This window comes from Ictidomys tridecemlineatus, unplaced genomic scaffold (assembly GCF_052094955.1).
Source record: "Ictidomys tridecemlineatus isolate mIctTri1 unplaced genomic scaffold, mIctTri1.hap1 Scaffold_712, whole genome shotgun sequence".
Taxonomy (NCBI): domain Eukaryota; kingdom Metazoa; phylum Chordata; class Mammalia; order Rodentia; family Sciuridae; genus Ictidomys; species Ictidomys tridecemlineatus.
In genome coordinates this window covers 108,912-181,000 of record NW_027525097.1, presented here as the reverse complement: position 1 = coordinate 181,000, position 72,089 = coordinate 108,912, and the positions used below count along the sequence as shown (strand labels likewise).

The window sequence follows — 72,089 nt, the reverse complement described above, 5'->3', positions numbered from 1 at the left end:
CACATGGAGTGTGGCTGGCTTAAGCCACATGTGTGCTGTCCTTGCTGTGGTTATTTCCCAGATGCCAAGAGCTGCCCATGTGGGCTCTCCCCATGTTTACTTCTCCCACCTCCTGCTCTGGCTCTTCCCTCCTCACCACCTCACCCTCTCTCTTCCCACTGTCCCTGCTCGACTTGGCCCTACAGAGTCCCTCCTCTCTCCCCACCCCATCTTGCCCCTTCCTGTGCCCTCTTGTCCTCCACTGTCCCTCCCAAGCTGTGTCCTGGGATCATCCCCTCCTGGATGTTGCCCAATCACCTTCTACCAAGCAGTAGTGATTTTCTCCTGTTCCAAGCCTGCTCCTTCTCATCCTCCCAGTCACTTAACTATGCAGCAGCCACTGGTGGGCTGGTCCAACACCACCCTACTGCCTCCCACCTGTCCAGCCCTCCATCCCAGCTGCCTGGACAAGGCCCTGCCATTTCCCCTCTGTCCTGCCCTCCGTCCTCCTGTCCTGGCTGCAGCACACCTCTGACCTGGTCACTGCCCTGCTCTCCTACAGGGACTTTTTACCAAGGAGTGCTCCTCTCTCCCACCAGAATGAGACCAAACTCCTGGGTCCCCGCTGAAGCTAAGAGGCCCTCTGAGACCGCTGACCCATTTCACTCTCTATCTTTGGACCTTTTTCGGAATGCTTTGCTGTCGCTGTTGTGTTTCTCACTACTGAAAACAAAGAATAAACACAAACAGTAAACACACAAAAGCTCTTACATGAACTTTTACACAGGGATATACCCCTGCAACCACTCTCCTGAAGTCCCTGTGCTACCCCTGCCCCATAACCACTGTTCTGATTTCTGTCGCCAGCTCACAGTCTTTTCTATTTTAGAAACATCCTCAAGTAGAATGTGGAGGTGAGGCTGCTCCATGCTGTGTCTGTGCACCATGGTCCTGTCCCCTCTGCTCTGTGTTGCTGAGTGATGTGCTGTTGATGAGTGTGTCACACTGGGTCCATCTTTCTTTTGTTGATGGACAGACTGGGAATGAACAGTCATAAGTCCCTGGGGATGCTGACTTTCATGCCTTCTGACTATGTGGCTGGGAAAGAAAGTGATGGGGCACAGGGAGGCTGATGTGGAGTGCAAGAGTCAGCTTTCCATTGCTGTAACACAATGCTTGAGGAAGGGTTTATTTTGTCTCACAGTTTTAAAGGTTTCCAATCAGGGCTGCTTTGGGGCCTGTGGTGAGCCAACATATCATGGAGGAGACCATGGCAGAGCCAACTTCACAACTCACGTCTGGGATGCAAGAGAGAAAAAGGAAGAAACGGGGTGACTTGAATAAATCCTCCCACTAGGCCTGACCTCCTAAGTTCCACCACGTGGCAGAAGCACCATCTGGGGACTGGCCTTTAACACTTGGGCCTGTGGGGCACTCTGTCCTCCAGGCAGTCCTGCTGGGATCCATTCCTCTTGCTGCATGAGACACACCTACACTAAACAATTATTCTTGTTCCTGTGAAACCCAGATCCCACCAGTGCCCTTTCTGCTGAGGCAGGCCCAGGGCCTATGGGGTTGCCGATCTTTACCCTGTGGGGAAAGCATGAGGGCTGCCACTTCAGGGGTGAGTTGAATGTAAAGGGCAGGACAGAGCCACTGACATTTCCTGTTTCACTTGCCATCCCCATGGCTACCCCAGTGTCTGTCTCAGCCAGAGCCTTCCCTGCCTCCTGGATGGCATGGCCTCCCTCAGCCTCTTCACCCATCTGGTCTAGGCCATAGGTGACTCCAGGCCTTGGAAACAGCAGGAAAGGCACAGAGCTCTCAGAGCAGATGGGGGGCAGAAGGGTGGGCCTCCTCTCTGGAATCTCCCTCCAACTGTACCCCCAGTGACTGTGCTCCAACGACCTGCCCCAAAGCCCAGGAGCAGCTTGGGGTGGCCTGGGAAGGTGGGGCTCTGCCTTCAGGAGGACTTGCTGTGGGAGTCTGGCAGAGGAGGAGAAGGGAAGAAATGTGGGAGTCCAGGAGAGCACTGAAGAGACCCTGGAAGCTCAGACACTGCAGGTCCAGGCTGCTCATGGCCACTGGATGTGCAGGGAACATGGACAGCACCTCAGTGACGGGCCCAAGGTCAGTAGCCTGGGAACACTTGGGAGTCCCAGCAGGATCATAGGCACAGGAGAAGAACTTTTGTCTTCCTGGGGCCCAAGAATCTGCAGTCCCTGCTGATTGACTGGGGTATTGGCCAACATCAGAACCAAGAGAAGACAACGTAAAAAGGAAAAATGAATTTAATCACAATTTGGCCAAAACAGTGGAAGAAGCTGACCTGCATCTGCCTGTCCCACGGAAACACTGCCACCTACAGGAAGGAAGCCTGGGGACACGGATGGGCGGGCCCTGGGGACTCTGCTAAGGAGCATGGTCAGTCCCCTCCAGCCCTACTTTTCTTCCTGAGCCCGGGCTTTGCCTGGCAAATGCTTCCATCCTGGTCAAGGAAGGCTAGCCTGCAGGGAGCTGGGACACGGCAGGAAATGGCAGGGACGGAGGAAAAAGTAACTAGGAGCTTTTCTTTGAAATTTTCTGATTTTAATTGGGCGGTGTCACTGTCCTCCGTCTTGTCCATCCCACAGTCCTGAGGGATGTCGGGCTCCATGTCATCTGGCCCTTTATTGAGGGGGTGATGCTGAGATCCCCTCAAGGGCACCCAAACCTTGTGAGTGAAAAAGCCAACCTGCAAAGACGTCCACTGGCTCCACCTAGTGGAGGACATGGGAACCCTGCTCCAAGCCTTGACAACACCTGTTTTGGGCCATCTTCATTCTGACAATTCCCACGTCTCTGAATAATTTTTTCTGAAGACATTACTGATTGTCCACCAAGTGGTCTGAGCCCATGTCACCAGGATGGACTTGTCCCGTCATTTAGACTCATCTAAATGATCTTGTCAAAGGGACAGACTGTTAAGAGTCAGTGTCAAAAGACCAAATTTTTGCCAAATTTGAGCAACAAAACAGGCTTAGAAAGAGCGGTTCCCAGGATAAGCATTTACCTGAGTCCTGAAGCACCTGCCTGGGGTCTGCCAGGTGCAGCACCGGGAGGGCTTGCAGTGTGGAGCGAGCCTGGTCAGCATGTGCCCTCCTGCCCAGCCCCAGGCTCCAGGTTCCCTGGCTGCAGTCACTGTCCTGTGCAAGTTCCCAGGACCCTACTTCTCTCCAGGGCTCTGTGGGTGTCCACCATGAAGGTCACTGAGGAAGTCTGTGAGGCCATGGGGCTCATAGCAGGTGCTCAGACCCACCTCCCATCTCATTCCCCATCCTCCCAACCCTGGGTGCATGGAGAACTTTGCCATCTGAGCCCTCACTCTCTCCTCATTCACCCTTGGGCTACCTACACCTGATTGTGATGCCAAAACCCAGACACTTTCTCTAATGCTAGAGCTCAGAGCTCCTGCACCTCCTGTGCCTCATCCTCCCCCTTAAAAGTGTGGATCCAGCGGCTCTAGCCGGGAGTCCATCTGTGATCAGGAATAGGCTCCCGGAGGCCCCAGATGTGGGGTCAATGAGGCATCAGCAGAGTGACCCAGTGACGGTGGCTACAAACTCACACTCAGGGTCTTTAGGAAAACATTTTATCGGCAATTAAATTCTATCTTTATTGTGTTACAAACAGCACACGTCACTGGGGAAGGTGGAGAAGGTGAGAGCAGGAGGAAGCGGTGGGCTGCATGGAGACCCACAGGAGACCTCAGCCCTGGAGCCAGGTGGGCATCTCTGCGGTCTGTGAGCAGGGAGATGGAGCCCAGCAGAGCAGCCAAACCTTGAGCACTCCGCTGCTGAAGCTGATCGGGAGGCACTTGGTAGACGCCTCCACTCCACCTCTGACCAGGTTCACATTGGCCTTCACCTCCTTTCCACATGGCAGGGCTGAGCAAGGCCATTGTCTTAGAGGGCAGGGGACATCTGCAGTCGGATTTTCCAAAAGAGCCAAGGCTGCCTTTCCATGTGAAGATGGCTTGTGTTACCTGTCACTACAGCCACTTTTTCCCTGGAAGGGCAGAAATAAGAACCTCTCAGGTCAGTGTCATCCCTCAAGCCATGGGGATCAGATCTTTTCTCTAGTTATAGTCCCCCCATCAGTCTGTCCCTTTCATCTATGGACTAGACCCATCATCTCAGGCCTGGTCAGGAGCACAATCTGCATCCACACACTGATGTGCCAAGAGCCAGCATTAGGATCCAGGATGATCCCAGACCTGCCTGTGGAGGAAGCGAGTACCCAGCACACCACACCTGTCTCTGCCTCAGCACGCCTGGTCCTGCTGCCTGTGCGCTGTCAGCTGAGCTTGGCTCAGGTGTGTCTAGGATGGGGTTGCCCTGGTCTTTATCTTGGCATTTGTTTTGTCTTGACCTGGCTCAGCTCAGCCTGGACTTGGTCTGGGCTTTTAGTCTTGTATGGACCCTTGGCCTTGTGACTTATCCTACTCTGTTTACACAGGCTTCTGTGTGCTCCTAGATTTAACTTCAGTCTAGGTATGTGCAAGTCTCTGAATGAGCCCCCCAACCCATGGAGCTCCCTGGGGGTCAGCTGCTTGGTAAAGCGCCTGTCATCTCACTGGAACAGTCAGGCAGAACAGCCTCCTAGGCCACAGGACAGGACTCAGACTCTCCTTAGCCGGCCCCTGTCTGCATCCTTCCCTGGAGGGTGCTGCTAGTACCACACAGAGCATGGGCCCGGGGGGCAGATGGGCCTGGATTCTGGTACCTGGTCTGCCCCTCGTTGCTTGAGTTCCACTGACAAAGTCACACCAATCCCCTGAGCACCTTTGCCATTTGGAAACTGAGGGGATCCCTGCTCCCTTACAGACTTGAGGCAGGTGGTCCATGACATCAGGTGTGTCGAACATCCTGCTGACTCAGGGCAGGAAAAAAGCTCTCAACTTAGGAAAACTCTTTACTCCCCAGTTTTACCCCAAGATGGAGCCAGAAGCTCTTCCTACCCGTGTGCCTTTTCAAGTCAGACCAGACCTATGAAGTCCCTTCCCAGTGCCCCTCAGTTCCTGCTCCCACACAGCCGACTTGCTCTGTGCTCACATCCTCTCCCTGTGTCCCTCCAATCCTACTGCCTCTCTCCTCCTGCAAAAGGAGGCTCAGTCCCATGCCTTGAGCTGGGTGCTGGGGCAGAGGGCAGTCCTGCAGCTCAAGAGAGGGCCCTGCTTGTTTTGGAGGGTGATGGTGCCAGCTCTGTGGCTGTGCCCTTCTTGAGGGTGGCCTGCAGGTCTGGCTGAGGGATGGAGCTTGCACAAGAATGCTCCAGGGGGGTGGGCTGGGGATGTGGCTCAAGCCATAGCGCGCTGGCATGTGCGGGGCACTAGGTTCGATCCTCAGCACCACATAAAAATATAATAAAGATGTTGTGTCCACCAAAAACTAAAAAATAAATATTAAAAAATTCTCTCTCTCTCTCTCTCTCTCTCTCTCTCTCTCTCTCTCTCTCTCTGTCAAAAAAACAAAAACAAAAAAAGAATGCTCCAGGGCTACTGGGAGAGAGCTTCAGAGAGTTGCAGGCAGCAGTGCAGGGCTCTGGAGGCACAGGGCAAGCAGCCAGGGCAGAGGCCTGTGTGGGAAAGGCTGCTATATACCATCTAGTAGACAAATAGACTCTCCCCAAGACCAGCTAATGAATGCACGCATCATATTCCACAGACACATACCTGTGGACCAAGGGACACAACTCCAAGGGCAAAACTTCAGAACCAGAACTGTGCAGAGAGGGGGTGCCTTGTCCTGAGACCGTCTGACAGCTGGGTCTGTTCCTTCTCCCTGTGGCCTTCTGTGCAGCTAGCTGCACCATGTTCTGCCCAATCTGTCCAGCTTCTCAACTCCTTCACCTTCACTCTTCATCACATGGCGTTTCCTCCCTGGGTCTGAAACAGAATTTTCTTATCACACTGCACTGCCCAATTCATGGGCTCATCCTGCCTTACTGGATAAACACTTCCTCCTGCCCCTTTCAAGTGCTTTACAATTTCTAGAAGTGGACAAGTGAGCCAGAGTTCCTTCTGATTGTCCCATCTGCATTATTGAGCCCAAGGCATGTGTGCTGAGGCTGGGTTGTGTGCTGGTCCAGTTATGAACTTACTTTCCATATAGTTTCTACTAGCTTCTTGGCCTGTAGTTTATTTGGAAATATCCATTTCAACTCATCCTCAGTGACACTTGATATTTTCATTTTAAGAAATGACTTTGCTTATTAGAGGGTGGCTTTGCTTTTATTTGTGTTTCTGAGTGCCAGATCCTAAAGCCCTACTAAGGTGGATGTGTTTGCCCAATCTCTCAGTTTTCAGCGGTTTCTTTTTCTCCTGAAAGTCCCTGTTGGTTGCTCTGAATGAAGGTATATATGGTTTTCTTAAATTCTAACTTCAGGTTCAGAGGAGCCCTGCAGAGCCCAAGCCAAGTTGTGATCTTTGGTTTGGGTTCTTCTAGAGGGAAGCAGTGGTGGAGGCTCCAGGAGAAGAGTCATTTGGAGGGACTAGAGGGCCAGAAGAAGCCTGGGGAGGGAGAGCAGCCCTGGAAGCTGGATGGAAGCAGGGGAGACAGCAAACGGGTATTAGCCTTCACAGCTGGGCTGTAGGACAGAGCTGGCCCTGTGGCCCCAAACCCTGCCAGCTCTGCTGCATCCTGCCTCAATGCCATGTGTATATTTCCTTGTGCATGGGAACATGCGTGTAGAAGCTATGCTTGGCCATGGCAGGGCTCATGCTTGGACATTTCAGCCCAGCCTAGGCTGCTAGAATGAGACTCTGGGCCTCCTGTTCCCTGCTATTCTCATGGCTTATGACCTGGGGATCTCTCCACCGAGTCTTGCTATCACCTGAGTCTTTTTCAGTTGCAAACATGGCGTGCTCTACTCCAGGTCCCTTCCTAGCCATGCAGAGTACAGGTCACATGAGGCATCTACAAAAGGAAAATCGGCAATCACCACCTGTTGCAGGCTGGTTTGCTGTTTTGATAATTGTCTCAATTTAATGATGAGATGGAGAAAAGGTTAATAATGCAGGAATGTTTATGTCTGTAGCTATTCCATTGTGAATAGCTACAAAAGTGTGTGGAACTACACTTCCAGTACTCAACACTGGCATCCATTCAACGCAGAACACCCCTTTGCCCTACAAAAAGTAGTGCAATACACATGAATGTTCCGCTTGCTTTGTTTTTATCTTATGTATAAATGAAATTATCAACCAACATTCTTGTCAGAACTACACTCAATATCAGCCAGTGAACACCACAAGCAAATTCTCTCTTGAATCAGATAGCAGTGAAGCATTTGCTATGAGATTGATCTCGTCTATGGTAGTTCTGTGGCAACCATCAGCTGGCTACAGATACAAAAGTCCAGCAAGAACTGAAGCATTTGGTGAAAAGCCCTTGATCTGTGGAATTTACAATCAAGAGAGGTTTATTTTAAGATGACTTGTGAAGTCCACGTACCAGTGAAGTTAATAATGAGCACACAAGTGCTCTTCAGAAAGCCTGCTGATCCACATCCAATGGAACCACAGGTCGGGTGCAGGGAGGGGCCCACTGGTGACCTCTGAAGTCCCACCAGAGCTAAGGGGCATGGCACACCACTGGGTGAGGCCCAGGACAAAGCAGGGCCCAGGCCCACCCCACTCAGATCCTTTCCCCACTCACCTGCTAGGCCTGGAGCTCTTGTTCCTCCCCTCCGTGCTGCTCCTCGACTGGGTACAGAGCAGAACTTGGCGAGTATGTCCCCAAAATGCTGCACTCAAGATGGGAAAGGAGAACCCACTCTCAAACCCCAACACTTCCTCCAGGAAGGAACAGCCAGGACAGCCAAATGTCTCCAGCAAGCATCACAAGCTGGGGCCATGAAGGTCAGATACACATTTAGAGCAGCCATGCACCGCACCATGGGCAGCCAAGAAATTCAAACATCCAGTATCTCAAGAACCCAAAAGAAATGACACAATAAGCTCTAAAAAAACAAGCAAAAAAGGAAATACTCAAAAGAGTCCAGGTGACTGAGCAGGCAGACCAGAGTGAATGAGAGCCCAGTAAAGAAGAGGACCTAGGATGAAGACAGAGGAGGACACTGGTAGACAAAAAACACTCACCAACAGAGACCAGACATCAACCACAGGCCTCAGAGAAGACCCACTAAAAACTACTGAGAGAAGGGCGCTCACCCCTCAGGACCCTGAGGGGACTGACCCAGGAGCACTAGGACAAGAGAAACAGAGGACAATGAGTACTGGCGGGCAAGGGGCGCTCACCCACAGGGCCCAGGGCAGACTGAGCACTGGCGAGGGAGGGGCACCAGCCAGGGGCCCCAGAGGAGACCCACTGGGCACTGCTGGGCGAGGGGCGCTCACCCCTCAGGACCCAGAGGGGACCCAGCCGGGGGCGCTCAGCCTGGGGACACAGAGGACACTGGGGACCAGCGGGCGAGGGGCGCTCACCCGCGGGCCCCAGAGGCCACTGCTCCCTGGCGCGCCTGGGGGGCTAACCCCAGAGGCCCGGGCACACCGAGGACCCGCGGGCGAGGGGCGCTCACCCGCGGGCCCCGGAGGACAAGGGGCGCTCACCAGCAGGGCCCAGAGCGCCCAGGAAACTGCCGGCCAGGCCGCCTGGGGCGCTCGCCCAGGGCCAGCAGGCCGGGCCCAGCACCGCCGAAGGGAGGGCTGCTCACCCCCAGGAACTAAGGAAGCCTGATCCCCCGCCCCCACCCCACCCGCCCCCACCCCGAGAGCGCCAGGGCGGCTCCCCTCCACACTCAGGGCCGCCCGGAGCACTGCTGGGTGAGGGGCGCTCACCCCCAGGACCCCGAGCAGCAGCCTGAGCGCTGGGGGGCTGAGGGAGCTCACCCGCAGCAGCAACCCTGGAGAATGAGTGCCTGTGGGCGAGGGGCGCTCACCCACGGGGCTCAGAGTCCTGGGCTCCTTTTGCGGAGATGCCCTCAGCCCCAAGTCTCCCTTACCTGGGCCAGGGTGCCACAGTGGTGCCCTTTTCACGGGTCTCAGCAGGTCCTCCATGAGGGTGGGGAGAGGTCCTCTGCCAAATCTCCCCCCTGGCTCCTGCCCAGGTGGCCGTTGCTCCGGATCCAAGGGTCCCACAGGGTTCTTCCCTGGGGCCCAGAGCGCGCCCGGTGGGAGCGCGCCCCGGTGGCGCGTCCCAGGTGATCCCCACAGGCCTTGGAAACTGGCCCCGCATCCACTGGTGCCAGGGACCTCCGCGATCCCGGGCAGGTTGGGGTCGTGCACAGGAGCGCAGCCCCCTGGGCCCAAAGGCCAGAAAATGGTGTGTCCGGCGGGATGGATCCGGGTCCTGGGTGCCCTTGGACTTGAGATCCCCTAACAGTGTTCTCTCGGGGTCGCAGGTTTCCAGCACAAGCCTGCCTGCAGGGCCGCACCAGAGGCCAAAAGCCAGGTGTTTGCCAGTTGGAGCTCTCCATCCTTGCTCCAAGTCTCCGGGGGTGGCTTCCTCCACAGGGACTCTTCACCCCTCAGGCCAAAGAGGGTGTCCCAGGCTGGGAGAGAAAGACCCCAGCCACACAGTTCACTCCCCAGGCGCCAGGCGGCCTTAGCGCTCAGAGGAGACCGGGCCCTGGCAGGCAAGGGGAACTCCCCCACAGGCCCAGAGGACACTGAGCCCTGGCGGGCGAGGGGCGCTCACCCACAGGGCCCAGGGCAGACTGAGCACTGGCGAGGGAGGGGCACCAGCCAGGGGCCCCAGAGGAGACCCACTGGGCACTGCTGGGCGAGGGGCGCTCACCCCTCAGGACCCAGAGGGGACCCAGCCGGGGGCGCTCAGCCTGGGGACACAGAGGACACTGGGGACCAGCGGGCGAGGGGCGCTCACCCGCGGGCCCCAGAGGCCACTGCTCCCTGGCGCGCCTGGGGGGCTAACCCCAGAGGCCCGGGCACACCGAGGACCCGCGGGCGAGGGGCGCTCACCCGCGGGCCCCGGAGGACAAGGGGCGCTCACCAGCAGGGCCCAGAGCGCCCAGGAAACTGCCGGCCAGGCCGCCTGGGGCGCTCGCCCAGGGCCAGCAGGCCGGGCCCAGCACCGCCGAAGGGAGGGCTGCTCACCCCCAGGAACTAAGGAAGCCTGATCCCCCGCCCCCACCCCACCCGCCCCCACCCCGAGAGCGCCAGGGCGGCTCCCCTCCACACTCAGGGCCGCCCGGAGCACTGCTGGGTGAGGGGCGCTCACCCCCAGGACCCCGAGCAGCAGCCTGAGCGCTGGGGGGCTGAGGGAGCTCACCCGCAGCAGCAACCCTGGAGAATGAGTGCCTGTGGGCGAGGGGCGCTCACCCACGGGGCTCAGAGTCCTGGGCTCCTTTTGCGGAGATGCCCTCAGCCCCAAGTCTCCCTTACCTGGGCCAGGGTGCCACAGTGGTGCCCTTTTCACGGGTCTCAGCAGGTCCTCCATGAGGGTGGGGAGAGGTCCTCTGCCAAATCTCCCCCCTGGCTCCTGCCCAGGTGGCCGTTGCTCCGGATCCAAGGGTCCCACAGGGTTCTTCCCTGGGGCCCAGAGCGCGCCCGGTGGCGCGTGCCAGGTGATCCCCACGGGCCTTGGAAACTGGCCCCGCATCCACTGGTGCCAGGGACCTCCGCGATCCCGGGCAGGTTGGGGTCGTGCACAGGAGCGCAGCCCCCTTGGGCCCAAAGGCCAGAAAATGGTGTGTCCGGCGGGATGGATCCGGGTCCTGGGTGCCCTTGGACTTGAGATCCCCTGACAGTGTTCTTTCTCAGGGTCGCAGGTTTCCAGCACAAGCCTGCCTGCAGGGCCGCACCAGAGGCCAAAAGCCAGGTGTTTGCCAGGAGGAGCTCTCCACCTTGCTCCAAGTCTCCGGGGGGTGGCTTCCTCCACAGGGACTCTTCACCCCTCAGGCCAAAGAGGGTGTCCCAGGCTGGGAGAGAAAGACCCCAGCCACACAGTTCACTCCCCAGGCGCCAGGCGGCCTTAGGGCTCAGAGGAGACTGGGCCCTGGCGGGCGAGGGGAACTCCCCCCCACAGGCCCAGAGGACACTGAGCCCTGGCGGGCGAGGGGCGCTCACCCGCAGGGCCCAGGGCAGACTGAGCACTGGCGAGGGAGGGGCACCAGCCTCGGGCCCCAGAGGAGACCCACTGGGCACTGCTGGGCGAGGGGCGCTCACCCCTCAGGACCCAGAGGGGACCCCGAGCCGGGGGGCGCTCAGCCTGGGGACACAGAGGACACTGGGGACCAGCGGGCGAGGGGCGCTCACCCGCGGGCCCCAGAGGTCACTGCTCCCTGGCGCGCCTGGGGGGCTAACCCCAGAGGCCCGGGCACACCGAGGACCCGCGGGCGAGGGGCGCTCACCCGCGGGCCCCGGAGGACAAGGGGCGCTCACCAGCAGGGCCCAGAGCGCCCAGGAAACTGCCGGCCAGGCCGCCTGGGGCGCTCACCCACAGCCAGCAGGCCGGGCCCAGCACCGCCGAAGGGAGGGGTGCTCACCCCCAGGAACTAAGGAAGCCTGATCCCCCGCCCCCCCCCCGCCCCCACCCCGAGCGCCAGGGCGGCTCCCCTCCACACTCAGGGCCGCCCGGAGCACTGCTGGGTGAGGGGCGCTCACCCCCAGGACCCCGAGCAGCAGCCTGAGCGCTGGGGGGCTGAGGGAGCTCACCCGCAGCAGCAACCCTGGAGAATGAGTGCCTGTGGGCGAGGGGCGCTCACCCACGGGGCTCAGAGTCCTGGGCTCCTTTTGCGGAGATGCCCTCAGCCCCAAGTCTCCCTTACCTGGGCCAGGGTGCCACAGTGGTGCCCTTTTCACGGGTCTCAGCAGGTCCTCCATGAGGGTGGGGAGAGGTCCTCTGCCAAATCTCCCCCCTGGCTCCTGCCCAGGTGGCCGTTGCTCCGGATCCAAGGGTCCCACAGGGTTCTTCCCTGGGGCCCAGAGCGCGCCCGGTGGCGCGTGCCAGGTGATCCCCACGGGCCTTGGAAACTGGCCCCGCATCCACTGGTGCCAGGGACCTCCGCGATCCCGGGCAGGTTGGGGTCGTGCACAGGAGCGCAGCCCCCTTGGGCCCAAAGGCCAGAAAATGGTGTGTCCGGCGGGATGGATCCGGGTCCTGGGTGCCCTTGGACTTGAGATCCCCTGACAGTGTTCTTTCTCAGGGTCGCAGGTTTCCAGCACAAGCCTGCCTGCAGGGCCGCACCAGAGGCCAAAAGCCAGGTGTTTGCCAGGAGGAGCTCTCCACCTTGCTCCAAGTCTCCGGGGGGTGGCTTCCTCCACAGGGACTCTTCACCCCTCAGGCCAAAGAGGGTGTCCCAGGCTGGGAGAGAAAGACCCCAGCCACACAGTTCACTCCCCAGGCGCCAGGCGGCCTTAGGGCTCAGAGGAGACTGGGCCCTGGCGGGCGAGGGGAACTCCCCCCCACAGGCCCAGAGGACACTGAGCCCTGGCGGGCGAGGGGCGCTCACCCGCAGGGCCCAGGGCAGACTGAGCACTGGCGAGGGAGGGGCACCAGCCTCGGGCCCCAGAGGAGACCCACTGGGCACTGCTGGGCGAGGGGCGCTCACCCCTCAGGACCCAGAGGGGACCCCGAGCCGGGGGGCGCTCAGCCTGGGGACACAGAGGACACTGGGGACCAGCGGGCGAGGGGCGCTCACCCGCGGGCCCCAGAGGTCACTGCTCCCTGGCGCGCCTGGGGGGCTAACCCCAGAGGCCCGGGCACACCGAGGACCCGCGGGCGAGGGGCGCTCACCCGCGGGCCCCGGAGGACAAGGGGCGCTCACCAGCAGGGCCCAGAGCGCCCAGGAAACTGCCGGCCAGGCCGCCTGGGGCGCTCACCCACAGCCAGCAGGCCGGGCCCAGCACCGCCGAAGGGAGGGGTGCTCACCCCCAGGAACTAAGGAAGCCTGATCCCCCGCCCCCCCCCCGCCCCCACCCCGAGCGCCAGGGCGGCTCCCCTCCACACTCAGGGCCGCCCGGAGCACTGCTGGGTGAGGGGCGCTCACCCCCAGGACCCTGAGCAGCCTGAGCGCTGGGGGGCTGAGGGAGCTCACCCGCAGCAGCAACCCTGGAGAATGAGTGCCTGTGGGCGAGGGGCCCTCACCCACGGGGGCTCAGAGTCCTGGGCTCCTTTTGCAGAGATGCCCTCAGCCCCAAGTCTCCCTTACCTGGGCCAGGGTGGGACAGTGGTGCCCTTTTCACGGGTCTCAGCAGGTCCTCCATGAGGGTGGGGAGAGGTCCTCTGCCAAATCTCCCCCCTTGCTCCTGCCCAGGTGGGCGTTGCTCCGGATCCAAGGGTCCCACAGGGTTCTTCCCTGGGGCCCAGAGCGCGCCCGGTGGCGCGTGCCAGGTGATCCCCAGGGGCCTTGGAAACTGGCCCCGCATCCACTGGTGCCAGGGACCTCCGCGATCCCGGGCAGGTTGGGGTCGTGCACAGGAGCGCAGCCCCCTTGGGCCCAAAGGCCAGAAAATGGTGTGTCCCGCGGGATGGATCCGGGTCCTGGGTGCCCTTGGACTTGAGATTCCCTGACAGTGTTGTTTATCAGGGTCGCAGGTTTCCAGCACAAGCCTGCCTGCAGGGCCGCACCAGAGGCCAAAAGCCAGGTGTTTGCCAGGAGGAGCTCTCCACCTTGCTCCAAGTCTCCGGGGGGTGGCTTCCTCCACAGGGACTCTTCAAACCTCAGGCCAAAGAGGGTGTCCCAGGCTGGCAGAGAAAGACCCCAGCCACACAGTTCACTCCCCAGGCGCCAGGCGGCCTTAGGGCTCAGAGGAGACTGGGCCCTGGCGGGCGAGGGGAACTCCCCCCCACAGGCCCAGAGGACACTGAGCCCTGGCGGGCGAGGGGCGCTCACCCGCAGGGCCCAGGGCAGACTGAGCACTGGCGAGGGAGGGGCACCAGCCTCGGGCCCCAGAGGAGACCCACTGGGCACTGCTGGGCGAGGGGCGCTCACCCCTCAGGACCCAGAGGGGACCCCGAGCCGGGGGGCGCTCAGCCTGGGGACACAGAGGACACTGGGGACCAGCGGGCAAGGGGCGCTCACCCGCGGGCCCCAGAGGTCACTGCTCCCTGGCGCGCCTGGGGGGCTAACCCCAGAGGCCCGGGCACACCGAGGACCCGCGGGCGAGGGGCGCTCACCCGCGGGCCCCGGAGGACAAGGGGCGCTCACCAGCAGGGCCCAGAGCGCCCAGGAAACTGCCGGCCAGGCCGCCTGGGGCGCTCACCCGCGGCCAGCAGCCCTGGCCCAGCACCGCCGAAGGGAGGGGTGCTCACCCCCAGGAACTAAGGAAGCCTGATCCCCCGCCCCCACCCCACCCGCCCCCACCCCGAGAGCGCCAGGGCGGCTCCCCTCCACACTCAGGGCCGCCCGGAGCACTGCTGGGTGAGGGGCGCTCACCCCCAGGACCCCGAGCAGCTGCCTGAGTGCTGGGGGGCTGAGGGAGCTCACCCGCAGCAGCAACCCTGGAGAATGAGTGCCTGTGGGCGAGGGGCGAGGGGCGCTCACCCACGGGGCTCAGAGTCCTGGGCTCCTTTTGCGGAGATGCCCTCAGCCCCAAGTCTCCCTTACCTGGGCCAGGGTGGGACAGTGGTGCCCTCTCGCTGGTCTCAGCAGTTCCTCCAAAATGGAGGGGAGATGTCCTTTGACAAATGTCCCATCATCCTGCTGAGGAGGAGGAGGGCGTTGCTCCTGATCCAGAGGTCCCACAGGGTTCTTCCCTGTGGTCAAGATAGTGCCTGGTGGCGCGTGCCTGCTGTTCAGGGTCCCAGTGGAGATGTGCTCACACCCTGGGAAATTGACCCTGCATCCACTGGTCCCAGTGACCTCTGCTATCCTTGGCGAGTGCCAGTTTTGCACAGGAGCACAGCCCCAAGGCCAGAAAGGCCAGAAAGTGGTGTGTCAGGCGGGATGGGTCCTGGTCCTTGGGTGTGCCCTTGGAGTTGAGATGCCCTCATGGTGGGTGAGTGGTCTTGGGCTCGCAGGTTTTGTGGACCAGCCTGCCTGAAGGGCCACTGCAAAGGCCAAAGGCCGAACAGAGTGTGGGCCAAGAGCAAGTATCCGTGGTGCTCTCCAAGTTTCCCAGGTGGCCTTGACAGGAGCCCTTTTTGGAGAGATGTGCTTGTCCACAGGGCTCAGAGTCCAGGTCACCTTTTCCAGGGTTTCCTTGGCCTCAAGTCTCTCTTATCTGGTTCAGGCTGTGAAATGAGTAGATTGCACTTGTGATGGAGATGCACCCCCCATGTGTCGCAAGGATAGTGAACACTGCTTGATAAGGGGCTCTATCACTAATGTCCCAAGCGGATTGAGTACTCCTGTGCATGTGTCACTCATTCACAGGACCCTTAGGGGACTGAGTACCACTGGGCAAGGTCTTTTGTCAGCAGTTAATTTCTTATTCCTCATGTGAATTCTGCCTTCAATGTTCTCAGATGTCTCTTGTTCTTTGTGACATTAGTGCTGATTTGTAGGTTTCTTGGGTTCTTCTCTGTTCATGGAAACAGGGCCCCGTGTCCTGTGACTTACTGTGTCCTCTCCCCTGGTGGTCTGAGAAGTGTCTCCGGGTAGTCAGTTGGAGCTCTGCCCACCCTCTCTCCTTTGTATCCAGGATGTTATTGATGTCATAATGGGTGGGGGAGGGGCAGGCACAGCTCATTGGAGAGGTGTCAGTGCCCTCAAGGCTGACTATCCTCTAGTCTAACGTTTCATTGGACCTAATGACCTCTGCCCCTACTGGTTCAAGTCAGAGACCTGAAGAGCCCTGGCCAAATTCAGTTTCTGATTCTTGTCCCTTGAATTGGATGATTCCATTGAGGGTGCTGTCCTGGGCATCAGGGGTTTGGGGTCACAGTGTAACTCTGGAGTTTGAGAGCCCCAGTTTCCCATCTAGTTCCTGCTGGTGCCAGGGGCATCTCTGCCTGCTGCTTTCTAAATAGGGACCCCACACCTGGTCTCTAAACCTTGTTTCCTCTGTGCTCAGCCCCGGGAAGCCTGGGTGTCCCCTTTCTCTTCTCCCCTTCTCCAGCCCTCCCCAGGCACATGCAGACTGCCATGCTGCACTGGGTCTTCTGACCCCGACAGGAGTCCCATAGGCTCCTGTGAGGTGCTCACTGAAGGGTGGGAAGACAGTCCCACCACAGGCCCGGGATCTCTCATAGTCCTCAAGCTCCTCAGCCAGGGGCACTTGTTACCGGGCAGAGCCTGTCTCTCTTCCCCACAGGCCAGCCCCAGTGTCCCCAGGGCTACAGAGCTGGGGCATGTCCTTATTACCAACTTTCACCCCCGCCACAGACTTCCCCAGGGGGCTGTGGTTTTAAAGGAGCCTGAGGTGTCTGGGCCCCATGGGGATGGACAGGGACAGTGGTTTGGCTGCAGGACAGCAGCCCCAGCTGGGCGTGCCTAGGTACAGAGGGCCCAGGTACCTTCTCCTCCTCCACTTCACTCTTCTTCCTTCCTGAGTTTTTGAAGATGATTCCGAGGGCAGTATTTCTAAACCCCAGACTCCTCAAAGACCAAAGTAATGGTGTGTTCACATCACAGTGACACAGGCAGAGAGGTCCTCTTGGTGTTGTTTCTCAGAGCCTGGCTCAGGAGCACTTCTCAGCCTGGGCCCACCTTGCTTTGGACCTGGCCATGAGTCCCTTTCCCTTCAGCTCATCTCCTTTGTCGGGGTGAGGAGGGCACTGGAGCTTGGACCCAGGAGTGCTCTACTGCTGATCTGCACCTCAGCCCTCTTCTTGATTTTAGACAGGGTGTCTCTAAGATGCCCAGGGTGGCTTCAAACTTGATCCTCCTGCCTCAGCCTTCTGAGTACCTGGGTCATTGTGCCCAGCCTCAGCCCTCTTTTCTTGTTAAACAGAGACTTTTCTTCAAAATGGCCTAGTGTCAAGGGAAACTGTAAGAGTCAGACCTACACTGATGCCAACTAGGACTCCCAGTGGGCACGTGCACGCGCGCACACACACACACATACACACACACACACACACACACACACACACACACTTTGTCTCACATGTGCATGAGGCTGAAGCTTGGTGGTCCCCACTTTGAGTAGGGCTGAGCAAAGACCCCTGAAGAGGCTGCCCACACCTTGTAGGGTTCCAGAAGTTCACGTGGCTGCCACTCCACCTTCCAGCTCCCAACCTAAGGGAGCTCCAGGCTGGTTACACACAACTCTCTGCAGTGGTATGTGGGTCCCAGAAAGGAGGAAGGCCCACCATGTTTCAGTGAGAGGTTCCCCTGATGTGGTTCCCCACAGCGTCTCCCACGAGCGATCCCTATCTGCAGGTGGGGAACTTTGATAGATAATAAGTGCTTTTCTGCCTGGGTTCACAGATCATCACGTTTCTTTCTGTCCTGACATACTGAAGGCTCGCAGCAGGACTGGCATACCCACTCCCAAGGACTCTGCATAGCTCTGCCAACTTCATGGATTTCCTGTTGTCCTTGGGAGCCTTGAGCAGGGGCCCTTCCCTCCCCATGGCCTTCTCCAGGAGCCCACCCAGGACCCTCCATGAGAACTTCATGTTAGTTCCCCCTAAGGAGGCTGTTGGGAAAAGGCCCCTCAGCAGAGGCAGGTCATGTCTGTGGCTTGATTCCTTCCCTCCCAAAGCCAGTCCCCAGGTGGCCCACCTTCTGGAGTCTGGAAACTTAAAGCTCAGAGGCCCCAGCCCGATCCCCTCCATCACCCAGGGGCCCCAGAGGAGACCCACTGGGCACTGCTGGGCGAGGGGCGCTCACCCCTCAGGACCCAGAGGGGACTGAGCCATGGGCGCTCAGCCTGGGGACACAGAGGACACTGGGGAACGGCGGGCGAGGGGCGTTCACCATCAGGGCCCAGAGGAGACTGAGCCAGGGGCGCTCAGCCTCGGGACACAGAGGACACTTGGGACCAGCGAGCGAGGGGCGCTCCCCATCAGGGCCCAGAGCGCCTTGGGGACTGGAGGCTGCCTGGGGTGCTTACCCACAGCCAGCAGGCCAGGCCCAACACTGCTGAAGGGAGGGGTGCTCACCCCCAGGAACTAAGGAAGCCTGAGCCCCCCAAGGGCCAGGGCAGCTCCCCTCCACACTCAGGGCTGCCCATTGCACTGCTGGGTGAGGGGCGCTCACCACCAGGACCCCAGCGTGAGCACTGGGGGCCTCAGGGTGCTCACCAGCAGGAACCTCGGTGAGTGAGCGCTTCTGGGAGAGGGGTGCTCACTCACAGGGCTCAGAGTCCCAGGCATGTTTCACAGAGGATCCCTTAGCCCCATGTCTGTCTTACCTGGGCCAGGGTGCGAGAGGAGGAAATAGCACTTGTGATGGGGATATACCTTCCATGTGTCCCAAGGATACTGAGCACTGCTTGGCAAAGATCTCTATCACTAATATCCCGGGGGTATTGATTACTCCTGTGCATAGGGCACTATTTGCAAGACCCTGAGTTGTCTAAGTACTGCTGGGGAAATTCCTTTGTCAGCACTTAATGTCTTATTCCTCATGTGAATTCAGCACTCAGTGTTCTCAGATGTCTCCTGTTGTGATGTGACATTGGCCCTGATCTCTAGGTTTCTTGGGTTCTTCTCTGTTCATGGAAACAGGGCCCCGTGTCCTGTGCCTCACTGTGTCCTCTCCCCTGGTGGTCTGAGAAGTGTCTCCAGGTAGTCAGTTGGAGCTCTGCCTACCCTCTCTCCTTTGTATCCAGGATGTTATTGATGTCATAATGGGTGGGGGAGGGGCAGGAACAGCTCATTGGAGAGGTGTCAAGTGTCCTCAAGGCTGACTGTCCTCTAGTCTAATGTTTCATTGGACCTAATGACCTCTGCCCCCATTGGTTCAAGTCTGAGACCTGAAGATCCTTGGTCAAATTCAGTTTCTGATTCTTGTCCCTTGAATTGGATGATTCCATTGGGGGTGCTGTCCTGGGCATCAGTGGTTTGGGGTCACAGTGTAACTCTGGAGTTTGAGAGCCCCAGTTTCCCATCTAGTTCCTGCTGGTGCCAGGGGCATCTCTGCCTGCTGTTTAGAGACCACACCTGGTCTCTAAACCTTGTTTCCTCTGTGCTCAGCCCCGGGAAGCCTGGGTCTTTCCTTTCTCTTCTCCCCTTCTCCAGCCCTCCCCAGGCACATGCAGACTGCCATGCTGCACTGGGTCTTCTGACCCCGACAGGAGTCCCATAGGCTCCTGTGAGGTGCTCACTGAAGGGTGGGAAGACAGTCCCACCACAGGCCCGGGATCTCTCATAGTCCTCAAGCTCCTCAGCCAGGGGCACTTGTTACCGGGCAGAGCCTGTCTCTCTTCCCCACAGGCCAGCCCCAGTGTCCCCAGGGCTACAGAGCTGGGGCATGTCCTTATTACCAACTTTCACCCCCGCCACAGACTTCCCCAGGGGGCTGTGGTTTTAAAGGAGCCCTGAGGTGTCTGGGCCCCATGGGGATGGACAGGGACAGTGGTTTGGCTGCAAGACAGCAGCCCCAGCTGGGGGTGCGCAGAGTTACGTGCCTTGTTATCTTGAGTGCTGGACTGGCAGAGGCTAGAGGAAATGATGCCTGGTGACAACAGTCCTGCTGAAAACTTAACTTGATATTCCTGGGACTCTGAAGAGAAGAGACAGATGCTCCCTCCAGGGTGCTAACAGGCCAGGGTCCTGACAGCTGTCAGTGGACTGTGACACACAGCGGTCTCACAGTGAGGTAGCAAAGAAGAAATAAGGACCTGGAGAAAGGAGGGAAACAGGGAAGGAAAGAGGGACTTCAGCTCTGTACCTAAAAGATTGCCCTCACCTTCAGCCCCAGGCCTATTTTCCTCCAGGCCTGGATTCTTTAAAAGTCCTATAAGTCTTGGAGTCCTGAAAAGCCACGTAGTTAGTGCCTACAAACTCTGTAGTCCCAGAGCAACTTCACTAGGATGTCCATGGCTGCCTCGCTTTTGTCCTTTTGTGCTTATGGGTTTGGGGGTTTTAGTGACAAATTCATCCTTTGGTTTTGCACACTTAAATTATACATTTGTTTCAAAGGAAGATTTTGGCTCTAGGGCCCTCTCTGCTCCTTTGCTGGTAAGCTCCTCTAAAATGCTCCTTAACTATGTTAAAGTTACGTTGCTCAAAGGGGACTGTCCACCAGTCCTCAAATTAACTAGCCTGCACCCTTGAATGTGAATCTGCTTTCCTAAATAAATCGCCTCTCTGAAAAGAAAGGAAGGAAGGAAGGAAGGAAGGAAGGAAGGAAGGAAGGAAGGAAGGAAATAAATCAACTGTTTGGGCATGGAAGACTTTGATAAAGACTTGCACATAGGATTCTAAAGTGAAGTCATATGACCACGTCGCTTCAGCTTGTTTCAGCAGATCACAGCATGACTCAGATCTAACTGCCTGTGTATAGACTTGGTACTTACATACATGGTGCTTTGGCTCATGGCTAAAATCTTAACATAGCTGAATCTCTGACAAATGGGTTAATTTAGATTTTTTAGAGAAAATAAAGGTTTCTTCAAAACTGTAACATGTTTATTTAGTTTTGTTTTTGTTTGGGGCTGGGGTTTCCTGTTTAAGGATTATTACTGTGATTTTAGGGTTTTAGGTTAAAGTATTTTCTATGTATCTCAAATTTCATGAGTAGGTAAAAAAGAAATAATTCAAAAATGAATGGTGGCCCATTGTTGTGGCAGACACCTATAATCTCCGCAGCTCAGGAGGCTGAGGCAAGAGGATTGCAAGTTCGAAGCCAGTTTCAGCAACAGTGAGGTGCTGAGCAACTCAGTGAGACCTTGTCTCTAAATGAAGTTCAAAATAGGCTGAGGATGTGGTTCAGGGGTTAATGCCCCTAAGTTCAATCTCCAGTACCAAAAGTAAATGAGTAAATAAATAAATAAATAAATTTGGTAAGAATGGGATAAATGTTTATAAATATATGCAATAGAAGTAAAACATCCAAATAATTTATAAGTTAGTTAAAATACTAAGCCATCCTCTACTAAGTATGAATTAAGTACTTGGCTTCTTGAAGTCTGTTGAAAGGTACTGCATTTGGGTCTGTTCCATGTGGTTCACAGATTCCTGGTACAGAAAAACACTGACATCATCAAGGATTATCTGATCTTCTAATAAGTTTGAGAATGACTATTGTAATTTAAGTGTCTAGGATAAAAAAGACTTTAATTAGAAAGCAATCTCATATTAAAGACATAGTCAGTGGACTTTGAGCAATGTAATTTTAAGATAGTTAAGGAGCATTTTTGTCATACATTTTAAAATATCTGGAAGTCAATAAATTTTTTTAAAGAGAGAGGGGGAGAGAGAGAGCGAGCGAGCGAGCGAGAGAGAGAGAGAGAGAGAGAGGATTTTTTAATATTTATTTTTTAGTATTCGGCGGACACAACATCTTTGTTTGTATGTGGTGCTGAGGATCGAACCCGGGCCCCACGCATGCCAAGTGAGCACGCTACCGCTTGAGCCACATCCCCAGCCCTGGAAGTCAATAATTTGTATAAGGACAAGTTATTGAATACTTAAGCTTTAAAATAGCCACCTTCTATTTTAGGTAGCAGTCAGTTTGAGGGAAACATCTTTTGTTTTGTGGTAGGTGGGCTAATGAAGGCTATTCTGATAGAGGCAACAGCTCTGGCCCTTTCTGCCTGTTGAGAACCCTTTCCTATGTGGCCCAATGCCAGCAGCCATGACAGGGACGGCAGGGACTTCTCTGCAAAATGTCAGCTGCTGCTCTATTTCTATCACTTCTTGCTTACATTAGATTCTTTAAAATGAACCTTTTAAAATCCCTCTGGTGTTCTAGGAAAATCTTGCAGGATTCAAAAACAAAAATCTTAAGCTAGACCAGGTGGCACATGCTTATGATCCCAGTGACTCGGGAGGCTGAGGCAGGAGGATTGTGAATTTCAGGACCGCCTCAGCAACTTAGTGAGACTCAGTCTCAAAATAAAAATGAAAAGGTTTGGGGATGCAGCTCAGTGCTACAGTGACCCTGGGTTCAATTTCCAGGACCCAACAAAAAACAGAAATCTTGACCTTTTCACACCCAAATCTGTTGTATGTTGTTGTTGGTGATGGTGAGTGACCAGCATTTGCAACTCACATGGCACTGGTCCATCTGGAGTGTGCACATGGTAGGCATTAGAGTCTTTGCAACTGAACTGTCCCCTCAAAGTCCTGTGTTGAAGTCTTGGTCCTCAGGGCAGCAGTGTTCAGTGTGGGGCTTGGGGGAAGTGATTGGATCAAGACAACTCTGACCTCGCTGACGGATCAGTCCTTTACTGGGTCATCTTGGAGAAGAATACTGGAAGGTGGGGAGGAAGGACGAGGGGCGTAGGGAGAGGAAGGGTGATCTCATCCCCAGGTCCTCCCTCTCCCTCTCCTTCCCAGCCCCCAAGAAGCCAGCAGCTTTCCTCTGCCAGGAGCTCCCCCTCATGATGCTCTACCTGAGGCCCAGAGTCAATAGAGCCAGTGACCATGGACTGAAACTCTGGAACTCTAAGCCAATATAATTATAAGTCAATTTCTCTGGTGTTTTGTCACAGGGACAAAACTCTGAGTAACAGCATCTGCATTCCTTACAAGACCCTGGAGCTAAATTGATGATAGGTTCCAGGTAAGCTCCGTCTAAGAACCGCTGCTTTTAACCCTCTCTGACACTTAAGTTTGACACAAAGTATCTTTCCAACTGTCTTCCTCTCCAATGGGGCAAGTCCACAAGCAATGAGGGACAAAATCACCTGGTGGAAGATCAGCAACATCTTCAGAGAAAGCCACTCCAGAGGACAAAGTTGGCAGAGTCAAAGGTGTCAGCCCAGAGTAAATGAGGTGTCCTCCACCAGGCGCAGTATTGGGCTTCCTGGGCACCTCTGCACCTGGGCTCCTTTTGCCTGCTGCTCTGCAGTTTGTGACAGTGCTCTGTGTTCATATATAAGCATCTGCTCTGTCCCAGGTGTCTTGAGGGGGTTCACACCATAGCCCAGCAGCAAATGCTGACCAGCCAGATGACACGGCACTCAGAGCCCTCAAGCTGAGGAAAAGACAGAAATTGGGGGGTAGACTGTAATGGGGGCCCATTTAAAGTTAAAGAATTCTAAGAAGCCCCCAAAGATATTTTTTTCCTCAGTCCCCAGCCATTTCCTGCTAATCTGTTCATTAAGCTATTATCTCCTACCCAGCTTCCTATAGGCAAGCACCCCAGGTAGAGAAAGGAAACTGGAACTGTCCCAAAGCCCCCGCCCCTGAATCAGGAGAACACAGCACAAGTGAGAGAACACATCCATCTGTGGTCTTCTGTGCAGGCCCCCAGCTTGGCAGATTCTACATGTGTGTGTTTCCGAGTTTTCCTCTTCATGAGTGATACTTCCTACAAGTTTCTAAGCTCCATAGGTTGGGAAAAGGCAAGATAGCTGTCTTCTTAGTATGACCAAGCTGCAAATAGTTTCATTTTTCTCTTTCTCTATAATTTTCTCTTATTCGGATACAGGTGGTTTGGACCTACACTCAGGTTCTAGCCTGTGCTTTGGCAATTCTCTGGGGACCAAGCACCCCATTCCACAGTAGCACAGAGAAGCTCTGTGTTCCCTCCACCTTGCCTGGTTGCTGACGTTTTATGATGCACCTTTAGACCTTTCTAGCTAACTTTTGATCCTGGGGGTTCACAGAAGCGCCAAATCTGTGCCTAAGATGGATAGAAGTATGGGCCCTTGTCCTTTACTCTTTGGGTCTGATGCTGATGTGTGTACTAAACACAACCAGGAAATAAGAGGGAAGAGAGGCTTATTCCTCACCGTCAGTTAGGAAAGCACCACAGATAATTCTCAAAGCAACGTGTCCCCCAAAACAAAGCAAGGGGCTTTTACTGGGGATACATAAGCATATTCCCCCAGGAGACTCATGGCCAGATGCAGAGGTGGGCACACTGCTGGGCTTGCTCAGTTGGAGGTCATATAGCACATCCTCAAAAAAAAAATAGAAAAGGAAAAAAAAAGGCAACTGGGGATGCCTCTGGGCAGAGAATTCAGTATTGCAATGAGCAAAGTTCATTCTAGGTCACCTAAAAACAGTGAGTCAGTGATCAGGGGCTTGGGCTGGTTCCTTGTAAGTTGCCCTGGAGAGTTTGATCTGAAACAAAACACCTCTGATGGAGCATTAAGTCATTTATAGGGGCAGCAGCTCCTCCCTTCCCCTGAAAACAGAGGTGTTTGCCCCTAACTGTACTGTGGCTGACACTGATGCAGGTTGGAGTCGGAACTGAACTGAAGGTGCACCCACACTGGACAGAATTCTGTCACAGGGCTGCAAGAGAGTGGACAGGTGTAGGCACAGTGCAGCTGACAGCACAGAGTGGAGTTGATGTGAGAGGAAGTGGCCTTCAGAGCAGGGTACAGGCAGGGCGCAGCCAGAGGTTACGTGGCAATAAGATGCAACAGTCCTTAGGATGCCAGCCTCCGACGGCCATCTCCAAAACGTCACTGGTTTACTTGGTTACTCTTTTTCTTTATGTCAGTGCCAAGGCCGATGAGTTAGTAACTTGTAGCAGACAGTGTAGGAAACATCAGAGACACAGGCCTTGAGAGTGAGCAAACAGGACTAGGGAACTCCTTGGGGACTCATTGGGGAGATGCAGCAAGAAAGAAGGATTCACAGAAGAATTCACAAGGCTGACCCTTGATGGGTTCTCTGAGGCCAGGGGAAGCTAGGAGCTCAGCCAGAGGGGTCTCCATGCATTTCTGAAGGGAGACTTTCTTGATAGCGCAGGAGCACTAAGGTAACTTCTGACCCCAGTGCCCACATCAATGCAGGACTGACTTGAAGATGAAGCCCTCAGAATAGGGAGGACCCTACAACAGTCTGCAGAGGACTCACTGGGACCAGAAGTCCCCCCAGCCAAGCTTGAGGGGTACAGGTTGCTGAAGGACCTCAGCTCCTGAGACCAGTATTGACAGGGACAAACCTGGATGGCACTGCCAGTGGACCACTGATGAGAGCCCACCCACTCCCCCCACACCCTGCAGTGCTCTCTGCTTCCACCCTGCTCCCACTGGGCCTCCCACTCCACCTTCACTCATCACAGAGTTCTCCTGCATGACTTCCTGTGTCCAACTTTGGAATTTCTCTTACTGGAACATAAGAACAGAGGTTGGGAGCTTCAGCTCCACTATCTCCTGTGACAAAAGTTCCTGAAGGAATAAGGCCTGAAATAAGGGGAAGAGTATGAGCCCAATCATGGCTGGAAGTTCTAACTTCTCTCCTAGGAATAGAACAAGAGGATTAAAGATTCACTAAGAATAGAAGAGACCTGAAGGACACGATTAGCCACTTGCCAGGCCCCATATCTACAATCACGAAGTGAAATGACTGTAAAATGAACAGTCTTCCCAAGTTCACTGAACCATCATGTTACAGCCCCATCCCCACCCACAAATAAAGCACCAACAAATCTCAAAGGATAGCACTGCTTCAGAGTAGGACCAAGACGGAAGCAGATTTGCAGCAGGTAAAGTAAGACATTTAGAAAGCGCTATCTAATTGAAATGGCACTGCCAGTGGACCAGTTAAAAGGCAAAAAGAGGGCTGGGGTTGTAGCTCATTGGCATAGCCCTTTGCCTAGCATGTGTGAGGCACTAGGTTCGACCCTGAGAACCACATAAAAATAAACAAATAAAATAAAGGCATTTTGTCCAACTACAACTACAAATTTTTTAAAAAAAGCAAAAGAAACAAGTGAAATTAGTGTTAATACCATACTTTATTTAAACAAATAACAAATATATCTAAAATATTATCATTTCAACTCGTAATGAACATTTTTTTCTTTCTTTCTTTCTTTTTTTTTTTTTTTTGTAGTGTTGGAGATGAAATCCAGGGCCTCACACCTGTTAGGCAAGCATTGGACCACTGAACTACACCACAGCTCTGAGATATCTCGTGGTCTTTCTTCTGAACTGTTTTAAAACCCAGGTGTATTTTGTACTAAAACAGTATCTAAATCTGTACTAAGTCCATGTCAAGTGCCCAACAGCCACACGTGGCCAGGCACATTAAAGAACTGAGACCTGGGAATACCCAGAATGTCTAAGGTAATGTACATCTCAAATTCCTGTGGTTCAGAGAAGAATCCAGAAGGAAATCAAACAGTGTGTGGAACTTAATGACCCTGAAGGCGCAACATATCAAAACAATGTAGGAAGCATCAAAAGTGGCACGTAAGCCAGGCACACCTGTAATCTCGGCACCCCAGGAGGCTGAGGCAAGAGGATAACAAGTTCAAAGCCAGCCTAAGCCACTTAGGTGAGACCCTAAGCAACTCAGCAAAACACTATTTCAAAATAAAACATAAAAAAGGCTGGGGATGTAGCTCAGTGGTAGAACACCCCTAGGTTCAATCCCGAGTAGGAAAAAAAAAGTGTTGAAAAAAAAGGATAGAAACAAAGATACAAAACCCATGATAGGAGTCTGCTCCTTCAGAAGATGAAAGGAAGAGCAAAATTAAATGTAGAACAAACGCTGTTCTTGAGGGGTCTTGATCCCCACCGTAGCAGGACTTCTCCTGGGGAGTCCCAGTCCCATTAACTTGCAGGAGGCCTTGCTCAGGCTGATTCTTGGTTGGGACCGCAGCAGTGCTCTCGTTTGGGGCCTGCCTACACTGATCTCCAGCACTAGCTCCACATATTCCAAACAACCCAACGTGCAATTTCAGTAACCTAAGGGGAAATGGACTATGTCCTTGAAAAACACAACTTAAAACACCTACCAAAAAAAAAAAAAAACTAAGTAAGGCTGTATCTAAAAATATTAGTTGAAATAGCCATCAAAGAAAACTGCAGGCCCAGGTGGCTTTGTGGATGGGTTCCATCTGAAATTTAATGATGATCTTGGTTATAAGCAAACTCTTTTAGGAAATATGAGGAGGACCCCATCTGCTATGGACACCTGAGAGAGGTTTTGGCTACTAGAGGACTTGGACACCACATTAGACCATCTGGGCCTAAGACAGAGGCCACGAGGCCTCAGAGGGACCTTTAAGGTAGGAGCCTGTGGGCCCCCAGCGATCCCAGGACACTGCAAGGGTGCTGGGAGCTGTGCCTCCCCATCGCAGAGCAGCTCTTGGACGTATTCTAGTGGAAACCAGGAAAAGGCCTGGCCAGGGCTTTTCACCAGAAGGCTGCCAGAAAGGGCCTTGTGGAAAGACAAAGAAGCCAGGGAGCAGAACAGAGGCTTTCTGTTGCCCTAATGGCAGAGGTGAAGGGTGGAGAGTTGGCAAGGCAGCCTCCAGTCATGCAACGCTCCTGGTGGTGTGGATGCCAACAGAGGAGGGAGGCATGGTTCCTCACCTCCCAGGCATGGAGAATCATCAGCTACAGCTTCCTGGGCTCTCCCCAGAGCCTCCACGTCTTGGCCTGAGTTTAGGGGGAGGTTGGATTTCATCCTGTCACTTCATCCAAACGCAGGAAAAAGTCTTGAGAGCGAGGAGGAGCCAGGGCCTGAGGGATCCTGACCACAGGGCAGCCAGGCCTCAATTCCCCCAGGTCCCTCTTTCCTTCCATCAAAGGCTGAACTAGAAGATGAGGGTGTAGTTGGGAGGAGAGGCCCTTTGGGAGGAATCCAAGATGCTATTAAAGGTCCCAGGGTGTGAACACCCTCTTCTCCTCTGCCGTCCACCACAATGTCCAGAAGGTACCTCAGATCCTGAGTTGGACTTGCTGCATGTTGTTCCTGGACTTTAGACTATAGAACCGTGAGAGTAAATCTCTTTTCAAAAGTAGCCAGTCTGTGGCATTCTGTCACATCAGCACTATATGGACTAGGACCAGGGGGAAGCCCAGGGTTGGACAGGGAAGGACAACACACCTACAGTCACTTTGGGTGGGATAAAGGTGGGGATGGGCACCCTGCCCTCTCCTTGGTATCCACCCAGTGAGAGTCTGAGAAATGAATGACTGAAAAGCAAGTAGTGACTTAGGACTCATCAAACCCAACGGCATGGGACATGTCCTCAGAGACTGTCTGGCCACCTCTCCAGTCCATCTAGCCACATGCATATGGCTTGCTGGGCTGTGCACTCACCTGGCAGGTGTCTGCTGCCCACATTTCCTGTGCAGACCACATCTACTCCTCTCCTGTCTCTGCCTGTGCCCTTCACCTCACTGCAGCCTCTGCAGCTGCTCCCACTCCCCAGGCACAGCCTCATTCCCAGCCCTGCCCCATCCTCGAGGGGCACCCGGCCTCAGTCTACCTGGGTCTGATACAGGGAAGATACAGCTCAGTGTTCCCCACAGGATCTCTTCAGATGACCCAGGGGACCCCCAGAGGCCATGCTCCTCACACACACACACACACACACACACACACACACACACACATACACGGACACATGAGCCCACATGTACAGCCTGAAAGCACAATGGAGAACTCCGAAGGATCTCAAGGGTGGCAGGGATCCCTTTGTTACGGCTCACACCAAGCTCACTTCAATTGATCATTTGATTCTCCAGCTTTATTTTTTATTACAGATGTGATTCTTTCTCTGTGGAAAGTCCTGTCAGTCATCTCATAAATAAACATTACACACTGGGGCTTTCACATGACTTTCCTAACTGGATTCAGAAAGTACAGTGATTTTGATTAGATTTTTTTAAAAAATGAGAAATAGAACAAAATAAGGTACTACTGAACAGGATGGAAATATAGAGTGTACCACATACAGGCAGGATTCCTATGCACCAGTTATGATGGAAAATATAATCCTTTCAGTGTCTTTTAGTAATAAAAAATAAGTTCAAAAATACACTTTCAGCCTACTGAAAGTTAAAGGGGTGAGAGGCAGCTTTCCATTGCTGTGATAAAATACCTGAGAGAAACAACTTGCAAGGAGGAAAGATTTCAAAGGTTTTAGTCCATGGTTATTTGACCCTGCTGCTCTGGCCTGTGGCAGCACAGCATATCATGGCTGAAGTGTGTGGCAGAGGAGGCCTGTCCACCTCATGGCATCTGGGAGGCAAACAGTCAGAGCAAGGGCCAGGTCCCCAAAGACCTGGCCGCCTCACAACAGGCCCCACCTCCTGAGGATTCCACCACCTCCACCTCCCCAAAGCGCCACTAACTGGAACCAACCTTCAACCCAGAGGCCTCTGGTGGACACTTATCTAGACCACAGCAGGGTTCAGGTAGCCTCCAGAAGCAGAGTGTGGAACTGCAGGAGCCCAGTTGTGGTTCACTGGTGTGCTGGGCAGGCACTAGTCTCTGGCCTGGATCATGGGATCAAATATCCCAAGGCCAGAGAGAGTTCCCAGCACAAATCCTGCTGATGCCAGCCTGGGGTGGTGTCACTCCAACTGAACCCCTCTCCTGCCCTTTTATAGTCTGAATGTTTGCCTGACCCCAAATTCAAATGGACTCCTCAACCTTAATGTGATGTTATGAGGGAGGCCTCCCGACCTGCCTAGGTTAGGAGAATGGACTCCTTCAGAAGGGCCTTAGACACCAGGCACAGTCAGCTCCCTACCCAGTCCCCCAGGTGATGTACAGTGGGAAGAGTAGACTCCAGATGTGCTGTGCCTTGATCCTGGTCTGCCAGACTCCAGAACCCTGAGCATAAATTTCTGTTGTTTATGAGCTACCCAGTTTGGTTTTTTTGTTGGCAAAGCCTGAATGAACGAAGACAACTAGTACCGAGAGCAGACAGGCTGTAGCAAATACTGTTATGAATAACTAAATAGTAAAAAAAAATTAAAAATTAAATTTTAAAAATAAAAACCAGGACACTCTCTTAAAATTCTCATATTTTCCATCTCAAATTGTAATAAATAAATAGTAGTAAAGCTAAACCCACAACTTGCCTTGGCATCGCTGACCTGACCCACGAGGTTTCCTTCCAGAACCGTCCTCTGGCCTGCGAGGTTTCTTCTCGACCGTTTGGGGGCGCGCGCGAGGTTTCCTGGGGAACCTTTAGCGGGCGCTAGGCAGCGGGCACGCGGCCACCCACCTCCCTGCTCCCCTCTGGACGCCGCGGAGGGCTTTCTGCGGGCGCCCTCTCAGGCTTCACAATGAGGCTGGGGAGCAAAAGGTCTTGTGCCACCAGCAAGAGATGGTTTCCTGCTCCCTCCCCCAGGATTCAGTCCCAGCAGGGCGCTAGCTTGATGGAATGCCTCTGCTCTTGAGCATGATCCTCCTGGCCATGCTTCTGATCCCAGCCACTGGGGAGGGTGAAGCAGGAGGATCTCAAGTTCTGGCCAGCCTGTGCAACTAATTGAGACTCTCTTTCAAAATAAAAAGTGGCTCAGTGGTAGGGCACCCCTGTAGGGGGGACCCTCTCCAAGCCTCGTGGCACACCTGGCCAACTCTTTTCCATCCAGGAACCGACCTTACCCATGGCCAACTGTGAATGGGATTTGAGATTGCCAGCTCGCACTGCCTGGCCAGGGAGACTGCACTCGGGAGGAAAGGGAACAGGGACTGTCCCGCTAGGAGGCACTAGTGGTTGCTAGGGCAGTGACTCCAGCAAGTGTCCCAAAGCAGGGTTACTTTTGCCCATACAGAGATTCAGAAACTTGGAAATTGAGAGAGGTAATGCCTATGAGGACAGCCAGCCGGCCAGAGGGCCAGCAGTGCTTGCTAAGATGCCCTACCCTTCAAAGGGACAGTGACACTGTGCAGGGGTTGACAGGCAGGGAGGATGGGTGTGGAGGTGGGGGAAACACAAAGTCCTGTGGTCCATTTTCCAGAATTTAGTATTTAGCTAGCTAGCCTGGTGTAAGAGCCAATTGCACCCATTTTAACTGCAGCCCTTCCCTTTTTCTGCTCCAGTTTCAAAGTCAATCACATAGATGCTAGGCCCTGAGCACTTCTTATCAGAGCAAGGGGCAGTGCTGCCTTAGGGGTAAAAAGAGGCAGCCTGCCCACCCCAGGTGCTTTCTCACTGAACTGTTCCAGAGCACATCCTCCTGCAGAAGTAAAGTCTGCCTTGCTGAGTAACTTGAGCAGTGCCTGATTTCTTGCAGCACAGGGTATTTCCAACAAGGGGCTCACCAGCCTGAAGGCTCAATGCAGCTGCAACGCAGGCACTGGAGGGAGACTGGAACATGGGGTGGAGACACTGTGACTGAGGGAACCTGGAACCTTTCCAGCTCAGACTCTTGCCCCACTGGCTGCAGGTGCATCTGAATGTCAGCTGCCCGACCCTCACCATGCACTCAGCACCCTGGCCTGAGTAGGGCGACAGAGCTGGGTTTTTATTACTGTTTATACGTTGTCTCGGTCTAATCTTGAGACTCCAGCTGGAGCTGGCCAGTATAGTCCTTGAGCAGCAGTTAAGTTCAGTCCCCAACCACTTTCCTCCTCCTGCTAACACGAAGCTCTGCCCCAATAGCCTCAGGGCCCAGTACAGGACAACTAGGGGCAGTCCTATGCCCCTTTGTCCACCCAAATTGTTCAAATTAACCAATCAACAGAGATCAGGAAAAACCTAGTTACCCCTTCCCTGTGAGCCATTGTCAGCTCCCTATAGTTCCTGAGGGTCGTCACCCAGCCCCAGGGACACCCCCTGTGGCCCTACCTGGCAGCTTCCTTTTGGTTAGAGCTCTGCCTTCCATCTCCCCAGGGTCACTCTGGGAGTCCACATTGAAAGACCCTTTAAACCTTCTGTAACAGGGCTCTGGGCAGCCTCTGGCCTCAGCCCCAGGAGGATGAGGCAGGATGATCCACAGGAAGATGCCCTGAGTGTGAGAAATAGAAAGTCTGATGCCTCTTTTTCACAGTCTGATATTCAGCCTTTATTGGATCCTAGGCAGCCCTTCCCTTTTGGTGGCCCTAATTTTAAAATTAGCCAACCATGTAGATTTTAACCCGAACTCTTCTGATGGGAGTGAAGGGTGTTGCTGCCTTAGGTTGGAGACCAGCTGATTGCCCACCAAGGCACACTTGCTGACCAGGTTCCATAGCAGCTCTCCACGAGAAGCAAAGTTTGCCTTGCCTACCTACTTTTTGAGCATGCATTTCACTTCTTGCAGCACCTTGGTGTTTCTAACGATTTTGGCAGCCAATGTGGGGCTTCACACACCAGTTGGGGTTCATGGGGACCCTCCTCTTAGGAAAAGATATGTCCGCTGCATTGTTGGGGTGGTCTCAGAGCAGGAGAGAGGAAACTACCCTCCCTGAGGCTGACAAAGGAACCCAAACCCAACAAAAATTGAAAGTACATCAGAGACACAGGGAAGGGCCCAGGCAAGTGCCCAGGTGGCCAAGTAATTCTATGCATAGACTAAGGTAGGAAAATCTATTCTCAGGTTTTAGGGAGAAGTGCTCCTTGGTGGTTGGCCCATCCTCAGAAGTTTGTGAGTGTGTGTGACTCACAAACTCAAGATTGTTACCAAGAACTCAGTCCTTGTCCCCAATGTCAACCCAATACGGAGGATGTAGTTTGAGAAAAAGGCAAAGAAATTTTATTTTTTTGGTAACAAAGGACAAACACAGGGGACTCCTGTCCCAGAGGCTGTGATTCTGCCCAACAAGGAAAACAGAGGGCTTTTAAAGAAGCTGTTCAGTGGGTCCAGGTGCACCCTGATGGTAAGTTGAAATTTACTTGTCAATTGGAGAGACAGTCACTTCCCAGTTCTTCAAGTGACATCTCCTTCCTATGGAGGACACGATGAGTCTTTTTCTCCACCCCCAGGTTAGGGAGGGAGAGAAAGGAGAAGAGGAAAAGAAAAACACATCCTTCTTAAAATAAGCAGCCAGTGCTATATGAAGGTGAAGTGGATCACTGTTAGAAGATCACACACAGAAAATCAGTATGGGAGAGTATTCAAGAAATCCCTAAATGAGATGGAGCATACAGGGACCTAAAATATGCAAGAAATCCCCAGAATAGGGGTTTGAATACATGATGAGGTCACAGGGTGTGTAAGAAATCCCCAGTAAGGGGGATTGAATGGGGAGAGGGAAGGAGAAATTAAATGCACAGGAGGTAAGCCAAAATAAACTAAACGGGAACAGATCTTAACAGATTAGCAAGCAGTCTTTGTTCAGCAACAGCAGAATATCTCATTTTCAGTGGAGAATATGGCAACTGGTCACATGAGGGGTCTTTTTTTATAGGGTTTAATGAGAGTTAATCATAGCAGAAAGTTTAATGTGACTTAATAGTTAGGTGCCATTGAGCAATCAGGAAACTAGTTGTATAGGTTTAAAATCTAACTCAGGAAAACAGTTGTAAAAGCTTGAAACTCATTTTGACTGGGATGAAAGTCCAGAGTCCAGAGGCTGTTGTTTGCCTCCTCCACAAAAGACCCAATGTCACTCAATAAGAAAGGACGAGCCCAGGGGCCCATAGTTTGCCTTTCCTCCTTCCCCCCCCAGGGTCACACTGTCCTCCTTTTCTTCCTGGGGACTGTCATTCCCCTTTTCTATTTTCCATATCCTTCACAGGGGGAAATTCAATTACAGGAATCTAACAAAAACAAGGAATAAAAATTGTAGAGCTAAATACGGGTAAGAACAATGGAAAGAACCCATATGTACAAAATCTTTTTTTTTTTTTGCCTTTAAAGAGTTCTGAGCAAGAACATGAACAGTGATAACATGGAATAAGAATATCTTAGTTTTTTTCAAACATGGGAAATACACCAGGAGGAGGCTAAGTGTAGATGTATTAATGAGCACCATCAAGGCATATTTCAAATGTAAATGACCTTGAGGCTCCTCTGTGGGAACTAACATCTCTAACCAACTCCTTTCTCCCAGAGGTGGAAATCTGAAGATGGAGGTGAACCCAGATGGAAGTTACAGGAAGAAAGTGGCGTGAACCCAGGGGGAAAGTAAGACTATGGCCTTGATAAGATGACGGTTTAACATACCTTTTGCTCCATGCTCTACCCAGAACCATGTATAAATTCCTAAGCTGGCACACCAAAGTGGGTTTCTCTGCTGTCAGGGCCCCTCCCACATGGCAAGATTTATCCCTTCTCCCTTAAGTAAATCTTGCTGCTTGTACTCTTCTCTTCCATGATTGTCTGTGGATTTTATTCTTCAAAATTTGGGAGACAAGAACCCAGAGGAAATTGGCGAAGTCCTCCATGAGGCTACAGGAAGCCACGCTCCTCCTGGGCACTGGAACCACCAGCTGACGGCTATCTTGACACTTCTCAATCTCAAAGACCTTGACTTATATGTAATTCTCAAGAGAGGTTCCTTGTCTGCCACAAGCTGTGGACACAGGGAACTTTGTCATCACAGTAATTGCCATTCGCCACCAGAGGGCAGGGTGGCAACAGCTCTGATCTCCATGATCCTGAGGGCCTGGCCCTGCAAAGGCACTGTCACCCTGGAATTGAGGGAGGAAGCATACACACACATGCCAGGTGCACATTATCCAGGACAGAAGAGGCTAGATACCTGAAGACTTTTCAAGAAGCAGGTTTACTGATGGTGGGGTCCAGAGGGCTATCACCTAAAAGATTCTCTGGACCCTGAGTCTGGAAATTCCCATTTTTAAAAGACCAGACAGAGGTTTTACAAGCTTTTTCTTCTTCTTCTGCAAAGCTGGTATTTAAGTAAGAGAAAAGTACCAACCACAATGCCCCCTGCAGATGTTTGTCTGATATCCTGTGTAAAAAGCTTTCTGAAAAAAACAGGAAATTATGTTACAAATAGGATGTGAGTTTCAGGTTAATTATAGTAAGGGTTGTCAGGGTGAGGGGCATTGTGGAATGCTTCCCACACACACCTCCTTACATATCACACAACACACACACACAACCCAACACACATGTCACACACACTCACTCAACACACAGTACTACAACTCACAAGCCACAAAACACACCATCCTGTACAATCAACACATGACATGCACAACACCCTACTATCCAACACAAACATAGCACACACAGGGCAGGTACATATCACATAAACATTTCACACACACTTCACACACACCACATATGTACACATTACACTACACACTCACGCCATTCTTTGAATGCTATTGAAGTGTTTTTGTGGCTCATTATATGGTCAGTGTGTAGACATGTGTCCCTATGTCCTGAGGCTTCAGATCATGGTCCCTGTGTCATGTGGGGTGGCCATGGGGAAACTGGGGTCTGGAGGAGGGCCTCACGCTCCCTTGAGGCTCATCCTCCTGGGCCCTGTTGACCACCCACCCTGCACCCCAGCTACCTCTGGTGATATTGAGGGATCAGGGCCCAGCCCTCTCACTGACCATCAACTCAGGCCATGCCTGGGAGCCCACGGGTTAGCAGCCATACCACACAACCCAGCATCCTCATGCTCTAGAGCTGTGGGCTCCCTCCACCCCTCACCCTCATAGCCTTTCCTTCTGCTGGCCCAGATGCCAAGGGCTTCAGCTCATGCAAGCTGCATGGTATCCTCCATTTTCTCTAGTGGGATGGACTCCAGCTGCTGCTTCCTGGAATGCAGAATGGGAAGGGGGCTATGAATCAGGGGGTGGGGCTCCAGGGTGGGGCTCAGAGACCCTCCTCTCTGAACTTTCCCTCTAGTCCTAACTGTGTGTAGCGACATACCCTGAAGCCCAGGAGTAGCTTGGGGTGGTCTGGGCAGGTGGGGGCTCCATGCCCTTAGGAGAACTTGCTCTGGGGGCCTGGCACAGGGGGAAAAGGGAAGAAAGGTGGGGAGTCCAGGAGGGAACTGAAGGGACCCTGGAAGCTAGAACACCACAGGCCCAGGCTGGTCATGGCCACCAGCTGCGTAGGGAACATGGACAGCGCCTCAGGATGTGGACCCTTGGGAGTCCCAGAAGGGGAGCAGGCATTGGGGGAAACCTTTTCTATTCTTGGGGCCCAACAATCTGGAGTCTCTGCTGACTGTATTGGGGCATTCACCAGCGTCACAAATAAGAGGAGACAATATAAAAAGGAAAAATGGATTTAATCTCAATTTGGCCAAAATGGAAGAAGAAGCTGATCTGCCTCCACCCGACCATAGAAGCACTGCGGTCTTCAGGAATGAAGCCAGGAGACACCAGGGAGAAGCTGATCTGCCTCTGCTGTCCCACAGAAGCACTGCCATCTACGGGAACGAAGCTGGGAGATTCAAATGTGTAGATCTGGGGGACCCTGCTAGTCATTGTGGGGAGATCCATCCAGCCCTGAATTCTCCTAGCCCGGCCAAAGCTCCCATCCTGGGCATGGGACAGTTCATTTTCAGGGAACTGGGAAGTTGGCAGGAAATGACAGGGACTGAGAAAAAAAGAAATTTGGAGCTTCTTTGAAATATTCTGAATTTATTTGTGCCCCATCATATTTCCCTGTATTGTCCATCCTGTAGTCTTGAGGGATGTGGGGTTCTTTATTGAGAAATTGTGTGCATGGAGAACTTTGCTATTTGAGCCCCCTACACTCCCCTCATTCACCCTTGGGGTACATGCACCTGAGTGTAGTCCCCAAACCCAAACCCTTTCTTCAGTGGTACAGATAGGAGCTCCCACATCTCCTCTGCCTCATCTTCCACCTTCAAAAGTGTGGATCCTGCACATCTATCTGGGAGTCCATCTCTGATAGGGGACCGTTCCCAGAGGACCCAGTAGTGAAGTCAATGTGGCATCATCACAGTGACCAGGTGATCCTGGATGTTAACTCACACTCAGGGTGGTTGGGAAAACATTCTATCTGCAATTAAATCCTTTCTTCATTTTGTTACAAAACAGAACAGAGTGCTGTGGAAACCTTGGGGAAGGTGGAGAAGATCAGAGCAGGAGGAAGCAATGGCCCACATGGAGGAGCACTCCAGACTTTTACCTCTGAACCTCGGCGGTGTCTGAGTTCTGTGAGCAGGGAAATGGAAGCCATCAGAATCAGGGAAGTGTTGCACATTTGGCTTCCATAGCTGACCTGGAAGGCACTTGGTAGGTGCCTCCACTCCACCTGACCAGGGCTGGATGTGGCCATTGCCTTCTCTCCACTTGGCACGTATGAGCAAGGCCATCATCACGGAGAGTTGGGGACATCTGTGGTCTGGGTTTTCCAAAAGAGCCAATGCTCCCTTTGCATCTGGGAGATAGCATATATTTTTATTTACCTTTCACTACAACCACTTCTTCCATGCAGGGGCACAAGTGCCTCTCAGGTCAGGGTCATTCCTCCAGCCACATGGGCCAGGTCCTTTTTTCTAGTTCTGGGATGGACTTGTCCCATCTTTTGGTCTGTCCCTTTCATCTATAAACTGGACCCATCATCTCAGGCCTGGTCAGGAGCACAATCTGCAGTCACATTCCCAGCCAAAGACAAAAACTACCCCAGCCCCCATGGGCTAAAGACTCAGGAGGCTCCTAGAACCTGTCAGAAGTTCACTCCAGATGAGACCTCAGAACTCACCCTGCAGTGTGTACCACCCTGAGTGTGGTCACTGGGTTTAAACATCCATATAGCCTGGTGCATGGCCAAACCTGCAATGCCAGCTACCAGGAGGCTGAGGCAAGAGGAACACACATTTGACGCCAGTCTGGATGACTTCCTAAGATCCTGTGTTTGAAAAAAAAAAATTCTGGCAGAGTGCCCCTGGGAACCACACCTAGTACCACAAATCAACAAATACATATATGTTCTTTAAACATTCACACACTGATGTAACAAGAGCCAGTATCAGGGCCCAGGATGATTCCACACCTGCCTGTGGAGGAAGCAAGTACCCAGCACCACCACACCTAGCCCTGCTGCCTGTCACAGTTACCAGCTGAGCTTGGCTTGAGTGTGTATAAGAAGGGGTTGCCCTGATCATTATCTTGGAATTTGGCCTTGTCTTCACCTGCCTCAGCTCAGCCCTGGGCTTAGTCTGGACTTTGGTGTTAGTCTTGAACTGACCTTTGGCCCTGCACCTTACTCTGTTCAATACACAGGCTCCTGTGTGCTTCTAGATTTAACTTAAATCTAGATATGTCCAAGTTTCTGAAAGAGCCCACCAACCCATGGGTGTCCTTTGGGGACAATTGTTTGGTAGATCACACCTGTCATCTCACTGGAACACCCAGACAGAACAGCCTTAAAGGCAACATGACAGGAGCCAGCCCCTCCTTGACCAGCTCCTGTCTGCAACTTTCCCTGGAGGGTGATGTTAGTACCACACAGAGGATGGCTTGGAGGTAGCTGGGCCTGGGTTCTGGAACCTGCTCTGCTTCTTGCTGCTTGGAAAAGTCACATCAAGTCCCTGAGATTCTTTTGCCATTTGGAAACTGAGGCAATCACTGTTCCCTTAGACTGGAGGCAGATGGTCAAGACATCAAGTGTGTTGAGCATCCTGCTAGACTCAAGGAATAAAAGATGCTGTCACTACATAAAAGCTGTGCCCTCCCCAGTCTTAGCAGCAGGGTGGAGCCGGGAGCTCCTCCTGCCTTCACACCCTCAAGTCAGCACCCTCACTGGGAACCTCCTCCCCAGCAGCCTGCAGTTCCTGTCCCCACACCCCCTACTTACTCTGTGCTCACATTCTCTCCCTCTTCCTTCCAACCTCCACTACCCAGCTTCCCCTGTAGCCTCCAGAACACCCATAAGGAGGCTCAGTCCCATTGCTTAGGCTGGGTGATTGTGCAGAGGCCAGTCCATCTCCCAGCTCAAGGAGGGCCCAGTCTGGCCAGGAGGGTGATGGTGCCAGTTCTGTGGCCATCCCTGCTTGAGGTTGGCACACAAGCCTGGCCAGGGCACTGCTAGGGATGGAGCTTTGCCAAAGAATGCTCCAGGGCTGCTGGGAGAGAGCCTCAGGGAGTGGCAGGCAGTAGTGCAGGGCTCTGGAGGCACAGGGCAAGTGTCAGAGCTGAGCCCTAAGTGGGAAGGAATACTCTCCAGCTTCTAGCAGACAAAGAGATGTTCACCAAAGATCCAGGTAATGAATGCACACAGTATTCCATGAACATGTACCTATGGACAAGTGCACACAACCCCATGTTCAAAACTTCAGAAGCAGAAATGTGCAGAGCCCGGGGTACCTTGGCCTAAATCCATCTAACAGGCAGGTCCGTTCCTGCTCCCTTGGCCTTCTCTGCAGCTGCACCATGGCCCTGCCCACTTGTCCAGCTTCACTGCTTCTTCACCTTCATTCTTTATCACCCAAGTGTTTCCTCCCTTGGTCTGAAAAAATTTTTCATATCACATTGCACTGGACATTTCATGGGCTCATCCTACCTTACTGGGTAAACACTCTCCTCCTCCCCCTTTCAAGTGCTTTACAATTTCTAGAAGTAGCCAAGTGAACAGAGATTCTTTTGATTGCTTCATCTGCATTATTGAGCCCAAGGCATGTGAGCTTGAGGCTGGGTTGTGTGCTGGTTCAGTTACCAACTTGCTTCCCAAATGCTTCCTACTGGCTTGTTGGGTTTGTACTGTATTTGGAAACTTCCGTTTCAAGTCATCTCATTGACACTTGATATTTTTATTTTAAGAAAGATCACTGATTAGGAGGGTGAATTCTGACTTCCAGGCTTATGTTTCTGAGTGCTTGGTCCTAATGCCTCTCAAGGGTGCATGAATTTGCCCAGCCTCTTAACTCTTGGTAGATTCTTTTTCTCCGGAAAGTCCCTGTTGATTGTTTTGAATGAATATAGATACGATTTCCTTAAACTCTGACTTCAGATTCAGAGAGGCAGTGCAGACCCCAAGCCCAGCTCTCACCACCATTTAGGTTCCTCAACAGAGATACAGTGCAGGAGGCTCCAGGAGAAGTGAGATATGGAGGGGCCTGAGGGACAGGAGGAGCCTTGGGATGTAGAGCAGCCCTGGATGCTGGAGGGGAGCAATGGAGGCAGTGAGGTTGGAGGAGCCTCAGCAGTTGCCGCCAGAAGCGAGGTCACTTTAGCTCTAAACTTTCTTGCATTGTCTCACATACGAGTTTTTGAGGGACACCATTATATCTAAATCATAACATAGTGTATCATGTTTATTTATTTGTGTATGTTGAATCATCCTTGAACCTATGGGATATATCCCACTTGACCCATTGTGATAATTTTCATAGTCTGCTGTTGGATTTGATCTTCTAGTATTTAGTTGAGGAGTTTTGCCTCTATGTTTATCTAGAATATTGACCTGAGATTTTCTTTCTTTTTCTTCTCTCTCTCTTTTTTTTTTTTTTTTTGGTATTTTTTCCAGTTTGGGGGTCAAGGTAATACTGGCCTCATAAAATATGTTTGGAAGAATTCTTTCCTCTTAATTTTTGGGAATAACATAAGGGATTGTTAAATGTTTATGAAACCTGACAGTAAAGTCATGAGGCCTGAGCTTTTTTTTTTGGTGGAAGGATTTTTATTACAAATTCAAATTTGCTGCTTGTTATTGGTCTCCTCAGGTTTTTTATTTCTTCATGATTCAATAATAGTAAGGTGTATTTGCCCTTTTTTTTTTTTGTTGTTGTTGTTCATCAGAAGTATGCCTGTTTTCTTTTTTCTTTTCTGGTACTAGGGTTTGAACACAGGGGCACTCAATCACTGAGCCACATCCCCACCTTTTAAAAATTTTATCTAGAGACAGGGTGTCGCTAAGTTGCTTAGGACTTCATTAAGTTGCTGAGGCTGGCTTTGAACTTCTTATATTTCTGCCTTAGCCTCCCCAGCCACGGGGATTACTGCATATGCCATATGCCTAGTTAAGTGTGTCTCAGTTTAAGAGCTTTTGAAGACGAATTTTGATATAATAAAAACAATCAATTTAATATTCTAAAATTTAGAATACCTGACTAGCATGCATAAGACCCTGGGTTTGGAGAGCTTGTGCCCCTCCTGTAGGTCCACGCCAGGACTCCACGCCCGTTGAGGCCACGCTGGCCGGGGTCAGGCGCTGGCACTCTCAAGGCTGGCGCTAGCTCACCTCACCATCTCCATATCTTAAGCTCCCGCTCCTCTCTCCTCGCCCGCAGTCTGAGGCCACGGTGATGCTTTTGCTCCGCAGGCTGTGCTCCCATGAGCTGCGTTGGTAAGCCGCTGGCCTTGCTGCTACTGCTGCTGCTCAGCCTTGGACTTCTCCACGCAGGTGACTGCCAACAGCCATCCTAATGTCGAATCCAGAAATGTACCACGGACTTTGTATCCCTTCGAAAGCCTGCCTTGGCAACCTGGTGTATCATTCTGCTGTGTTAGGGCTCAGTGACCTCCTGGGCTGGAGGAACTGTTCCAAGGGTGGACCCACATCCTCTACCAACCTTGAAGTGACCCATGATCCTTGTAATTATCACAGCCACACAGAACCCAGAGAACATAGGGGAGGGGACCATAACCCTCCCCCAGTTATTTTTTGTGTGTGTGTGTGGCTTGTTCGGGGATCTTTACCTTAGAACTTTGAAGGATCACTTCCAAACTTACAAAATGGAAGGGAACTGGACACTCATAGATAATAATTAGCTTTCAGTTCAAGTGACAAATGTGCCTGCGGTCCCTGGATCCAGTGCCACTGCTACAAATAAGGTAAGTGTGCTTTCTTTTTTTCCCTCTTTCTACTCATAACTTCCAAATGTTTGATTTTTCGGGCAACTTTCAAAATGTGGTATAAAATGGTTATTCTAGAGGAATGTTTTTTTTAATTTTTTTAATGTTTTCTTGAAATGCAATTAGCAAGAGTTGATAAAGGATTCAGTAAGGAACTTGCTCTGGAATATAAAGTGTTGGTCTAAATTTAAATAGACAATGATATGAAAAATAAATATTAAACTGTGAAATGGCGTTCTCCTGGATGAAAATGCAGGCCAATTTAATGAAAAACTGTGTGTGTAGGTGTGTGTGTGTGTGTGTGTGTGTGTGTGTGTGTGTGTGTGTGTTTCTGGCCAATTTAATGAAAAAAAATATTTTTTTTTGGTGATATCTTTTGAGGGCATGTGTGTGTAATTCTTCTTGAAGAATTCCATATTCAGTTTTATCAGATGACTGAAGTGGGCATTTAGAATAAAGAAAACTGTGAAGCTTGAGGCAGTGACCCATAAGGAAATATATTTTAAAAAAATATCTTCAGTTGTAGATGGACACAATATCTTTATTTTATTTATTTATTTTTATGTGGTGCTGAGGATCAAACCCAGTGCCTCACACCTGCTAGGCAAGCGCTCTACCACTGAGCCCCTGCCCCAGCCCCATGAAAACATATTTTATTGGTGATTTGGAAGCTATAGTAAAATGTAATAGCTATACACCAAACTTCCCAATGGCAAACCCATAATGGTATTTGTTCCTAACCTTTTGGTGACCAAGGAAGTTACAAATTATATATTGCATAAAGAGATATATAATCCCCTTGTAATTTCAGGCCTTGGGTTAACAGTTTAAGTCAGAGCTAAGGGAAAAACTGGCAAAATTAAGTTAAGCTTACCCTGCCTACTGTCCACTGTCTATAGCCCATGTCTAATTATTTTTAAAGCCCAACAGCAACTTCCAGGCACCAGTGTCTTCCTACAAATAGGTAGAAAGGAACTATCAATAGGGTTTCCAATTGCCAGTCAATGCTAGTCAAAAAGGGTTTCTACTAAAAGAGCATCCCAAGTAAACCACTTCCTTCCCTAGTATCCTAACCACAAAACCATACATATGGCTTTGTATGTAAAGCAAGGCCATCTCATTTGCTTTAACTTCCTTTATTTATTATATCTATTCATAAGCTGCTTCAGATTAAAATACAATTGGTGAGCATCAAGCTTTTAAGATACTTATGACTTTCTTTTGATTTTGGGACACCTTCCCTTGCCTCTAAACATATGTGGTATATTTTTTAAAAAAATTTTAATTGTTTGACTTGGCATTTTATGAAGGCAATTTTATAACACTTGCATAGATATCTGCATAACCCAGGGATTTGTATCGCACTGAGTTAATTCTAGCTCCTTACCTCTTTAGGAAAAATTTAATAGCACCCATCACCACCATGCTCCCAACTAGTCTTGTAGCCAGCTTTTCCTTACCCTAAAATTGATCATGAAAACACAAAATTGATATTTATAATTCCTTCTTCTACACCTATTCCATGTTTCCTTTATTATCACTTTAGCTAGATTCATCCTTCATTCCTAGGGAATCTGAATCCTCATTATATTTCCCTTTATTGGGTTACTGTAATGGTTTTCCATTAACATTTACTTATGACACCCCCCACCAATCTCCTGGATATCATAATGGTCTCTTCTTTCTCATGATGTAGAAAAAGGCAAATTTCCATTATTAGTTGGAGTTGAATTGTCTCTGGCAATATAGTAACCCCCTTGTTTATTGTTCAGTGACATAAAGAACTGCCAACTGGTAGATTTGGTAGAATCATTCCTTCCTTGGGAATTGTATCAGATACTTCTTGTGTGCCACTGGAAATTCTCTCGGCCATTATCTTTTACATCAAACAGGGCTGAAGTAAGCAGTTCTGCATAGATTTCAACCACCAGCCTTGTGCATGTAGTTAGTCTGACAGCATCACCTCAGACATGTTCCACGTGCTTCTTGTGTCCTGCCATTGGGTCTCTCTGATTCCATGGAGGGAATATCATGGAAAACCAGCTCAACTCTCACACATGCAGAACTGGTAAGTACATGGAGTTAATGCCAATGAGTCAGTTCTTACAAGTGCTGAATGATTATGAATTCATGCCTCAGTCATCACAGAGCCAAGTTATTAAGTAGAGTAGTATATCGTGTTCCCTAATATCCCTCTATTCCTTACTTCGAAAAATCATATACAATTCTCAAATTACTTGCAAATAAGATTTTATCTCAGCCTCTGCTTTTTAAAAAAATTATTTACATCACAGGATATGACAGAAAATAAGATCTCTAATCTTCAAATCAACAAAGCCCAACACTGTGGTTGTGAGAAGCAAAAATTCTGTGTTATTTGGCTTAATAATGAGAGATGTCCTGCTACCATCCCTTTGATTCCCAGATCTGTGAATCATGTCTATGGTAAAAACAGCACCAAAATGGATTTCTGGTTCAAATATATATCATATTCTATAAGAGACTACAATGACTTTTTTTGTTATTCTGTTTAGTACTTTGTTTCCAGCATTTGAAAAAAATGCTTGACATAGAGTAGATTCTCAATAAATATTTGAAGCAGTGCTTTCTTTATGGCACACATCTAAACGCAAATTGTCACCAGCTGGCCAGGCTGGCAAGATGAGCTGTGTTCAAAGGAGCTGGCTGTATCAATAACTAAGAAAATGGTGAAGAAACCTGTAGCACATGAACATGAGTTTCTAAGATCAAAGACAGGATAGCTCAGTAACCCCAAAGGTCAGCTCCATGCTGGGCAGTGCTGGAAAGAGCAAGAGAGCGAGCACAGCCTAAACTCTACTATTTATTGAGGAGAAGACATTCGATAGAATATTCCACCCAAATAAGGCAAGGGGTAGGGTTTCAAAAGGTGGAGTCTTGCTTGGTGATGTCTTGTGGTCAGCAGATTAATTGACATCTTGGCAAGTCACACCCATCTCAGTTGCTATGGTGGGATCACGGGCTGAGAGAAAGGAAAGGCACATTTTTTGTTGCACAATGCCAGACCAGTCCTCTCATATGTTCAAATGTGCTTAGCTCACACACACAGCCCATGGATGGCTCGTGACACCAAATAATATAAAGAAGATAAGTGCCAAGGTCTCGGCTTGGCACCAGAAGAGCCACCACACACCTTGTAGGTTCAAACAGCAATTCTTTATTCCCGCTCTTACACCGCCTCCACACAGGTCCAGGGGCAATCACGTTCTGCTGTCTCCCGCACAATTCACCTACTCCACGAAGCTCTCTCCAAATCCCATTTTAAACTCATGAAAACTCTATGGGAACAAGCAACAGAAACACCCTAATCCCAGCAATAATCTTCAACCTCTAACTTCCCTAAAACCCATTATCTTAAACTGGCAATGCCTTAAACTCAAGGAGCCGGTTACTTCCTCAAACCTGATCAGCTCTAAACCCGGATCCGCCTTGGTCCTTGAGCAAGGTCACCTTATTAAAGCATGCATGCAATGTCCCATCGAATGTCCTCTAAGCAGCATGAGGTACGCTTGGCAAGGAAATTTCTATGCGTCATTCCTACTTGGTAATGGCCCTCAGCAGATAAGCATAGGCTCTGCACCAAATGACATACAAATGCATGAAATGATTCATATTTTTCTGAAGAGACAAACATGTCATTAAAATATAAAAAATAGGTTTGGGTTTTAAGTAATAAAATAGAGAAGCATTTTGGAATGAAAAATGGCAGGCAGGTTAGTATAGCTAAGGATTGTGACTAGTGAAAGAACCTAAATACCTTGCACTAGAGTTCATACCTTGTAACCAGTTCTTAAAACATTTTAGAAGCTATCATTAATCTATATCGCTTCATCTGTCTATTATCCCATAGACCAAGGAGAAAGACCAATTGGGATATGACTGTAGTTGCCTGTCCGAAAAGCAGAAAGAGGATGGGAAAGAAGGAAGGAAAGTAACATAAAATAAATTAGAAGGAACAGAATTGAATGAAATAAACTGATACCAAGTAAAAGGAACACAGGATGTGTTACTTGCTATGTCTGTTGAACTGCGATTGAAGCTACGTAAGGTTAGTAACATGCCTCCATAAAAATAATTGACTTTTATAGCTTAAAACTATATTAAGCAACCATCTTTCAAATCCTTGATTTAACTGTTTCCTAGTATTTTATACACAAGAGGAACAGAATAAAATGTTGTTCTTTAAATTTAAAAAAAAAGATGACCTAATTAAATGAACCACATAGACGAGCAGTTCCAGAACAGCACTTAATAATAATACTGAAGAGGAATGGTACTGATAGTGAGAATGCCTTTAGTGATACCCACTTAAGTGAGACATTGGCTTTTGGGCTGCTTCAGATATATTATTATCCCATGTTGAAAAAGCACCCATCTATTTCTATTATAGTGAGCATTTTTATCTGACACAGTCACTGAATTTTAGCAAATGCATCCTATCTTTGAAAAATTATTTCCACATTTTCAAAAGGACTTAAATGTTTTAATTCAAGAAGTAAAATACAGAAAGACAGTTGCTCCATAACTATACAAATGGTAAATTAAACAAGATAAGAAAATGTTTTAATTTATACTATTTAAATTTCATTCATTACTTTAGGATAATAACTCATCTCAACATCTACAATTTTAACAACCATCTGGGAAGTTTGTTTAGTAATTGTTCAGAAACAGATGTTGGCCTGATAGAAACACATTTGAAAACATTCTTATTCTGGTCATAGTTTCCACTATACCTATGAACAATGCCTCTAATCAGTCTCAGAAGTTCTCCTGTTTTTCAAAACATAAATATTTTTTTAAAAAGTATTACTTCACCTAAATTTTATATTTTAACAAATAGACACCAGAATCACTCCAATGCTAAAGTTTCCTCACTTTAGTCAGTGCCCCACTGCTGACAAAGACTATGACAGTCATATAAGGATGCCCTGTCACAGAGTAAAGACATGAACTTGGATAGGGCTTCTTATAAGACAACAACATGCTGCTTCTTAAATGACTTAATAATTCCTAATGTAATGGCACAAAAATTATCCACTCTTCTATCAGACTATCAGAGTTCCACTTTCAGTACATGGCAGAACAGGTGGTTCACATCAACTAACTCCCAGCTAAGAAGTAGAATAGCTGGATAAAAAAACTGTTTAAAATCCCCTGCATAGGCATCAGACATATCAAAGCAGTGAGGAGTTATATAAGCCTCATCTGGGGGAGCATGGAAGTTCAAGATGAAGCCTGATTTGGGGGTGCATTCTCCCTTAAGATATCTGCCAACTACAGAAAGGTCATTTACAAGGAGTGAACAGAGATTTTAACAGTCTTAGAGCTGGGAAAACAAAAAATGGAGTCTGATGACCTTAAAGAAAGAGAATCTAGCAAGCACTCCCGCCCCACCCCAGGTTTAGGGTTAGAACCAAAACAAAGCTACGCATTTAAGGGGACTAGTTAATTAGAATAAAAGACCAGAAATCTCCAAATCCCCTCAATCATGAATAAAACTGAAGAATTCTGAAGTTGGTTTCATTAAAAGGTCACTAAAAGCACTTAAAATAGAGGGAAGGACTTATGATTTTTAAAAAGGACTACAATAAAATGAAGAATTTCCCTTCATCAAAAGCCACCAGTGAAAAAGCAGATCATGGAGTATGAGGAAAAATATCTGCAATAAATGTTAACAGAGAACTTGTACCTAGAACAATTTTCTTCAAAAAATTCCCAAAAATCAATAAGAAAAAGACAAATAATGCAATAGGAAAAAAAGCAAGACACTGAAACAGACTTTGAAAAAGAAGAAATCTAAATGGCCAGTAGGTATATGAAATGGTGCTCAACAACACTTGTCACCAGGCAGAGAAGTGAGATAACACTAAAAATAATGGAAAAAATATGTTTTGGATCTCTACTTGTTTATCTCTTCATTCTAAGTAAGATCAAGCTCCAGAAACATTCCACAAAACTCTCCCACTTTTAAATGCTAATTTAGAAAACAGATTAATTACAGTGTGGTTATTCTTATCAGTAAAGTATTCTTATTGTTCTTTCAGAGTATTTTATATGATTTAATTTATATTGGTATGAGCATTGTCCCATTTAAACACTAGATTTACAATAAGGAGATTCATGATTCTACATTCATTTCTGCTAACTAGTTTCATAATTTTAATTAAGTCTATTTTAAGTATTTGTCCCATTTCCTCACACAACTCAAAGAGGATAGATTACCTGCAAATTTCTTTCCAGTTTTAACACTATGAATCAGAAGGATACTACCACAAATAATCAAATACTTAACTCACACAAATCAATGCCAAACCTAATTAAGAACTTAAGAAAATTCTAATAAACCATATTTTGCCTTCGCAAATTTTTCTTCTTCAAGATTCCTTAGGTATTCTTATCAATATTAAAAACTTGTCCAAATACTATGACCCCCACATATTTTTGAAGTATTACACCTATCCAGAACTTCAAAGAAGTAGTTTTCTATGCATGTTCACAGCAATATTTCATGCTTTCAGTAACTGCAGAAATTATTCTTAGAGAATCATTTTTTCCTTAAACTATAACTGACATGAGGCTTCCTTTTGAAAAATAAAAACATAACATTAGACAAAATCTTTCTATTTCCTCATCATACTTTTTACCTTCTATGTTACGATTCTAGGTCTTTATAAGTAAATGTGTAAGACATATAAAAAGAACTACTGAAAGTTTCAGTATAATTACTTCCCCAAATTAAAACCATCAATAGTATACTATAATAGGATAAATCAGGATGCACACAGAGACAATCAAGAAGAGAATTATTTATATGGCATTTATCCACTCATTCATTTGTTCATTCTTTCAATAAGCATCATGTGCCAGATCCTGTGATAGATGTGTGAGTAAAACAATTCCTTTCTCTCATGTGCTCACGTGTGAGGTGGTGAACCGGACACATTCATTCATTCCAAAAGTATTTTTCGGGTACCTATTGTGTGCTAAATATAGCTTCTAAGGAAGTAAAGTGAACAAAACCAAAAAGATATCAGCCTCCACTTATTTTATAATCTAAAAAGGGATTTACATAGTAAATAAAATATAATAGAACATTAGGAATTGACATATTTAAAAAAACAGATAGGAGGACAAAAAGAACAGAGATTATTATTTTAGGTGGGTGGTTAAGTGGGAACAGAGAGAATAGCAAGTATAAAGGCCCTTAGATAGAAATCTTTTTGGTGTTTTTGCAGATCAAACTAAGAATACAATGTAAGATACCAATTTTCAAGGGTGGGAGATAATTTTATTTGTCAGGATGAGTGTTGTGAAGGTCACATGATAGGAACCTTTTTTGAAAAAAGGTACACTTAACCCCTTCTCCACCTCCTAACTACAACTCTAATATGACTCCTGTTGAAGATTATGTTATAGGGAGCCACTGTTACTAAGGTGATTATGTCATATTCTTTTGTTCAAGGAAACATAAAGTTGAAAATCACTATAAGACATGGTATATTGGTCACATGCTATCTTGGTCTCCAGAGAAAAAAGAAAAGTGGAATTTACCCTGATGACTTACTTAAAAGACTGCTTTTTCAGACATATGGACAAAACAAACATGGGGTACTTAAGTACCCAAAGGCTAACAATAGTATGAAACTATTACCATTCCCAGGCTGAAAGAACAAGGGAAAGAAATAAAATTATCAAATCTTTGAAAGCCAGACTACTGGACTGACTATGTCATGTAGCTCCTTCTATCAGTACAACATTTAAGTAGAGAGAAAAATGGGAAAACACAACCTCTCCACCCACCCTTTGATGTCCTCCCAATGATTCCCATTGGGTGATCTTTAGCAGAAGCCAGCAAATAAGGGATCCCAGGATGAGGCACTATGTAGATGATTCAGCCTTTTAGGGTATGAGAAGAAAATATGGAGAATCCATTGGGCCAGGAGTGAGACAGGGATAAATAACCAGCACACATACTATATAGAAGACATTTATTAAAACAAGTAGAATACTGTGCATAAAGAGAATGTGAAGCTGAGGTACAGGTATAGAGAAGATATAAACCAAAGCAGGAATTAATTAGAGTGCATGCCATGTTTGGAGAACTGTGCAGAGTTTGGAATGACCAGCACATTGAAGAATTAGTGGAATGTGGAATATGAGGCTGGAAAGGTAGAATAGGACCAGATGATGAAGCAGAAATCAGTAAAAAATGGCCTGTACTCCAAATCTAACCTGCTGTATGTTTCTTTACACTTATTTATACTGGAACACTGCCATGCCCATTCATTTACACATTGTCTATGGCTGCTCCAAGTTAGAGTGGCCAGAGTTGAGTAGCATAGTTGTATAATTGCAACAGAGATAGTATGGCCCATAAAGGTACAAATACTTATTATTTGGCTCTTTACAGAAAATTTTTATGTTCTCTGTTGGGGGAAAATATGTAAGAATGACATACAAAAAAGTTGGATGATTTCTGAAAGTAAAGAATAAACTGTTATCCTAAATCAATGATCAATGAAACCTAGTATTCACTAGGAAACTCTAAAACAGTTATGAAAAAAAGCAGCTACATGCTAAGAAAATATTTTAGAAACTAATATTCATCCCCTCCAGTGGAACTGGATATTTATGCTAATCAAGCAACATACCAGGGGACTGAATTCAAATATTCTTATCCTTTATAACTTTCTAAATATCTATTTACTTCACATTTTCAAAATATACATAAGTCACTCATTCATTAATGTTTAAATGTTTCCCTTCAGAGTGTTTTCTTCTGGAATATCATCCAACATTTTGTTCTTAAATTAATTTTGTTGAAAATTGAGCTTAAATGCCTGTAATTCACTGTTTTGTCTGGGCATTTTGTTGTAGAGCCAGAAACTTTTGAGGAACGCATTTGTCTTGAGTACCTCAATTTTTCTGTGATAAATACCTTAATGGATTCTGTGGTTGCATCTCAAATTCACTGGAAAAGAATTTATTCCATCATTTGTCACTAGGTTTATTCTTTTACATTGAGGGATTAATTCATTTTATCCCAAGTTTTCAAGCTACTATTTTTGTTGTCATCTCTGTAAATGTATGAGGAAGAAAGAAGGGGAAAAAGGTAAAACGCTTATTTCTGTATACTTTTTTAAATTAAAAGACAATCATAAAAATGTTTATTTATATGGCAATTCCTGGTTTACAAACTACTTTGTAACTAACTAGCTTGAAATTACAAACACATCATCACAACAACCCTTCAATAAATTAGGTCTCTTTCCAGATGAGGATAAAGAACCTTAGTGTGCAAATAATGTACTCAAAGTCTTTTATCAAGTTACTTACAAGTTTAGAACTAAGAGAACACTATACCATATATTTTTAAACTATGCCAGCCTTCACATGATAGTGATTGTCTCCAAGTGGAAAGAGTTTGCTTAATTCTTTATACATTTATACATCACTACAAAGTAATTTTTTTAAGTTAAACTATGGTTTATAAATCACAAGGAAAAATGAATATACACAGGGTATATACCATTTTGATAGATATGTTGTGCTTTTTCTGTGTAGCTAAAAAAGCCTACTAGTCAATCTGTTGTAGTATTTACTAACTACAATTAACCTAAATGGAGTTGTATCAACCGAGCACAACATGTTGTTAATGAGGGTAAAATCAGAAGGGTGTTTTCTAAGTAGGCTAGTAGTTTTCTAAAGGAAAAAAAAACTAGTATAAGTCACAAATTCTTCCTGAATAATTTTCTTGGAAATATCACCAGTATTATTACAAGAGGGCAATCAATACAATCCATCTCTTGTTTAAGAAAATAATCCAAGAAAAGGTCTAGATTTGCTAGTGACAGGAATAAATCTAGGTTTTATGTGACCTAAAGCTTGTATAATTTGGAAAGTACAGGTGAATAAATTAAGTGCAAAATTAAATGTGAACAAGATAGAATTTTAAAAAATCACAATTTAAAAAATTAAGTTATACTACAAACCTTACAATATCCAGGAAAAATATAGCAAGCTTTATTATTTATTAACTGTCTGATACACAGACTTTTTTCCAACATTGATCACCTCCTTTTCCTATGACAACAATTTTGTTTCTTTATTTCAGTAGAGAGTACAGAAGTACAATTTTGTCTTTCCTCTCTCATGGCTATTCAAATTATTTTTATTAATTATAGTCTAGGAAGGTTTCTTTCAGCTTCACAATTACATAATAGTTCATCTAACATCAGCAACATTTTTACTCAGAAGGTATTCCTGGCCTGGGGACTATCCCTGGGAGAACTACATTCCTTCCACCTTTGTAGTGTGGCCCACTCAGAGATGCTGTCTCAGAAGCCAATCTAACTCAGCCATGTCCTCAACACCCAACCAGACAACAAAGCCCAAGTTGCAGGGGCTTCTAAGCATGCAAGCAGCAGTGTCTTCCTTGAATCATTCTTTTTGGAGAAACTATAGGTCCAATAGTCAACAAAGCCCCCAAAGCAAGCTGTTGCTGAGTCCAGATTGATATGAATGTAGCAGATGACTCTAGGTTAAGATGACACTATAAGGTAAAAGTTGCTACCTTCTTCTCTGGCCCATGGATGGGGACATGACTTTGAAGGGGACAATGTAAATGAGGCCTTGATGAGTAAGCATCATTAATTTCATGGGAAATTCTCCTCTGCTAATGAAAACTGCCATGCTTTTTTTGTCATTTAATTCTTTAATTGGCATATTATAATTACACATAATAGTGGAATATACTTTGTGGCACATTATACAAGCACATAACATTATTTCATTCCTCGGTATCTCTATTTTCTTCCTCCCTCCCCCTGATCCCCTTTCTCTACTGGTCTCCTTTAGAATTTCATGAGCTCCTTCTGCCTTTTGTTTTTCTTTTCTCTCTAGCTTCCACATGTGAGAGGAAACATATGGCCCTTTGATTTTTTTGAGCCTGGCTTATTTTGCTTAACATAATCCTCCCAAGTTCCATTTATATTCATGTAAATGATATAATTTTATTCTTCTTTATGACTGAGTAAATTTCCACTCTGTATGTATCCCACATTTTCTTTAATCATTTGTCTGCTGACAGACACCTAGGCTAGTTCCATAACTTGGCTATTGTAAATCATGCTGCTATCAACATGGGTATGTTGTAACATGCATGTAACACTACAGTATGCTGATTCTAGTCCTTTTGGATAAATATTGAGGGGTGGTAGAATTGGATAATATGGTACTTACATTCCCAGTCTTTTGAGGAAACTCCATGCTGATTTCCATAGTGATTCTTCTAATCCTACCAACAGTGTATAAGAATTCCTTCCCACCCATATCCTTGCCAGAATTTATTATTATTTGTGGTTTGGATGATTGCCAGCATTTATTATTATTTGTGTTTTTGATTATTCTAAATAAACCTCCTACACTTTGAATACCCTGCTGAACTATACTCAATCACTAACAGTTCACATCAATAGGAAAACAAAATCTCCTTGGACTGCCATAAAACATCATGAAAAATCAATCAAAAATTCATATATATGTATTTTAACATTTTCTAAAATTTTTGCTATAAATTCTATAATGCATATTGTTCTAACATACTTTAAGAGAATATGTGTAACAAATTTAAAAAACTATGAAGACCCTACAAATCATTGGACCTAATTATTGAAGAAGTGAGGCTAGAAACATCTCAGAGGGAAGTTAGAACTTAGGTTCAAAGTCAAAAATCATCGAAGAGAAGAGAAGCTATTGGAGTGGAGAAGCACAACTAATACAAAAGAAAAGACAACATGCTAATTTTAAGAGAAAAAAACTAAAATTTTCTTCTCCCTTCACCGAATGCCTGTAAGGACATGGAAACATCTGGTTCACAAGTATTTAAGCTAAGGTTAAATTACCAGCAGTTGCCAAGAATCTTAAAGATCTCAATAGGTTATATATTACAAGAAATTCTAGAGTTCTTCAGGTTGCAAGAGAAAGATGCTAAAGAGACACATGAGATTATATTTATGAAACTCATTGGCAAAGGTACGTATGTAGATAAAATTAGTACTCATAGGTTTCCACATTTACAGATTCAACCAACCAGAGCTCAAAAATATTTGGAAAAAAATAGTGTTTGTCCTGAACAAATACAGATTTTTTCCTTGTCATTGTTTCTTAAACAATATAGTAATGACAACTATTTACACAGAATTTGTTATATTAGCTATTGTTTATAATCTAGAGATGATTTAAAAGTAAAATGAGAATGTCCATAGGTTATATGTAAATACCATATAGAAATTTCTTAAATGACATTCTGTCTAAAACAGGAGGAAAAGATAAAGGAGGGGAGAAGGGCAATGAGGAGGACGGGGAAAAGACAAAAATAGAAGACAAATTTTAAGTAGACTCACTTCCAACCACTTTGGCTTCTTGCAGTATTTGATTGAATTGATTCAGAGACAGAATCTTGGCTTCTTAGGAGATGAGAAACCGAAGGTGGTATTTGACTTTCAAGGAAATAGCTCTTGTTAAATATAAATAATTTGTTTCAAATCAATAAATGTAAAATATACACAGAAAAATGGCATGAGACACACATTTATTGGCTTATATTTTTTTCTCCATACCCTATATTCATTTTTTTGTTGTTGTTAAAGGAGTCAACTCTGGATTTATAGCTTCCCAGGCCCAATCTCAAAAGAATAAAAACATAGACAAAAGTAAAATTGGTAGCATTTTTCAAAATAACCATTTCATATTTATTTAACTTAGAAAATGTAAAAACTTGAAAATAAAGGCCTCTTCAATAGCACTTTACTGTTGAATTTGCCATAGCCTGCCCTATTGATTTTTATAGATGTATTTCTTCCTCTTTGTTTTAAGCAAATATAATAAATTCTAATATAGAATCTTATACTTTGTAACATAAAAATTCTAATATTGTATCTTGTACTTTGTAACATAAATGCAGTCTACCCCAATTTTTTTATTCTATACTGCAGCAGGAAATACATCATAACCCATAACAGATACATACATAATGTGTTATGAGAGAGATGAATAGAGGCAGACCAATAGTGGGTAAGAGAACATAACAAAATTTCACCATCATATCTTATCCTTATTATGTAGGACACATACTGGTATTTTCTATTATACCCTGATCTCTTCTATTCCTTCCTTCTTTCCTCCCTCCCTCCCTCCCTCCCTCCCTCCCTTCCTTCCTTCCTTCCTTCCTTTCTTCCTTCCTTCCTTCCTTCCTTCTTTAGACTGGTTATATCCCAGCGCAACTACTGAGTCAAGACAAAAATTTGGAACACACTGATGTAGTCCTTTCTTTTATCCAGTGTAAGAATCTTATTATATCTGTGACAAATAGTAATCCTAGTCAGAGCTTGATCGGTTTAGTAACTGAGGAAAATGCACATTTCCTTATGAAGTAGTTCATACTTGCTATTTTTCAAGTCAACATTCATGCTACTTATAAAAAATATTTTAAGTGGTGGTGAACTTTTATATTTTTTCCATATTTATATTGGTGCATTATAGTTGTACACAATGGTGGGAAATGTTGTTACATATTTATAGTATATACAATATAACATATAATTTGGCCAATATCATTCTCCAGTCCTTCCCCTTTCCCTGCCCTCCTTCTCCTCCATGGTCCCTTTCTTCTTCTCTACTGATCTCCCTTTGATTTTTATAAGATTCTATCCCACACCACACACACACTTTATTTTCCTTTTTTCCTCTTTAGCTTCCACATGAGAGAAGACATATGACCCTTGACATTTTGAGTTTGGCTTATTTGGCTTAACATATTGCTTTGAAGTTCCATTCATTTTCCTACAAATGGCATAATTTCATTTTTATTTATGGCTGAATAAAACTCCATTATGTATATACATCACATTCTCTTTATCCATTCATCCAGTAATGGACACCTAGGTGGGTTCCATAGTTTGGCTATTGGAACTGTGCTTCTATAAAAATGGTTATACATGTTTCACTACAGTATGGTAACTGTAATTCTTCAGGATGAATACTAAGAAATGGTTTAGCTCAGTTATATGATGGTTCCATTCCCAGTAGGAATGGTGGAGAATTTTTTTAAATGGTAGGTGATGACCAGATAAATGCTGACTGTGCCTACCCATTTGAATTTCTAATTTTCTATCCATAAAAATGGGAATAATAGGAACTTTATACCTCAAATTCCTGTAACATAGAAGAAAAAATAATATTAGAACTACATTAATGTCTCTGGGAAAAAACTAAAAGAAATTAACAATACGAGTATTGCTATATATAAAGATCTTTTTAAATTATAGTTGCATAATATGATATTAATAATTTTAAGTATCTCCCAAACTTAAATGTCTACAGTCATCATGCACCAAATACACTTCCAAATATCTGCCTGCCCATGCCTTCATCCAGAGGGAAGTACAAACACATCTCCCAGTACTCACAACGATAGCTAATTGGTTCAGAAGTGAGAAGCCTACACATAAAGCTAAGTCAGGATTTTAGTGGTCTCACTTAAATAACAAAAAGAACCAAAGCCTCCTTTTCCCTAGAATTTAATAAAGAGATACAGAAGGCAGTCAACCAATGACCTTTGACAGCTAGAACTATAAGATTATGTAGCTGGGTGCATGCCTGTAATCCCAGAAGCTTGGGAGGCTGAGGCAGAAGGATCGAGAGTTCAAAGCCAGCCTCAGCAAAAGTGAGGCACTAAGCAACTCAGTGAGACCCTGTCTATAAATAAAATACAAAATAGGGCTGGGGATGTGGCTCAATGGATGAATGTCCCTGAATTCACTCCCCAGTACCCTCAACCCTCCAAAAATGATTATGTAAACTCTTAGCAATGGCAACTTAGCTCATGTGATAGTTGAAGCTATAAAGGAAGCAAACTAGATGGGAGTGCTTTAGTCCAATTAGGTTGCTATAACAAAATACCTTTACTGGATATGTTAGAAATAATAGAAGTTTACTTTTTAATACTTGTGGAGGTTGGGATGCCTTATTAAATCACTAACAGTTTAGGTATCTAACAAAAGCTCACTCTCTACTTCACAGATGGCACATCTTACATGACAGAAGAAGCAAAAAACTCCCTCAGATACATGCACAGTGTGTGTGTCACAAATCCCATCCTTGAGGGCAGAACTTTCATGACTTAATCACCTCCTACAGGTCCCATCTTTTAAACTACTATCACATTGTTGATTAAGTTTCAACATATGAATTTTCAGGCCATAGAAGAAAGTAAAGAATCAGCAAATGAAGAAAGGCCAAAAAATTCCATAAAAAAAGAAAGAAGAAATTAGAACAAAGCACCAGAAATTCCTGGGCTCCTCCCCTACCTAAAGTCTAATTTTTTTCCACATTTTTCCTGTGTTCCATGCATACTTATCCCTGTTCCTGAGGCAACTTGAGTTCCTCATTCTTTACTACAGATCACAAAATCTATATCTGTTGAAAAAGAAAAAAAAAATCTTTGCAATGTAGGTTACTATTTCATTAGAACAAATCTAAGATATTCCATTTTAATACTAAGCAACCCTTGTAGACAGAAATTCATATTCTTGTTCCAGAATATTCAGGAAAAGCCAAGAAATCTCTGCATTTGTATAGTAAAAGAAGATAAAAAATTCTACTCTCATTATAAAGAAAATTTCCAATCTTCTACAATCCCAGTTCTTGTTTACTGAAATATTTCACCTTACTCATTTTCTTACCTGTTGGTATCAGAGGGAAATCATAACTATCTGAAGCAATACTGATACCTGGATCATTTTTAAGTGGATTAGATGTTAAGGACTACCTATTCCTCTTCTTCTGATTGAAAAAGGTACAGGCAAACAGCCTACATTGAATATTCCAATAAATTAGTCCATAACAGAAAAGCAATCAGATCTACTTATAGAATGATTACTAATATATAATGCACCAATTTAATTTCTACTTCTATATTTTAGCATACTTATTATAGATATGTTTCTATGCCCTTGAATTGGTTTTTGTATTCTTTTTAAAATCCTAAATATCCTCCTTTGTCTCTCTAAAAAGTACTTTTTGTTCTACCTTAATATTGCTTTCCTCCTGTTTGGAATTAATTCCCATTTTTCTCTCATTCCACTTTTTGTTTTCCTTATTTCTCTCATGTGACTACCTTCTACCATTTCAACTGTAGAGAATCCATGATGTACAACAGAGATGAGGAAAAATCAAAATTTCAACCATGCTTTTCAAAACCCCAACCATTATCTGGATAGTAACAGCACATCTTTTAGGGTCATAGTTCTCCATGTTTAGTTTGACTTAAATTTAATCTAGAATTTTGCTTAACATGCAAGTTCTAAGAACATAAACCCATTCATATAAAATTTTAATTCAACAGGTATAGTTTGGAGCCCAAACTCTAAGATTTCAACAAAATTTCATCTCAGTGTCTGTAATGATATTTCTTATGGTAATTTTAAGAATGCCTTAGAGAGAAACAATATCTAATCCAAATGAGAAAGAAAAAAAAATCTCTACTTCCTCTAGACAGCAGAACTAGGATCTCAAGTCAGGCCAGAATTCACAATGTATAGACTTTAAAACCTATAAAGAAACTCAGAGGAATAGAGGTCCAAAAAAGTTTGTCTATTTCTTCAAAGAGAGTCACTGGAAGAACTCAGATAGGACCCAAGCTTCTTAAATCTCAGTTCAGATCTCTAGCCACTACTGTCTCGCTGCACTACAGGAAAATTCTGAGTCTAAAAACTCTCTGATGAAATATTAAATTATGTGCACTCTTGAGTCAGACTACCTGCATAATAATTATATATTTGAATCACAACTTCAAAATATAAACATGGGCAATTTCTTTAAACTCTTTGTGCCAACATGACACAAACTGAGAGGCAAAATAACATAATTATTAAGACATGAGTTTTAAAGCCAGATTCCTAGGTTTACATCCTGGTTCTACCATTTAATAGATTTCTTGTTTAACCACTTTGTGTCTTAGTTTCTTATAGGAAAAACAGGGACAATAATAACAACTATCTTAGAGAGTTGGTGGAAGAATTAAATGAATTATGTTAAAGTCTAGAAATGTTCACCATAAATAATAGTTATCATTATCTTCATTGTGGATCATACTCATTCCCTGGTTCTCACCATTCTTGCCCTATACTTATATTACCTAATAAGTTAGGAAAACAGAAATGATAGCTGTTAGAAAACATACGTACTTCTGGAAATATTTTTACTAAATCAATCATGAATATAATTAAAAATAGATCCATTGTTTTCATCTTAAAAAGCATAGAATAACTCAAGCTCCTAAGATCTGTGGAATAACACCAGAATGAATGTAAATTTTTATTTTACTCCCACCTCTGCCACTAAATACTTTTGGTTGAGTAAGTTTTATTTTACCCCCTTGACCTAAAAAGAAAAGAAGTAAGACTCAGTGTTTCATCTTTCTTAAAGTTCCTTCCAAAAAGTTTCACCTACAAACTACACAAGCTTTATATGGCATATACAAAATAAAGAGGCTTCAAAAATAAACTTGTTCAATACCTGCTGTACTTCAAGTTTAATTTTCATTTAAGTTTCTCTTCATTTTCTTTTATATTAGTCTATTAAGATTCCTTTTGCATTCTAAATTCACAAAGTGAAGTTGTGTAACCAAACCTTCCAAGAAAGAACTTTGTAACTCATATTGTATCAACAACAAAATAAATTCCCAGCATATAATTATGGAAATTATGTTTGAAAACTACACTGAAACCTGATACTGTAAACATTTTAGATATTCCTTTGCTTCTGAGTTTTTACAACAAATCTTATTTTTCCAGCATTGTTCAAAATAAGCTGATTGGGGTGAATATAACCTTGCTTTTTAATATGTGCATATTTTTACATTGTCTATAAAATGTATTTCAGAATCAAGGAAACACCATAATTCTGAGTCAGATCTATAAAGAGGGAAATGGACTACAGCTTTGGAAAACTCACAAGTAGGAAATATACAGTACTGAACTAGCCATATGAGAACATGGTCTGTGTCCTACTTCATGACACTATAAAATATAATCACTTGCGTTGGACATTAGTTTGAGACTACCAAAGACTAAATCCTCACTTCATATGAAAACAAATACAATGATAAATTTCCACTCAGTTTTCACAATTTCATCAAATGAAATAAAAGGGTTTTTTCCGTTTTTTTTTTCTTTTACAACATATTTGCTGTGGTGATTTTTCCACCTATAGCTTCCTAATATATTTCAATCAAGTCCAACAAATATTTGCCTATTGCATGGGTGAAAAGGAAAGACACAAACTTAATTAAGATCATTTCCAAATTCCATACCCCGAAATACATATGGACATAAACAGAAATAAGGAATGATACAAATCAGATTTAGGTAAATATTAACTTCCAAATATCACTATAAAAATCAAATTTGGAAAACATGAGGTGAGGGACTGCCCCTGCTTTGTTTCTCTACTTTGACTTGAAACTAGATATAGTAGGCCCTTTTGAAAATATTTCTGGTTCTATTCTAGGAACCAAAACAGAGGTTGTGCCACTTTTTCTCAAAACAGAAACAGCAGTGCAACTTATATCCTAATCATAAGGGTGCTTAAAAGGGCCATTACATCTTTCACTATCCTATGGTCAAAAGAAACAAATTTTTAAAGTGAAAGAATCCTCCCCTGGATCCCCTACCTCGCAGAACTCCTACTTCCAGTTGGACCCCAGTGCCTTAGTGATGCGGTTGTGTGGCACAGGTGTGCAAAAAGTTTGTTCAACTTGCCAACACTTCTCGTCCCCAAAGACTGTTGCCAGATGGGCATGTTTGGGTCTCCCCTTGCGGGGGAGGAGGCGCTGTGCCCATTAGGGTCTATGGTCTTTAGGTTCCCCAAACCTCCCTGACCCACCCAGGGCCCTGCGGCATTTTGTCACTAGGGTAAATGCAGGGGCTTTCCCTTCTTGACCTCGACCAGTACATGACACACAACCAGAACCTGCAAGTTCCTCCACCTTGGTCAACCTTCCACAAGACACCCCAGTCAAGGACTGCCGGCCTTCCCACTTCCGAAGAAGAGAAACCCGCGCAGGCGCACTTGGCCTCGCAGCCGACTGCGCAGGCGCACATGCCACCTGTGCGTTGGTGCGGGCGCATTTGGCGTTCTTGCCCCTGAGAACCGCGGGAAGGACAACTTTAAAGCACTTCTCCTGTTTTGTCACACTGTAAGGAGATGGCCCTACCTCTTCAGCCCTTTGCCCAGACAGTGAAGGCGGTTCTTCTGGTCACTGGAGAGGCAGAGACAGATGTTCCATCCAGTCATCCTCTGTCCCAGCTGCATGGGAAAATTGTGAGTCCCTCTTTCCTGCACCCCTGGTCATCTCTTAACTTCTAGACTTCAATTTTCAAGATGCTGGTGGCAACCTGGACTGTGTCTAAAAGAGGATGACTCCCAGGAACATATAACCAAAGTGTCACTATCTTGCTTGGTCTGGCTGCATTTCTGAGTCAGGTCTATCTGTTGGGATGAGAGTTCCCAGGATGTTGGTGGGTGAACTGAGGCCTGCCTGTGGGTGACAATCATGCGAGGCAGAGAGCAGTCAGTAAGGCAGAGCCAGTGCTGCTAGAGCAAAAGAGCCCATGAGCCACGGAGATACTTGTCAGATCAGGCTTGGCAGGCAGCAACCAAAGTTGGCAGATTTAAAAGGGCCGCTGAACAGGCTTTATTGAGATATCAACTCCCGGTCCAAACTGGATCAGACCCACAGAGGGGACAGGGGAAAGGTCTGAGGAGAAACCCAGTGGAAGCTCCACCAGACTGGACTTTTATGGGGCTTACAACAGGAAGGGAAGGGCTTGGGACAGGAAAAGGTGTCTCTAGGGTCCCTTGCCCCCTTGGAGTTGGTCAGGGCAGTTGGCTGAACTCCAGGATTGGCCAGGGGGTCCTGCTGATTGACAGGCATTAGTCAGGAGATCTGGCTGATTGACAGGTGTTTCCGCCAGCATCTGATTGATGTTCAAAGCAGCGCAGGCTACTTTGTTCTAAGTTGCCACTAAGTTGCCACCAAGTCGCTGCCACCGACCTAACAACTAACATTATCTGGAACTTATATAGATACATAAACATTTTCATTCTTCCAGAGCTAACTCCACTAAGCTAATTTCATTCCATATTTATTGTTTTATAGAACACAACTAAATGATTTCTAAATTTTGCACTAGAAAAATCATTTTCTATTGGAATAAACTTCCTTCTGAATGTTGTAGTAAAAATGTGTCCGTTGACTTTATGTATTTGGAGTGGGGGAGGGTAACTGGGGACTGATCAGGGGCACTCAACAACTGAGCCACATCCCCAGCCCTATTTTGTATTTTATTTAGAGACAGGCTCTTGCTGAATTGCTTAGCGCCTCACTGTTGCTGAGGTTGGCTTTGAACCTATGATCCTTCTGCCTCACCATCCTCAGCTGCTGGCATCACAGGCATGTGCCACTGCACCCAGCTCAATCTACTTTAGCATGTAAAGTTTTACCAAGTATCCTTCTCCCACTGTAAATGTTCTGTTATGTTTTATTTGAGTTCAAATCCTCAGGGTCATTTTTTCCAGTCGTAAATTTTGGCAAGAAAACTTTATCCTTTCATCGAGTTTTAGTTATTTATAAAATTTCTAATGTGCCATTTAGGTCATTGTAGTTTCAGTTTTGGAGATTCATTATTTCTATTGAGCCTAATATTTCCTGACTCAATTGTTATCATCTTCAGTGTTTCTAATTAGTTGTGATTTTTTTTTCTTAATCTACAACACATGGCTATGTAGTGTTAGTCATTTTCAGTTTTATTTTTATTATTTCTGACAATCTGCCAACTCTGTTTTCTCATGTATAAAGTAGGAGTGCTCATAATAATAATGCTTCTGCCAGGTGTTACTATGAGAATTAAGCAAGTTAACACATGCCAGCACTTAGCTCAGTGCCCAGCACTTAGTTCAAACATAGCACAAAAGACCCTTTGTGAGCTGCTCCCTCCTCCACAACTTCTCTAGACTCCATTCCCATTCTCTCTGTTCCAAGGCCTCTGTGTTGTTTTTATTCCTGAACACCTCCATCCAAACTGATTCTTCCCCCTAAAATTTTCTCCCAACTTCATGCATATCCCTCCCACACACATATATACCTACCCCAGGCCTTGCTCTAGCTAATTCCTGTATTTCCTTCCAAATGCAACTCAACTCTCATATTATGTATGAAGCCTTCGTCTCTATCTGACTTAATTGTCCCTTTGCCCTTCCTTCCATCTATGCCATGTCAAGGACATTAACAGTGTATTTTTTAGGGTCTGCAATCTATTAAGTGCCTAATAAAGGTTAGTTGAATAAATGAGTGAGCCCAAATGCCCTTCTCTACCTAAACATCTCCACATTCCACCAATCTCCCTGCCTTCTTTTTTCCTTCTTTCTCAGTCACCTCTTGGGTCTTCTCATTACCTCTCTTGAGGGAAACTCACTCCATTCTACGCTCTTCAGACTGTTACTATATCTCAAAGGACAGCAGGAAAAAAACAGTAGTAATAAAACACACTTTTAAGCCTATAATCCCATCAGATTAAACAGGGAAATGTTCCCACTCATTAGTTCCCCCATGTGAGACATTTTGGTGGCTTCTCCTTATCCTTGAAATGAAGTGTCAAAGCCTCACTTTGATGAGACAAACCCTACATGCTCTGGGCATGGCCACCCCTCCAGCATCATCTCATGTCACTTAGCTCCTTGCTCCAGCAGTTGGGCCACACAGGCTTGATTCTCCAGACCTCAGATGTATCAAGCTTCCTACTACCTGGAGGTCTTTGCCCATGTGTTTTCTCTTCTTGAAAGTCTGTCCCACCCTCTCATCCCTTGACCCAGATGACACTTGTCCTCAGTGTGATCCAGCCTAGGTTAGGCCTCTCTGTTATACAAACACACTAACTTTTATATCAGACTAGAACATACCACAACTGTAAAAGTCCTAATTTATGAAATTGGGGTAGAGGGCAGTCAAATATTTGTTTATTTAAACTGCAAAAGCAGGGAGAGTGTCTTGTTCTTTGAAGAATCCGTAACTGAATACATTGCTTACCACCTAGAAGTCAATCAGTCTTGTTGGATATATGAGATTGATCTGATGAGTGTGAAGAATAAATTGACTCGGAGACCACAGAAGATGTGCCTGAAGACCACAGAGATGCCACTGGGGCAGGAATGGTGAACCACATACAGTTATTTCTCCAATAGGAAGAGCAAGTGGGAAGGGGCAGCGGAGAAACTCTGAAGACCGAGGTGACCAAGGCCATGGTGTTGGGAGAGGAGCCTACAAGTCCTGGGTACACCAATGCAACTGGACAAGGGCACATCTGCAAGGCCTGCATTTGCATACCCCATGCAGGCACAGTCTTAAGGGAAGTGACTGCTTAGGGACTCCCCAAAATTTTTAAAACCCCTGTATTTCCACATATATTGCCATCAAAAGACATATAACTTACCCATAGAGACTTTCTTTATACCCCCCACCCCAACACAGACACACAAAGTCCAGTGCTGGGCACATAGTAGTTCCTTAACACATCAAATCAATGACTTGGAGCCTCTCTATGGAGTATTTCACCCAGGGCTGCCGCATAAGGCTTCCTGGGTCACACAGTATACAATTGCAGGGAAGCAGGGCTGTACTCACATACGACATAAAGTGAATGGTCAGCCCAGGGTTTTACACCCTATCAAACTGAAAAACACAATTGGTATTTCCTCTCTTGGCTGAGAAAAAGAACAGGGACTTAATCAAGTTATTTCAACCACCCTCAAAAAAACTGGGGTCTATAGGAGATTGCTATGGTTAACATATAATTAATATGAAGTGAAAATTTAGAAAGAAAAATATTAGAGCCAAATTAGCTAAATATCATAAAACATTTTATGATATTTAGTGTGACACAGGTTAGGTTAGGCCCCAAATATCATTTTAGGCCCTTTCAGTTAGGCCCTAAGGTTATTTTTAGAAAAGAGATCTGTTAAGTGGAGAAATAAATTTCACAATCATGAAATAGCATAGGAAATCTCAAGGAAGTAGAGTGCGTCCCCTGACAGGATATTTCAATGCTGTGGGTATGAATACACATAACTTTATAGGTTTGGTGGTCAAAAGTTGAAGGTGTTTCCATCTGATGGCTTCTATTTTCCCCACTAAGTAGGAGATTAAACTACCTATAGGTTTTTAAAGAGAAATGGGGTCAAGAATGACAGCTTTGAAATAACTACTGGAAAATATAACAGAACTGATGAAGGAACTAGAGTAACCACTGGGGTATTGTAAGGATTAAATAAGACTCTGTAGGTAAAATGCATGGCATGTTGTAGGCACTCAATGTTCACGTCCTTCCCCCTCCTTCCACCATTTTTAAGGAAAGAAATTTCTCACTCATATTTGTCTCCTCTATCATTGGGCATATTGGATGTCTAATTTTTATTGAATTAGTTCTAAGTCCTCACACACAGCAGGTGAGATATATTTTTATAGAATTGCATTGTATCCCTTTCTTTCTGCAAAATGTTGCTGCATTGTCAGATAAATGGCCTGGTGCAGTTAAAACAAAACAAACAAACAAACAAACAAAAAAAGCGGTCTCTCTTGATACCAGCCTAACTAAACTTCATAGAACTTGGATCTTCAGGCCAGGAAAAATCATGACCTTTGCATCGCATGCCATTTATTCCAGGTCTCAATTTCCCCTCCTATTAAACTGGGATATAATATTGAACCTATAAAACTATCTTATTAAGATAACACACAAATGAAAGAGCTATAGAGGATAGCCTATTGTTTCAAAGGCTGAAAAAACTTCTGTGACTATTTTGACAGTTCATTTTTCACAGTATCATGTGCCATAAAAATGTTCATGACCATTGACCTAGGTGTCCCATTTCCAGAAATATATCCTCCAAGAAGGGTTTCCACCCTTTTTCTATCAGCCTACCCAGAATGGCCCATTCCTAGATCCTGAACTAAAACCTATTTACACTAAGATATGATTGTGTACAAGAGCATTTTTTTTGTACCAGGAATTGAAACCATGGGTGCTTTACCACTGAGCCACATCCCTATGCCTTTTTTATATTTTATTTAGAGACAGGGTCTCACTGAATTGCTTAGGGCCTTGCTAAATTGCTGAGGCTGGCTTTGAACTCCCAATGCTCCCACCTCAGCCTCCTAAGCCACTGGGATTTCAGGTGTGCATCACTGTGCCTGGAAAAATAGCCTTTTCTTGGCCCCTCAATAAGACTTGCCTCAGTGAAGGAAGATATTCTGGGAATCATTTAAATCCAGTACACTAAATGCAGTATTTCACTTAATAAATTGGTCACACTTTCCACAAGATAAAGCAGTATGGGAAGAATCAAGTTGAAAATAATCATCTTTATGAAATAGCTAATGAGAAGTTGCACTCTTTGTGTACAATGTCAAAATGCATTCTATGTTAATGCATAACTAATTATAACAGATTTTTTAAAGAATAAAAATGCTCACTCATATGAGTTGGGCTGATGGGCAATAAAGATAGTAACAGTAGCAGCTCTTTCATGCTCATTCTTCCATTGCCTCCTCATGAAAATTCTATAAGTCAGATAGGAAGATTTGGACCTTTGGTCTCCTCATGGAACCATGGGGTTATAGCCATGCAAAATAAGCTGAGAGCCAGCAGGTCCAGATGGGTAGAGCACTGCATGGGCATCTTGTGGCCTGAACCACTAACACCATCTGACTGTGAATCCTTTACTCGAGCTGCTTCCACCGTTGCTAAGTGGTTCAGATAGAATCCTGGACAGGCATGCACATTGAAGTGTAGACAGTATGTGACGGTCACATGTCTTACAGCATGCTGGCCCTGAACTGGGACCAATAATGTTTTGGTCCAAAAACTGGCCTTCCTCATATCCATTCCTGTTAAGCAATACTCCAGGATTTCTAGTCAGTCTTCACATTCACATACCAAGAATAAAACATGGCCATAACAAGGCAAAATAAATATTTATTAGAAATCAAAAAGGCATTTCTTCAATGAGATTAAGATATTTCACTCTTTCTATGATCCCTTTCTTGAACATAGCTTCACACACACATTTAAAAAAAATTAAGAATATAACTATAAATTACAACTTACAAGGGTCAGCACCACTGATGAGAATGGGGTGACAATTTTCTGTTTGGAACCAAGATCACAGGAAAAAAAACAATTGATACAGACATCAAGTATGACTTACAGGCCTGGTGGCCTGGATGACAGCCCATCCCCCTGGCCTCCACCCAGAGCAGAGGAAACAGCTCACTCAGCCTTGAGGAAGGAAAGGAATGTCAATAATACTGCATTTTTCCCTTCCTTCCTTCCTTCCTTCCTTCCTTCCTTCCTTCCTTCCTTCCTTCCTTCCTTCCTTCCTTCCTTCCTTCTTTCTTTCTTTCTTTCTTTCTTTCTTTCTTTCTTTCCTTTCTTCCAGGTGCCTTTAAGAGTTGAATGGCTTCACAGTACACCCTGGCACACCTTAACCCACATTTATTAATATGTGGTGCTAATAATTAAACTCAGTGCCTCATGCATGCTAGGCAAGCGCTCACTACTGAGCCACAACCCTAGCCCATGAAAGTCTTTTAATCTACCTCTCTATCTCCTCTATCTCACTGCAAGTTATTTGTCTGCTTCAGTTTCTTTTTCCTCTTGATTCAGTTTTGGCAGATCTTTCTTCTGCATCCACACATTCCCAATCCTCAGAGCAACTTATTTAGAAATGTATCCACCTCTTCTAGGTTTTTTCAGTGTATTGGAGAAAAGGATTTCAAAATAGTCCTTAATGATTTGCTGGATTTCTGTGATATCTGTGGTGATTTCTCCTCTTTCATCCCTAATTTTATGAACATAGCTTTTTTTTTAGAAAGAGTGAGAGAGAGAGAGAGAGAGAGAGAGAGAGAGAGAGAGAGAGAGAGAGAGAGAGAGAGAGAGAGAGAGAGAGAATTTTGATATTTATTTTATAGTTATCAGCGGACACAACATCTTTGTTTTGTATGTGGTGCTGAGGATCGAACCCGGGCCACAGCATGCCAGGCGAGCGCACTACCGCTTGAGCCACATCCCCAGCCCCAGAACATAGCTTTTCTATGTTTTTCTCTTTGTTATGTTTGCATAGGGTCTTATCGATCTTGTTTATCTTCCAAGAAAAAATTCCGTTTTATTGATCCTTTATACTATTATTTTCTTAGGCTCAAGTTCATTATTTTGGCTCTGATCTTTTTTTAAATTTTTTTATTTGTTTTAATTAGTTACACATGACAGTACAATGACCTTGACATATCATACATTTGAATCAGATGGGATATAATTTCTCCTTTTTCTGAGTGTACAGGTTGCAGAACACATTGGTCATGTAGTCATGTATATACATACAGCAATAATAATGTCTATTTTATTCTGCTGTCCTTCCTTTCCCCCCTTTCCCTCCCCCCTTCCTATTACTTCTCTCTACCCAATCTAATGTGACACACTTCTCTCTTTTTTTTCTCACATCATCATGTATATATTCTGTCTAACGATGAGGGTCTCCTTCCATCTTCCATGCAATTCCCCTTCTCCCTCCCTTTCCCTCCCACCTCTCTTCCCTATCTAGAGATAGTCTTCTTCTCATGCTCTTCCTCCCTATCCCATTTTGAGTCACCCCCCTTATATAAGAGAAGACATTCTGCATTTTTTTGGAGGGGGGATTGGCTAACTTCACTTAGCATAATCTGCTCTAATGCCATCCATTTCCCTGCAAATGCCATGATCTTGTTATTTTTTAGTGCATTGTGTATAAATGCCACATTTTTTGTATCCATTCATCTATTGATGGGCATCTAGGTTGGCTCCACAGTCTAGCTATTGTGAATTGTGCTGCTATTGATGTGGCTGTGTCCCTGTCGTATGCTGGTTTTAGGTCTTTTGGGTATAGTCCAAGAAGAGAAATAGCTGGGTCAAATGGTGGTTCCATTCCCAGCTTTCCAAGGAATCTTCATACTGCTTTCCAAATTGGCTGCACCAATTTTGCAGTCCCACCAGCAATGTAAGAGTGTACCTCCCCCACCCCCATCCTCGCCAGCACTTGTTGTTTGACTTCATAATGGCTGCCATTCTTACTGGAGTGAGATGGTATCTTAGAGTAGTTTTAATTTGCATTTCTCTGATTGCTAGAGATAGTAAGCATTTTTTTGTGTATTTGTTGACTGATTGTATATCCTCTTCTGAGAAGTGTCTGTTCAGGTCCTTGGCCCATTTGTTGATTGGGTTATTTGTTTTTTTGTTGTTTAACTTTTTGAGTTCTTTGTATACCCTAGGAATTAGAGCTTTATCTGATGTATGAGGGGTAAAAATTTGTTCCCAGGATGTAGGCTCCCTATTCACCTCACATATTATTTCTCTTGCTGAGAAAAAACTTTTTAGTTTGATTTCGTCCCATTTGTTGATTCTTGGTTTTAATTCTTGTGCTATAGGTGAATTATTAAGGAAATTGGTGCCTAGCCCCACGTGATGGAAATTAGGGCCAACTTTTTCTTCTATTAGACACAGAGTCTCTTGTTTGATTCCTAGATCCTTGATCAATTTTGAGTTAACTTTTATGCATGGTGAGAGATAGGGATTCAATTTCATTTTGTTGCAAATGGATTTCCAGTTCTCCTAGCACCATTTGTTGAAGATGCTATCCTTTCTCCATTGCATGCTTGTAGCACCTTTGTCTAATATAAGGTAGTTGTAATTTTGTGGGTTGGTCTCTGTGTCCTCTATTCTGTACCATTGGTCTACCAGCCTGTTTTGGTGCCAGTACCATGCTGTTTTTGTTACTATTGCTCTTCAGTATACTTTAAGGTCTGGTATAGCGATACCATCTGTTTCATTCTTCCTGCTTAGAATTGCTTTAGCTATTCTGGGTCTCTTATTTTTCCAGATGAATTTCATGATTGCTTTTTCTATTTCTATGAGGAATGCCATTGGGATTTTGATCCCACCACTGGACTCTGGAGCTCCTCGATGCTGCCACCAGACTCCATCATGGATGCAAGACAGCGATACTCAGCACTGGATGCTGACTTCACCCTCTGCAGTCAGACTCCTGTCAGCACTTTAGGATGAAACTGATCATGGCAACATCCCTCTGTTGTCACCACTGCTGCTTCTGGACTCTTCTGCTGCCACCACCACTGTGAGTACGCAGCAACGGATCTCCCAGACTGCAGCTGGATGCGAACACCTCCACAGATGCCACCCCACATGCCAATGCTCAAGTCCGGACCTCTGAGGCTTGATGCCCTATGCCTGAAGCAGTTACATGTTGCTGCTGCTGCCACCAGATGCTGCCACTCCACAATGCCCCTTCAGTGACTCTGTCCCATGGCTTCTGCTGTGCTGCCCAAGACCACAGAAGTTGGGAAGTTGGACATCCTCCATCACAGTCACCTCACCAGCATCCACCGCTTGCCACCAGCCTTTCCTCCCCCAGGAACAGCCACCACTCCTTCTGGGTGCCTGAGGAGGAGTTGTGCTAACTCAGGGAACTCATCCAAGAAAAACAAGTGAGTACTTTAAATAAAGGCTGCAGTCTTCACAGCAGGCAGTGGGTGGGGCTAGGGTCCAGCCTGCTGGTTAGGGGGCCGGGGTAGAACCTGGGGGCTGCTGGCCTGTCTGGACCTTGACCCTGTGGGGCAAGCTGGAGAGGGATCTCTGGCTGCTCTGGGAGCCCAGCCTGGAAGCAGCTTCCCACCCCATCTCCTTCCCCCACCTTCACACTCCTCTCTGAAGGGGACTCTGGATTCCAGAGACAGAGCCATCTGGGCTCTAAGCCTCTGGGTAGTGGTGTGAGGCCCTGGTACATTGCAGCAGTCTGGTGACAGCCAGACCGGTCAGATTCCAGCCACCTGGATGTGGGGAAAAGCAGCCTCTTGGGAAAATACTCTCCTAGATCCACCAAACTTAGCCTGCCATTGGCTTCTCCCAAGAGATTATCAAGAAAGGAAAAATATGTTACCAAGTTTTGCCTTGTGCAAAGGGTAGTGTGGGGAGAGGCAGAGACATCAGAGTTGGTACAGCTGGATTCAAATCCCTCTTAACTGGGTGACCTTGACCAGGGAACAGAACTAGGTACAACCTTGGTTTTGCATCTGGTAAAAACAAAACAAAACAAAACATACAAACAAACAAAAAAAAAACAGTAAGGATGATAAGCCATGGGTTAAATTAAGTTGTTCTGCACTACCTCAACTTTGGAGCTAGGTAGGCATTCAGCATTATTTCCATGCAGAAATATATTCTCAGACTAAAGATGACACACTTAGAAATGCACCTTTGGAAGACAACTGACCTCTGAGTTAGGGAGTTGAAATTTACTTCATGTTTTTAGATGAAATAATACTATATGGAGGATCATAAACCAAAGCATGAAATGTTGGGTCAGGTTCATGAAATTATAAGCTGTTTTCAAATTTGTTTAAAGTTACATTTAGATAAATCTGTGTAGTTCAAGCCCCCCTGGATATCCCCGTCCTATGCCACACACACAAGGAGCACTGTCCACAATTTTGTACTCCTCTGTACAGTGTCACCAATTATATCATTACATGTATATACACATACATAGATACAGATTATGTAATATTTTGTTCCTATTGGTTTGTTTTGGGACCTTCTGAAAATAGAATCTCATATACATTCTTTTGCACCCCTTAAGCTGACCATCAGGAAGAAGGAAACACCAGAGAATCTTGAGGATCAGAAGGACACCAGCCCTGCTCTGGTCACTCTGGAAGCTGACTGGCCTGCACACACCAAAGCTTGAGGAAACAGCAGCCCTGCTTCAGCCACTTGGGGGCTGGCTGATCAACACAAGGTGGAAGATTAACTAACTAAGAGGTCAAATGGACTGTTTCATCCTCTAAGAGGGCTCTCATACTGTGACAAATTGCCACGCTTACTTCTATCACATACAGAGTCCTTTCCTTGGTCTTTACTACAGGACTGATAACAATCAATCAATCATATAGCTAACCCATGATGGGGGGGGAAGGGAAGATTGGAGGGACTTTGGATTGGGCAGAGAGAAGTGAGGGGAGGGAAGGATAATGGAATGAGATGAATTTTATTACCCTATGTACATGTATAATTGCAGGAATGGTGTGACTCTGTATATAACCAGACAAATGAAAAGTTGTGCTCCATTTGTGTATAATAGTAAAAATGCATTCTGCTATCATATATAACTAATTGGAAAAGAAAAGACAAATTCATAAAGGACTAAGGCTTAAAAGGAAGTCTGGGAACTTTTTTCATCATGAAAATATGTACACTTTTCTTGTATAAAATTAAAACTTATTAATTAAATTGCTTTTTAAAAAAACCCTAACCTAGCACATGTACAAGTTCAAACCTGAAAGAGCATTAAGGCATCAAGCTCACTATTTGGAGTGTGGTGTTCTAGTCTTGATGTTTTCAAAAGTTTAATTGACATAGTATGGATTATGCTATTAACTTGTTTATTGCTTCCATCTTTGTCTCCCCTTTACATTGAAACTATTGAAGCAGCTGTTGAGA

At 46.4% G+C, this 72,089-nt stretch overlaps 2 pseudogenes; one reads left to right on the top strand and one right to left on the bottom strand.

The window, feature by feature from the left end:
- The first annotated feature begins 40,863 nt into the window (after positions 1–40,863).
- LOC144374479 (repulsive guidance molecule B-like) lies at positions 40,864–42,822 on the top strand (annotated as a pseudogene).
- Positions 42,823–50,177: 7,355 nt separating this feature from the next.
- LOC144374478 (spermatogenesis-associated protein 22-like) lies at positions 50,178–59,047 on the bottom strand (annotated as a pseudogene).
- Positions 59,048–72,089: the final 13,042 nt, after the last annotated feature.